The sequence below is a fragment of the Bolinopsis microptera genome, chromosome 12, assembly GCF_026151205.1.
Source record: "Bolinopsis microptera isolate Bmic1 chromosome 12, MBARI_Bmic_1.0, whole genome shotgun sequence".
In the NCBI taxonomy this organism is placed as follows: domain Eukaryota; kingdom Metazoa; phylum Ctenophora; class Tentaculata; order Lobata; family Bolinopsidae; genus Bolinopsis; species Bolinopsis microptera.
Window position 1 is genome coordinate 13,837,235 of NC_087083.1, and position 72,089 is coordinate 13,909,323.

A 72,089-nucleotide genomic window follows, 5' to 3' on the forward strand; every position below is an offset into this window, starting at 1 on the left:
TCAAGGCCACGTTCGACAAATGTGACATCTGGCATCTCCTCAGTATATTATAAAATTCTACTGCTTGGCTGGACGAAATCTGTTTTGTATTTTGAAGTTGAAATTGGACAAATAAAGTTTATCGGGCAATATACCTTATCGGACCTTATTTGGACGGACATTACATGAACGGACATAATTGTGAACGGACATTAATATGAACGCTCGAAGGCATTCAAAACCATAAAAAATCCGAATTTTTTTCAATTTTTTGACTTTTTTTAATTTCAGCAAATGATTTTTTAATCCATTTTTCATACAGTAAGTAAGAAAAGCAGTCATTAAGCAATAAAAATGTTAAAATATGTGTACATGATCAGTGTCTAATATCACATATCATCTTCATTAAATGGGTTTTTGTGCATGAAATAGTCCATGCTTAAACAAGCATCAGTGATTTCTAGCTTTGTGGAAATCTTTTTTTATCAAACTACCCCGGTCCTGCATTTCATTGTTAACTTTTACAAGTCATTCGGCGTGAAGTGGTTTTATCTTAGACAACTTTAGGTTAACCTTAACATCACGTAAAGCTTTCCTAGCACTGTTTCATTACCTCCCCTCAGTAATATGAACTATAACAACGTCGGACAATGTCCTTGGCAACACGATTTACCGTAATATCTAGAGGCTGGAACAAGTTTGTCATTTTGGCGGAGACTAACTCATGAACTATGTTGTTGAGTGCCATAATTTTGTTGACTTTTTTCCGCCAAGTGACCCTTGAAAACATCATATACTAGTAGAGTTTTCTGTGCCTCCGGCAGACCAAGGAGAACCTTTCCGTCGTTAACTTACGGCACAATAAAGTTCTCAAAGTTGTCATATTCTGGACAAAAAGTTCGAAATGGAAAAATCTTTGAAAAAATTTCAACGGACTTTAACTTGGACGGACATTAATTGAACGGACTTTATTTGAACGGACATTAAGATGAACGCTAGGGCCTCCAGCGTTCAAGTAATGTCCGTCCAAATAAGGTCCGATAAGGTAGCTAATGATATGTTAATGATATGTTAATGATATGCTAATGATATGGTGTAGGATATGTAAATTGCAAATATATCTTTTATTCCATATAGGCATAATGATCTATTCTTGATCTTGTAATACTAATACTAATAGTAATACGATTTTTATAATAAATTGAATTTGAATCTAGGAGCAAATAAATAAAGAGGCCAATTCACTTTTGAATTTACACGCACAGTAATGAGTAATGAAAATAAGTGTGATTCGGTTCGGTTTTGATGAATTACGCTTTTTTACTTAAAGCTATGGCAGTTCCAGACGAGTAACGTCTGTGTTTAGATTGATCAAAGATCTTATTTGTGGGTTTGGACATTGGAGGAATGTTAAAAATCCTAACCCTCTGATCTGATCGCAGCCGGTATAGTAGCCCTAACCACTTATGACTTATATAACAGTTTTTGCCGATAACTGGCATGGTTACCTAGCTTGCTAATTTATTGCTCTCTTCTGAGTTCTCTTATCTGCTGCGCTCAGGTCCAATGCGAGAAACTAGAAGCTCGAAAAGGGCTGGCCTGCCAGGTGAATTAGGGGTCGTTCATATATTATGTAATCACTTTTTGGACAATTGTTAACCGTGTCCGTACCGCCTCTCCGTAATCAGTTTTACACATAGCTATAAATCTATAATGTGTCAAAATTACATTTACACTTAACACTAGCGTAATCAGTAATCATTTGGAAACCCCCTCCCTCTCGGTTGATTACGTAATATGTGAACGACCCGTCGACCCCTAATAACTGGTCGAAGTCGATCGTCTGCAGGTCTCAAGTTAACATTTTATTTTAACCCTATCATTAGGCAGTGCGCCATCGACCGTAAGACGCGCGCACTGACCATTGAATGGTTTTTTAGCTCGTATTTCGGCCAGCACATTATTTCGAAAATTATTTTTTCAAACAACATCAAAAAGTTATAATACTTCCCATATAAAAATTTTGTTGAAATTTGGTCACTGGTCAGCGTACGTAAACATTTATGTTCTACTGAATCTAAATTAGTTTGAGCAATTTCGATGGTCAGAATTTGAGTTATCAACGAATTTATATCTATTTTGTCATTTTTAGACCTCTTAATTTAATCAATGCCAATCTCTCACAACTAAATTAGGTCCGGTAGTTAAGTATGATTGGAAGGTTCTGACAAATTTTCAGCATGATTCATGTTCAGCAACCGAAGATATATGATAAAATAATAAATACGACAAAAATCAACGAATTTGGTCAAATTACGCAAGTTTTACACCTAATTTTGCTCCAAAAGCCGCGCGCCATCAAATACATAACACCTAGGCAAAACTCACTTATCATTCTAAAAAGGTATGAAAAATTTGGTACTATGAAAATTCTTTGACATACGTTGCATGCCACTTTTCGCGCGCGAAGCGCGCGCTGCCGAAGGTATATAATATATGATATTTGTGATACGTAACATGTATCAAGTTTATTTTTATCGTGCACCCCCTACTATCTAATTTCACATAGCCATGTGTCTACGCTTCGGCGGTCGCGCGCTACTGCAAGCGAGAGGGCTCTGGTTAGAGCAACTATCTAATAATCATCAATATCCTCATCACTATGTCATATGTAGGGCCGGAGGTAGGTTACTGGTCGGTGCTCAGCCTGCGCCTGTCAATCCGTCGAATCTATTTATTTGTTTATGAACACAATAGCCTGGGTTCCCCAGGTAATACGTTAAGTGTTTCTTTTGTGTTTCGTGTCCAAAAGCATTATAATTAATTATAATTTCTTAATTGAATTACAGAGAGAAAAAAAATTACAGAGAAACAAAATTTTGTTTGATTATTAATTTAATCACACTTATTTAAAATAAATTAATCAAATTAATGCATAATGGATTTCTTGTAGGTTTACAACCTACCAGGACGCGCGCCGAGTTGGACTCGTCGACGGTCCAATATATGGAACAGATATTTTACGAGTATCACCCGTTAATGGATTTCAAAAACTACTACAAAATTTAGTTTTAATTATATTGGATTATTGCATATTGCATTGAGGGTAAATTGGTAAATTGAATCCCAAATTAAATGACACGCAAATTAATTAAATTTTGATTTAAATGAATCCACAAATGGAAAAATAATTGAACGGTCGAATTATGACATGACATTGGTAATTTTTTCATTAAATTACCGGCCTGCAGCACATTGTATTTGTCATATCATATCATACGTTGTTTGACCCGCCGCGCACGACTGAGCGGCTCCCCCTGTATCGTGAGAACGATAAAGTGAAACAATAAAATGAAACGACTGTGTGGGTTACGACCAACGACGTGATACAATGCGCATGCATTTAATTATGCTATTCAAATTTGAAAAACCAGCCTGTTAAATTTACCGTGTAGTTTTGGAAAAGAAATTTTGCATTTGCAGTAATTCAAAGTTTGTAGTAAATTCCGATATTTTTTATTCGTTTATTTGAACTTTAAACCAGGCGCGCGTCTATATACTATCCAAATCACAAATTTATATGCAGGGGGTCGGGGTTCATTTTGATTTTAGTTGTGAAATTTGATTTTGAGATAGCAATTGACCAGCAAACTAGGGCCTGTGACCAAACTTTTGAGGAGGTTCCAGACTTTGGGTGCCCGGTGCCCACGTACTTTTCCATTGTCAATGGAATATACCCCTGTGCGCATTATAGACTTCATACTTCGTAACATGGCACATATACTTCGAAGAAATTTAGATGAGTAACATCCGTCAACAGTTTCACATAGCCATGTGTCTACGCGTACTGCGTGACGCGCTTGTTTCACGCGCTACTGCAAGCGAGAGGGCTCTGGTTAGAGCAACTATCTAATAATCATCAATATCCTCATCACTATGTCATATGTAGGGCCGGAGGTAGGTTACTGGTCGGTGCTCAGCCTGCGCCTGTCAATCCGTCGAATCTATTTATTTGTTTATGAACACAATAGCCTGGGTTCCCCAGGTAATACGTTAAGTGTTTCTTTTGTGTTTCGTGTCCAAAAGCATTATAATTAATTATAATTTCTTAATTGAATTACAGAGAGAAAAAAAATTACAGAGAAACAAAATTTTGTTTGATTATTAATTTAATCACACTTATTTAAAATAAATTAATCAAATTAATGCATAATGGATTTCAAAAACTACTACAAAATTTAGTTTTAATTATATTGGATTATTGCATATTGCATTGAGGGTAAATTGGTAAATTGAATCCCAAATTAAATGACACGCAAATTAATTAAATTTTGATTTAAATGAATCCACAAATGGAAAAATAATTGAACGGTCGAATTATGACATGACATTGGTAATTTTTTCATTAAATTACCGGCCTGCAGCACATTGTATTTGTCATATCATATCATACGTTGTTTGACCCGCCGCGCACGACTGAGCGGCTCCCCCTGTATCGTGAGAACGATAAAGTGAAACAATAAAATGAAACGACTGTGTGGGTTACGACCAACGACGTGATACAATGCGCATGCATTTAATTATGCTATTCAAATTTGAAAAACCAGCCTGTTAAATTTACCGTGTAGTTTTGGAAAAGAAATTTTGCATTTGCAGTAATTCAAAGTTTGTAGTAAATTCCGATATTTTTTATTCGTTTATTTGAACTTTAAACCAGGCGCGCGTCTATATACTATCCAAATCACAAATTTATATGCAGGGGGTCGGGGTTCATTTTGATTTTAGTTGTGAAATTTGATTTTGAGATAGCAATTGACCAGCAAACTAGGGCCTGTGACCAAACTTTTGAGGAGGTTCCAGACTTTGGGTGCCCGGTGCCCACGTACTTTTCCATTGTCAATGGAATATACCCCTGTGCGCATTATAGACTTCATACTTCGTAACATGGCACATATACTTCGAAGAAATTTAGATGAGTAACATCCGTCAACAGTTTCACATAGCCATGTGTCTACGCGTACTGCGTGACGCGCTTGTTTCACGCGCTACTGCAAGCGAGAGGGCTCTGGTTAGAGCAACTATCTAATAATCATCAATATCCTCATCACTATGTCATATGTAGGGCCGGAGGTAGGTTACTGGTCGGTGCTCAGCCTGCGCCTGTCAATCCGTCGAATCTATTTATTTGTTTATGAACACAATAGCCTGGGTTCCCCAGGTAATACGTTAAGTGTTTCTTTTGTGTTTCGTGTCCAAAAGCATTATAATTAATTATAATTTCTTAATTGAATTACAGAGAGAAAAAAAATTACAGAGAAACAAAATTTTGTTTGATTATTAATTTAATCACACTTATTTAAAATAAATTAATCAAATTAATGCATAATGGATTTCAAAAACTACTACAAAATTTAGTTTTAATTATATTGGATTATTGCATATTGCATTGAGGGTAAATTGGTAAATTGAATCCCAAATTAAATGACACGCAAATTAATTAAATTTTGATTTAAATGAATCCACAAATGGAAAAATAATTGAACGGTCGAATTATGACATGACATTGGTAATTTTTTCATTAAATTACCGGCCTGCAGCACATTGTATTTGTCATATCATATCATACGTTGTTTGACCCGCCGCGCACGACTGAGCGGCTCCCCCTGTATCGTGAGAACGATAAAGTGAAACAATAAAATGAAACGACTGTGTGGGTTAACGGGTGATACTCGTAAAATATCTGTTCCATATATTGGACCGTCCAACTCGGCGCGCGTCCTGGTAGGTTGTAAACCTACAACTGTGTGGGTTACGACCAACGACGTGATACAATGCGCATGCATTTAATTATGCTATTCAAATTTGAAAAACCAGCCTGTTAAATTTACCGTGTAGTTTTGGAAAAGAAATTTTGCATTTGCAGTAATTCAAAGTTTGTAGTAAATTCCGATATTTTTTATTCGTTTATTTGAACTTTAAACCAGGCGCGCGTCTATATACTATCCAAATCACAAATTTATATGCAGGGGGTCGGGGTTCATTTTGATTTTAGTTGTGAAATTTGATTTTGAGATAGCAATTGACCAGCAAACTAGGGCCTGTGACCAAACTTTTGAGGAGGTTCCAGACTTTGGGTGCCCGGTGCCCACGTACTTTTCCATTGTCAATGGAATATACCCCTGTGCGCATTATAGACTTCATACTTCGTAACATGGCACATATACTTCGAAGAAATTTAGATGAGTAACATCCGTCAACAGTTTCACATAGCCATGTGTCTACGCGTACTGCGTGACGCGCTTGTTTCACGCGCTACTGCAAGCGAGAGGGCTCTGGTTAGAGCAACTATCTAATAATCATCAATATCCTCATCACTATGTCATATGTAGGGCCGGAGGTAGGTTACTGGTCGGTGCTCAGCCTGCGCCTGTCAATCCGTCGAATCTATTTATTTGTTTATGAACACAATAGCCTGGGTTCCCCAGGTAATACGTTAAGTGTTTCTTTTGTGTTTCGTGTCCAAAAGCATTATAATTAATTATAATTTCTTAATTGAATTACAGAGAGAAAAAAAATTAAGAAACAAAATTTTGTTTGATTATTAATTTAATCACACTTATTTAAAATAAATTAATCAAATTAATGCATAATGGATTTCAAAAACTACTACAAAATTTAGTTTTAATTATATTGGATTATTGCATATTGCATTGAGGGTAAATTGGTAAATTGAATCCCAAATTAAATGACACGCAAATTAATTAAATTTTGATTTAAATGAATCCACAAATGGAAAAATAATTGAACGGTCGAATTATGACATGACATTGGTAATTTTTTCATTAAATTACCGGCCTGCAGCACATTGTATTTGTCATATCATATCATACGTTGTTTGACCCGCCGCGCACGACTGAGCGGCTCCCCCTGTATCGTGAGAACGATAAAGTGAAACAATAAAATGAAACGACTGTGTGGGTTAACGGGTGATACTCGTAAAATATCTGTTCCATATATTGGACCGTCCAACTCGGCGCGCGTCCTGGTAGGTTGTAAACCTACAACTGTGTGGGTTACGACCAACGACGTGATACAATGCGCATGCATTTAATTATGCTATTCAAATTTGAAAAACCAGCCTGTTAAATTTACCGTGTAGTTTTGGAAAAGAAATTTTGCATTTGCAGTAATTCAAAGTTTGTAGTAAATTCCGATATTTTTTATTCGTTTATTTGAACTTTAAACCAGGCGCGCGTCTATATACTATCCAAATCACAAATTTATATGCAGGGGGTCGGGGTTCATTTTGATTTTAGTTGTGAAATTTGATTTTGAGATAGCAATTGACCAGCAAACTAGGGCCTGTGACCAAACTTTTGAGGAGGTTCCAGACTTTGGGTGCCCGGTGCCCACGTACTTTTCCATTGTCAATGGAATATACCCCTGTGCGCATTATAGACTTCATACTTCGTAACATGGCACATATACTTCGAAGAAATTTAGATGAGTAACATCCGTCAACAGTTTCACATAGCCATGTGTCTACGCGTACTGCGTGACGCGCTTGTTTCACGCGCTACTGCAAGCGAGAGGGCTCTGGTTAGAGCAAGTCAACAGTCAACTACCTCAAGCCATTTACGTACCGGTGCCCGCAGGACAGCCACCCCCATATTTGATCCCAATTATGCAAAATCACCTTAACATTGGAAGGCGGCAAAGGATATTCTACTTGTGAAACAAGCGCGTCACTCAGTACGCGTATACACATGGCTATGTGATGTTTAATGCAATAAAACGACCAAATGACAGTTATAACAATCTGAAATAGAAAAAGGATTAGAAATACATAATCCAATATTCATTGCTCAATAGTCATTGACCATTGTTAATGGTCTGGCCCGGCGCGCGCTACTTCGTAGCACTTGCCGTCGGGCCATTACATATAACATTTCGAGAAGAAACCGGCGCGCGCTACTTCGAAGAAAGTTAGACGAGTAACATCCGTCAAAATAGTCAAGAATACATCATAAAACGGGATTTATAAAACGGCTAATAGTACTTTAAAACATAGTACTCGAAAACATACAAACTCACCACTAGGTGGAAACGAAACTTGACATCCTGTCCTAAATAAGAGCAATGTTATAAATAATGATATAACATGTGAAACCTTAACATATTTAAAAAAACATACTTTGGGTGCTTCAATTAATTTAAGTAGATATTATATTAATCTTTTGGTCAAAGTTGTAAAGTTTTATCAAAATTGGATACAAATTGCATTGACTGAGTTATAAGCAAAAACCTTTATGACCTTATTTGGGCATGTGCACTAATTTTTATATAATAGTTGAGTGTGCTTAATCACTTTAAATGCAAACCTCGAAATTAAAAAAAAGTTGAACCTAACCTCAATCATTGAATTTTTGAGTATAATCCCTGCCCTCAAATCGAAAAAACCCTACATTTTAATATACTTTAATATACCCAGAATTAGTCAAGCTATATTCTCCGTTTAGATTTGCAAGATCCGGCAATATAAGCCTTTTTTAGTCCCCTGAACTCATACACGAATTTACATCTATTTTGGACAAAAAATGGCCGTGTTATGAGCGAAAAACCCAGTTACTCTCCCTACCTAGTATAGTGCTAGAAAACAAGATTCACACTTTAAAATATTCAATAAAAACATTTTGTATGTCCTTTCCAAACCATGATATATATTGTTTAAATGTAACCAAACAGTATGAACTAATCATAATGTAACCATATACTTTAGGAACGGATGTGACTAGGAAAGTAGATGTTGGCGCACTTGTTTTTCCAGATAATACTAGTTACACTGTATGTAGTTAATGGTTCCTGGCAACCTAGTAAACCTACACCAGGATACCCCGATTCAGACTATCTGGGCCACACAGCTTTACAGAGAGTTCCGGTCGAAAACCTGGGTCAAGATGTTCAGTTGAGATGTACTAAAATAATTGAGAGGTCACAATCTGACTATATTGAGACTTCCCGTCAATGTAGCCCATCCTGGCAGGACGGCTGTTTCCACATGTGGTTGAAAGATGGTGAAAAGATTGATACAAAAAATTGGAAATATGATACTAAGTCTATCATCACGTACGACTACTGTGAAAACTTTGAATGGACAACAGATTTAATAAAAGGATTCGGCCCCATAGTTGACATGAACTCAGGCGACAAAAATGACTATGCTAGCAGAGAAATGGCTTGTTATGCATCATCCCTAACCATCAAAAGTGTGGTTGCAGCTGACTTTGGGAAATACACATGTAACTTTTCACATCACACAGTAGACGAGAACAACTACTACAACAGAGGAGTCAGTTCACTGCAAAACATAACCCTTTACAATGTAAACGACACAAGCATCAAACAGAACACAAAAGTAGAGTACTTTGAGAAGTTTTACACGAAAGGGCTAAAAGATAAGATGTTGTTGCAGTGTGTTGTTACCGGTGGGGAGCTACAGTGGTATGTTAACCCCTTCAAAAACGTCATGTCTTTTGGTATTTACCCTGAGAGTGGTTCTGGTGTGCCCTTGGCGGAGTTGAATTCTCAAGATTTTTGGCGATGTTTCAACTATTCGGAGGATCGGCACTCTCCACACAAGGGAATCACAGAGTCCTTTGTATATGTTGACCATATATGTGCTTTGGATTATGGTCGAATATCGTGCATTGTTGGTGGCACCGGACTTGGAAAAGTGAAAGGAAATGAAGCTACCATAGGCAAGAAGTCCGATTATTATTATGATAATTATTATCCGTATAGCTGGGAACGTGAAACATTTATGGCAATTGCTGGTTTTACAGTTGTCCCAGTGGTTGTTGCTCTACTGATCGCATCTCTCATATTTGCCGCGGTAAGAGCCAAGTTATGTGAGTGTTGCAGCCGTAACTCTGTTAATCCAAGAATGGTACAGTTTCAGCCACAAGTTCCTTACCCTGCTCAACCAAACCAAGTTTACCCAGCACAACCGGTTCAACCTCAGGTACCTTACACAGCACAACCAGTTCAAGCTCAGGTACCTTACCCAGCACAACAAGTTCAACTCTAGGCTCCTTACTCTGTTAATTTATAATGGACACGGTTGTGTATTTGATGGTTGTAAAGCCCTGTTTACCAGGCGACTCACAGTTTATGTATAACAGGCTACAAAGTGGGCCAAAATTAACGCAATGTTAACTTATCATTACAAACGCTCTGTACCGTACTCAATGGTTTGTACTCTCGTGTCCAGTACTCTGATATTAAAAGCTAATTATTTGCCCACATTAAGTGTAACAAGATAATAAGCTGTTACTTTATTATCTTATGGAATATATCAGATAGAGTAGTTTCTACTTAGTTTAAATCTTCTTATTATTGTAAATATTATTTTTTCGATTATCTTCAGCTAGTTTAGAAATTATGGAATCGAATTTGTTCTGCTACGACTTCAGATTTTCTACTGTTATGATGGGGGATGCTCGAGAAAAGTTATGGTATATACATGTTACAGTTCTGAGGTTATTTCAAATTGAGCTGTTTTTTTAGTTTGCTGTTTAAGTTTTAAAGTCAATGATTTTATATTCAAATTTGTTCATATTTTCAGTGGTATTGTATTTGCATTATATTGATAAAATAGAAGTTCTCATTTTCATTCTTGCTGATAAATTTGCGTTTTACTGTTTAAATATTATGAGAAAAATCCTTGTAATTGTCCAAGTACAGTAACTATAGTAAACTACAATTAAATACATTTATTGACGTGACACACTGTAAGAGCCCAGCCGTCGTTAAACTGGCTGTGAACTACAAAAGGTGGCCTGGAATAATATGTCAATCAACCTAGGGCGGAGAGTTTATTTTAAGGCTCCATAGAAGCTTTCCTATAGCTCCCAAACATGATCAAACCTGGATAGCCCGGGCAAGCGGGTCAATACTTACCTGCATCATGTCCTCCTTCAGGTTCCACCAGGGTCTCGGGTTCGTAACGTTCCACTAATTTAGTGGCACTCGAAAGCCTCCGAGAGACACGGCATCATTCCGTATTAGTAGTGTTGTTATTTTAACGTAATTTCAATGACAATTTGCAGCACAGGATTGCTCCTGGCTGGTGACCCTTGTTGTCACTGATTTATATAATAACACCAGTAAGGTACGCCTATTTAGGGGGCCAGAATATAGCTTCTGACATCAAGGTAATTATACCAAGCAATGGATATATATAATCGTAATATCGTCATAATAATTTAACTTAAGTTCTAATCCTAAAGCCTTCTAGGAGTACTCACTCCGGTGGTCGTTAGATCTCTGGTGAAGCTTAGAGGCGTAGAATCCGACAAGGTTCAACGTGGTGGCTACTCCGGGAAGTACTGCGACAGTGGTGTATCATCATCAGCCGCTCGAGGGTGAGGTCCAGAGAGATCGGCAGAGTTCATCAAGGTGGTGAAGTCCTTCCGGATACTTCCATCTTAAGTCACGAGTAGAAAAACGTAACGTACTCTGGATCGGTCCAAGAGAAGTGATGCGACGTGACTCGTGGTTCACAGGTGGCTTGAGAGCGACAGTCTCGGCGGCTCTTCTGGGATTGTTACCGAGGCTTGCCGCGCTTGGTTCGTTATCAGACCAATTACCATTGTGGTATGGGTCGTCCTCTTAACACCCAATTGGCGGTGAACCCTTGGCGAGTTCGCAGTGCCCGTCCTAATTATCGACACTTCAGCTCCCGGCTGGTAAGGCCGTCAGGTCGGGTTTCTGTAACCATGGCAACCGATGTTACCATGACGACCGATGTACGCTGATCCAGGGAAGAACTATCTGGGTAAGGTCCGGTCTTGGATAACGTCAGATCCGGGGGTTCTTACACACACCCCTGTGGATGGCCGTAAAAAGCCTAAACTAGTCGATTCACAGGCAGGTAGCCTCGAGCTACATCGTTTTCGTGTCTTCATGATGATGATCAATTAAGGGGGCAGGGGGGGGGGGTCTTCATGGAAATTTTCTCAAAATCGACTTTTTAGTTGTTTCTGATAGAGGGGAGTGATATCTATCAGATGCTTTTAATCCAATAGAAAAATATTGTTCCTAGCCGAAATTATCGCCGGTAAAAGGTCAGCGCTTATGTGTAATTGTATTGCGCGAGCGATTTTTGATCGCGTGCCCTGAAAATCGAGTCTAAAAATCTATCTTCTCTTACATTTTTTGAGCAATCAACCTCAAACTTTCAGAATATGTTCTAAGGATCATTTAGAAGAGATTGTCCAGGCAAAATTTTGAGATAGGCCTTTAAACATTTTTTATTCAATTTTAAAAATCTTGGACCTCGAAAAATCGTCAAAAAACCAGGTCTAAGATTTTTAAAATCGAATAAAAAATGTTTAAAGGCCTATCTCAAAATTTTGCCTGGACAATCTCTTCTAAATGATCCTTAGAACATATACTGAAAGTTTGAGGGTGATTGCTCAAAAAATGTAGGAGGAGATAGATTTTTAGACTCGATTTTCAGGGCACACGATCAAAAATCGCTCGCGCAATACAATTACACACAAGCGCTGACCTTTTACCGGCAATAATTTCGGCTAGGAACAATATTTTTCTATCGGATTAAAAGCATCTGATAGATATCACTCCCCTCTATCAGAAACAACTAAAAAGTCGATTTTGAGAAAATTTCCATGAAGACCCCCCCCCTGCCCCCTTAACATATCCAAATAATTGAGCATGCTTAATCATAGCATTCATAATTAACTTAGTAATATTTTAAACCAGCATCAACCTTTCCATATCAAAGTACATTAAAGTATTTCCCTGCCCTCAAATCAGAAAAAAACCCTACATTTTAATACATAATATACATGTATACATACTTTTATATAATATGTACATAATTTAAGAATTAGTCGAGCTATATTCTTCGTTTAGATTTCCAAGATCATCCTTTTTTTAGTCCCCTGAACTCATACACGAATTTACATACAGTTTGGACAAAAAATGCCTGTGTTATGAGCCAAAAACCCAGTTACTCTCCCCTACCTAGTATACTTACTTACTTGTACTTGATTAGGTCTCCTCAATCATTCGAGTGGCCTGCACCAATGAACTCCCGTTTGTGATGTATCATCTCCCTCCAAAGTTTGCGGTCACTAGCCACGAAGGGCCCCGCTGACCCCGCTGGGGGGGGGGGGGGGTGGGGGGGGGGACGTCTTAGGTGGGCGCCAAATCGTCGTTTGAATGTGGGACAATTTCGAAAACTTAACTAAAGTACTAGCAAAACTGCGCGTTTTGCTCTAGATACACACTTTTTTAGAGATCTTAGGTGGGCGCCAAATCGTCATTTGAATGTGGGGCAATTTCGAAAACTTAACTAAAGTACTAGCAAAACTGCGCGTTTTGCTCTAGATACACACTTTTTTAGAGATTTTACCGGCGTATCCTCTGAAATCACCTAATTTGTTCAATTTTAGGGAGGGGCACCAAAAGGGGAGGGGGCGCTTTTTCAGCAGAGGGGGGGGGGGGGGGGGGGGGGGGGGGGGCGCCAACAGGCTACGTTACGCCACTGTTCGTAACACTAATATGTTTTAAACATCCCCCTTCCATTTAGTTGCTTGGAGCATTAGAATATATAATACTAGAAACCCGCTAGTCGAAAGCTTTGTTCGAGGAAATTTTAAAAATCAGTTATGTTTTAATTTCTCTTCATGATACAGCTCTGTTATACAGTAGACATAATGGAATTTATTTAACAATGGCGACAGCGTTGTTAGTATTCGGATTCCCAAAACGATACTTTTTACCGCATCAAAAAATACCAATCACAACCAAAGTTATGAATATAAGTCATAGCGTGAGCGTAAATGTGAGCTAGTTTTGAAGTTATGACGTAGCATACAGCATAACAACGCGCGTAGTTAAGATGTTCTTGCTCGCGCACGTGCATTTTTATCGTTGCTACGCAACAGCGCAGTAAACCTTAAAATAACGCCATTATTCTAACGATTATTTAACCTCACTTCCGACGTTAATTATAAAAAATCTAAAGCCTAAATCAAAATTCTAAGAATGCTATAGCCTATTCCTATCCTTTTTCTACAACCCTGCTAAAAATGGCGAGGTTTCAACTCCATTTGCGAGCTGGGTTTGGCTTCACCAGAGGGTCATTTTGAGGTCGATTTTCGGTGTATTTTCTTCTATGTGCCCGTTGCCGGGGAAATTTCGTCAAATTTAAAATATTGTATAGATAATGTTAAGATACTCCTCAGATGTAATATTCTGTTTAAAATGATGATCGAAGCATTTATTGAAATATTAAGTCCTTTCCAAACCATGATATATATTTTTATGTAACCAAACAGTATGAACTAATCATAATGTAACCATTCATTCATCTGGTGGGTCATAATGTAACCATATATATACTTTAGGAAGTAGATGTTGGTGCGCTTGTTCTTCCAGATAATACTAGTTACACTGTATGTAAAAAGTAAAAAAATTAGTGGTTCCTGGCAACCTAGTGACCCTACTCCAGGACCCCCAGATTCCCCCTATCTGGCCCACACAGCTTTACAGAGAGTTCCGGTCGAACACCTGGGTCAAGATGTTCAGTTGAGATGTACTAAAATATTTGAGAGGTCACAATCTGACTATGATGAGACTTCCGGTCAATGTGACCCATCCTGGAGTGACGGCTGTTTCCACATGTGGTCGAAAGATGGTGAAAAAATTGATACAACAAATTGGAAATATGATACAAAGTCCATCATCACCTACGACTACTGTGAAAACTTTGAATGGACAACAGATTTAATAAAAGGATTTGGCCCCATAGTTGACATAAACTCAGGTGCCAAAAATTACTATGCTAACAGAGAAATGGCTTGTTACGCATCATCCCTAACCATCAAAAGTGTGGTAGCAGCTGACTTCGGGAAATACACATGTAACTTTTCACATCATACAGTAGACGAGGATGACTACTACAACAATGGAGGCAGTTCACTGCAAAACATAACCCTTTACAATGTAAACGACACAAGCATCAAACAGAACACAAAAATAGAGTACTTTGAGAAGTTTTACACGAAAGGGCTGAAAGATAAGATGTTGTTGCAGTGTGTTGTTACCGGTGGGGAGCTACAGTGGTATGTTAATCCCTTTGAAAACGACACGTGTTCTGGTATTTACTGTGAGTCTGGATCTGGTGTGCCCTTGGCGGAGTTGAATTCTCAGGATTTTTGGCGATGTTTCAACTATTCGGAGAATCGGCACTCTCCACATAAGGGAATCACAGAGTCCTTTGTATATGTTGACCGTATATGTGCATTGGATTATGGTCGAATATCGTGCATTGTTGGTGGCACCGGACTTGGAAAAGTGAAAGGAAATGTAGCTTACATACGTGAGAAGTCCGATTATTATTTTGATGATTATTATCGGTATAGCTGGGAACGTGAATCATCTATGGCAGTTGCTGGTTTTACAGTTGTCCCAGTGGTTGTTGCTCTACTGATCGCATCTCTCATATTTGCCGCGGTAAGAGCCAAGTTATGTGAGTGTTGCAGCCGTAACTCTGTTAACCCAAGAATGGTACAGTTTCAGCCACAAGTTCCTTACCCTGCTCAACCAAACCAAGTTTATCCAGCACAACAAGTTCAAGCTCAGGTGCCTTACCCAGCACAACAAGTTCAAGCTCAGGTACCTTACCCAGCACAACAAGTTCAACTCTAGACTCCTTACTCTGTTAGTTTATAATGGACACGGTTGTATATTTGATGGGTGTAAAGCACTGTTCACCAGGCGACTCACAGTTTATGTATAACAGGCTACAAATTGGGCAAAATTAACGCAATGTTAACTTATCATTACGAACGCTCTGTACCGTACTCAATGGTTTCTACTCTCGTGTCCAGTACTCTGATATTAAAAGCTAATTATTTGCCCCCATTAAGTGTAACAAGATAATAAGCTGTTACTTTATTATCTTATTGAATATATCAGATAGAGTAGTTTCTACTTAGTTTAAATCTTCTTATTATTGTAAATATTGTTTTGTTGATAATCTTCAGCTAGTTTAGAAATTATGGAATTGAATTTGTTCTGCTACGACTTCAGATTTTCTACTGTCATAATTGAGTGTTCAATTGGTTAAAACCTTTAAATATTAGATAAATTATTAGCTTCAAGTACTCTTTTGATGTAAATTTCAGATGTTAAATATTAAGTTCTGTAATTTAAAGATTCTTCATGTTGTTTATTTCAATCAGTTTAAATTTTAGCATTGGTCTATAAAATTTATAAACGTAGTTAAGTAGGAACTGTAACGGGAAAAAAATTTGATATGTACCAGTTATATGTTATAAATTATATGTACTAATATGTAATAATAATCTGTACTAGTAATATGTACTAATATATTGTACTAATAGTAATATGAACTAATATGTACAAATATGTACTGATATATACCTAGATATAAGATCCCTAATATTGGGGGATGCTCGAGAAAATGATGGTACAGAAATCCGAAAGCAAAATATACATGTTACAGTTCGAGGTTATTTCAAATTGAGCTGTTTTTTAGTTTGCTGTTTTAGTTTTAAAGTCAATGATCTTATATTCAAATTTGTTCATTTTTTCAGTGGTATTGTACACATTATATTGATAAAATAGAAGTTCTCATTTTCATTCTTGCTGATAAATTTGCGTTTTACTGTTAATTAATATTATGATCAAAATCCTTGTAATTGTCCAAGTGCAGTTACTATTATAGTTAACTACAATTAAATATATTTATTGACGTGGATCCCTTGTGATGGCCGTAAAAAGCCTAAACTAGTCGATTCACAGGCAGGTCGCCTCGAGATACGTCGTTTTCGTTTCTTCATGATCATCAATTAACATACCCAAATAATTGGGCATGCTTAATCATAGCATTCATAATTAACTTAGTAATATTTTAAACTAGCATTTACCTCTCCATATCCAAGTACATTAAAGTATATATCCCTGCCCTCAAATCGGAAAAAACCTACATTTTCATATACATACTTTTATATAATACACATAATTCAAGAATTAGTCTAGCTATATTCTTCGTTTAGATTTCCAAGATAAGCCTTTTTTAGTCCCCTGAACTCATACACGAATTTACATCCAGTTTGGACAAAAAATGGCCGTGTTATGAGCCAAAAACCCAGTTACTCTCCCCTACCTAGTATAGTGCTAGTAAACAAGATTCACTTTAAAATATTCAATAAGAACATTTCGTATCACTAATATGTTTTAAACAACCCCCTTCCATAAAGTTGCTCGGAGCATTAGAATATATAATATAATGTTAAGATACTCCTCAGCTGCAGTAGCCTGTTTAAAATGATGATCGAAGCATTTATTGAAATATTAAGCTGACAATTAGATGTCCTTTCCAAACCATGATATATATCTTACTATATTATATAAAGCGAGACGATATATATGGGGGTTCCGTACCATTTTACTGACACAACGGCATCAACTTTAACGCGAATTTCCACAAAACCGTAAAAGATATAGAACTGAAACTTTTTTGACTGGGTCAAATGTTTTAATGGCCTCCAAATCAGCATAAAAAATAAAAAATAGGCCAAGAAATAGGAGTTTTAGAGCCCAAAATTTGGATCCCCAAGTGGTGTCAAAAACGCGAATTAAATAGGTCATAATTATTTTAGTCTCTTCAGTCTTGACACCATTTTAGGGTTATACGGGTTCCTGCTAGTTGTTATAATGTAACCAAACAGTATGAGCTAATCATAATGTAACCATTCATTCATTTGGTGGGTCATGATAATGTAACCTATATTTTAGGAACGGATGTGACTAGGAAAGTAGATGTTGGTGCGCTTGTTCTTCCAGATAATACTAGTTACACTGTATGTAGTTAATGGTTACTGGAAACCTAGTACCTACCCCGCTACAGACTATTTTGCCCACACAGCTTTACAGAGAGTTCCGGTCGAACACCTGGGTCAAGATGTTCAGTTGAGATGTACTAAAATAATTGAGAGGTCAAAATCTGAATCGGAGGGGGACAGTAGCGCATATACTTTTCGTCAATGTGACCCATCCTGGATGAATGGCTGTTTCCACATGTGGTTGAAAGATGGTGAAAAGATTGATACAGAAAATTGGAAATATGATACAAAGTCCATCATCACGTACGACTACTGTGAAAACTTTGAATGGACAACAGATTTAATAAAAGGATTCGGCCCCATCGTTGACATAAACTCAGGCGACAAAAATGACTATGCTAGCAGAGAAATGGCTTGTTATGCATCATCCCTAACAATCAAAAGTGTGGTTGCAGCTGACTTTGGGAAATACACATGTAACTTTTCACATCACACAGTAGACGAGGACGGCTACTACAACAGAGGTGGCAGTTCACTGCAAAACATAACCCTTTACAATGTAAACGACACAAGCATCCAACAGAACAGAAAAGTAGAGTACTTTGAGAAGTTTTACACGAAAGGGCTGAAAGATAAGATGTTGTTGCAGTGTGTTGTAACCAGTGGGGAGCTACAGTGGTATGTTAATCCCTTTGAAAACGACACGTGTTACGACCCGACTTTCTACTGTGAGAGTGGTTCTGGTGTGCCCTTGGCGGAGTTGAATTCTCAGGATTTTTTGCGATGTTTCAACTATTCGGAGAATCGGCACTCTCCGCATAAGGGAATCACAGAGTCCTTTGTATATGTTGACCATATATGTGCATTTGATTATGGTCGCATATCGTGCATTGTTGGTGACACCGGACTTGGAAAAGTGAAAGGAAATGTAGCTTACATACGCAGGATGTCCGATTATTATGTTTATGATGATAAATATCCCTACTGGGAACGTGAAACATCTATGGCAATTGCTGGTTTTACAGTTGTCCCAGTGGTTGTTGCTCTACTGATCGCATCTCTCATATTTGCCGCGGTAAGAGCCAAGTTATGTGAGTGTTGCAGCCGTAGCTCTGTTAACCCAAGAATGGTACAGTTTCAACCACAAGTTCCTGCTCAACCAAACCAAGTTTACCCAGCACAACCGGTTCAAGCTCAGGCACCTTATCCAGCACAACCGGTTCAAGCTCAGGTACCTTACCCGGCACAACCGGTTCAAGCTCAGGTACCTTATCCAGCACAACCGGTTCAAGCTCAGGTACCTTATCCAGCACAACCGGTTCAAGCTCAGGTACCTTATCCAGCACAACAAGTTCAAGCTCAGGTACCTTACCCAGCACAACAAGTTCAACTCTAGGCTACTTACTCTGTTAGTTTATATTGGACACGGTTGTGTATTTGATGGTTCTAAAGCACTGTTTACCAGGCAATTACTCACAGTTTATGTATAACAGGCTACAAACTACAAAGTGGGCCAAAATTAACGCCATGTTAACTTATCATTACGAACGCTCTGTATCGTACTCAATGGTTCCTACTCTCGTGTCCAGTACTCTGATATTAAAAGCTAATTATTGCACACATTAAGTGTACCAAGATAATAAGCTGTTACTTTATTATCTTATTGAATATATCAGATAGAGTAGTTTCTACTTAGTTTAAATCTTCTTATTATTGTAAATATTGTTTTGTTGATAATCTTCAGTTAGTTTATGAATTATGGAATTGATGGTACCTATATACATGTTACAGTTCTGAGGTTATTTCAAATTGAGCTGTTTTTTTAGTTTGCTGTTTAAGTTTTAAAGTCAATGATTTTATATTCAAATTTGTTCATATTCCAGCTCTCCAATATCCACCTTGAAGCTGCATTTTATATCCTAAATATAAACTAAATCATGTTTTAGTGTAGACTTTTTGTCACAACAAGACTGCAACCTATAGTAACAATTATAAACAGAACCCCTAATGAACCCCCTAGTCCTAATCTGAGCCTTGTCTCTAAAACCTTAACTGAACTAGCGTTTCGGTGTGTGCAAAAGCTTCCAGGCACGCACATTCCTTGCCCCGTTAGTTACCTGTCCTTCTTAAACCAAACTAGCAGTCAGGACAAAAAGTCATACACCAAATGGGCATTATATTTTATGAATTGTTTTACATCTTTTTATTCTGTAAAAATGTGCAAAAATTAAATTTCTTGTTTCATTGAAATTTCTTGTTTCATTGATATTTTTAGTGGTATTGTATTTGCATTATATTGATAAAATAGAAGTTCTCATTTTCATTCTTGCTGATAAATTTGCGTTTTACTGTTAATTAATATTATGATCCAACTCCTTGTAATTGTCCAAGTGCAGTTACTAAAGTTTTAATAAAAACTACAATTAAATAAATTTATTGACGTGGATCCTTTGTGATGGCCGTAAAAAGCTGTAAAAAGCCTAAACTAGTCGATTCACAGGCAGGTCGCCTCGAGATACGTCGTTTTCGTTTCTTAATGATGATTAATTAACATACCCAAATAATTGAGCATGCTTAATCATAGCATTCATAATTAACTTATTAATATTTTAAACCAGCATCAACCTTTCCATATCAAAGTACATCAAAGTATATCCCTGCCCTCAAATCGGAAAAAAACCCTACATTTTAATATACATACTTTTGTATACACATAATTTAAGAATTAGTCGAGCTAAATTCTCTGTTTAGATTTCCAAGATAAGCCTTTTTTAATCCCCTGAACTCATACACGAATTTACATCCAGTTTGGACAAAAAATGGTCGTGTTATGAGCCAAAAACCCAGTTACTCTCCCCTACCTAGTAAGCTAGTATAGTGCAAGAAAACAAGATTAACACTTTAAAATATTCAATAAAATTATTTCGTATCACTAATATGTTTTGAACAACCCCCTTCCATAAAGTTGCTTGGAGTATTAGAATATATAATGTTATGATACTCCCCAAGCATGTATTGAAATATTAAGGTGACAATTGGATGTCCTTTCCAAACCATAATATATTGTTTAAATGTAACCAAACAGTATGAACTAACCATAATGTAACCATATACTTTAGGAACGGATGTGACTAGGAAAGTAGATGTTGGCACACTTGTTCTTCCAGATAATACTAGTTACACTGTATGTAGTTAATGGTTCCTGGCAACCTAGTACCTACCCCGATTCAGACGATCTGGCCCACTCAGCTTTACAGAGAGTTCCGGTCGAACACCTGGGTCAAGATGTTCAGTTGAGGTGTACTAAAATATTTGAGAGGTCAGAATCTGACATGGAAATGACTTCCCGTCAATGTGACCCATCCTGGAGTGACGGCTGTTTCCACATGTGGTTGAAAGATGGTGAAAAGATTGATACAGAAAATTGGAAATATGATACAAAGTCTATCATCACGTACGACTACTGTGAAAACTTTGAATGGACAACAGATTTAATAAAAGGATTCGGCCCCATCGTTGAAATGAACTCAGGCGACAAAAATTACTATGCTAGCAGAGAAATGGCTTGTTACGCATCATCCCTAACCATCAAAAGTGTGGTAGCAGCTGACTTTGGGAAATACACATGTAACTTTTCACATCACACAGTAGACGAGGACGGCTACTACAACAATGGAGGCAGTTCACTGCAATACATAACCCTTTACAATGTAAACGACACAAGCATCAAACAGGACACAAAAATAGAGTACTTTCAGAAGTTTTACACGAAAGGGCTGAAAGATAAGATGTTGTTGCAGTGTGTTGCTACCGGTGGGGAGCTACAGTGGTCTACTGGTATTTACCCTGAGAGTGGTTCTGGTGTTCCCTTGGCGGAGTTGAATTCTCAAGATATTTGGCGATGTTTCAACTATTCGGAGAATCGGCACTCTCCACATAAGGGAATCACAGAGTCCTTTGTATATGTTGACCGTATATGTGCTTTGGATTCTGGTCGAACAATATCGTGCATTGTTGGTGGCAACGGACTTGGACAGGTGAAAGGAAATGTAGCTTACATACGCAAGAAGTCCGGTTATGATGATTATTATTATGAATATCCCTACTGGGAACGTGAACCATCTATGGCAATTGCTGGTTTTACAGTTGTCCCAGTGGTTGTTGCTCTACTGATCGCATCTCTCATATTTGCCGCGGTAAGAGCCAAGTTATGTGAGTGTTGCAGCCGTAGCTCTGTTAACCCAAGAATGGTACAGTTTCAACCACAAGTTCCTGCTCAACCAAACCAAGTTTACCCAGCACAACCGGTTCAAGCTCAGGTACCTTATCCAGCACAACCGGTTCAAGCTCAGGTGCCTTATCCAGCACAACCGGTTCAAGCTCAGGTGCCTTATCCAGCACAACAAGTTCAAGCTCAGGTGCCTTATCCAGCACAACCGGTTCAAGCTCAGGTACCTTATCCAGCACAACAAGTTCAAGCTCAGGTACCTTACCCAGCACAACAAGTTCAACTCTAGGCTACTTACTCTGTTAGTTTATATTGGACACGGTTGTGTATTTGATGGTTCTAAAGCACTGTTTACCAGGCAATTACTCACAGTTTATGTATAACAGGCTACAAACTACAAAGTGGGCCAAAATTAACGCCATGTTAACTTATCATTACGAACGCTCTGTATCGTACTCAATGGTTCCTACTCTCGTGTCCAGTACTCTGATATTAAAAGCTAATTATTGCACACATTAAGTGTACCAAGATAATAAGCTGTTACTTTATTATCTTATTGAATATATCAGATAGAGTAGTTTCTACTTAGTTTAAATCTTCTTATTATTGTAAATATTGTTTTGTTGATAATCTTCAGTTAGTTTATGAATTATGGAATTGATGGTACCTATATACATGTTACAGTTCTGAGGTTATTTCAAATTGAGCTGTTTTTTTAGTTTGCTGTTTAAGTTTTAAAGTCAATGATTTTATATTCAAATTTGTTCATATTCCAGCTCTCCAATATCCACCTTGAAGCTGCATTTTATATCCTAAATATAAACTAAATCATGTTTTAGTGTAGACTTTTTGTCACAACAAGACTGCAACCTATAGTAACAATTATAAACAGAACCCCTAATGAACCCCCTAGTCCTAATCTGAGCCTTGTCTCTAAAACCTTAACTGAACTAGCGTTTCGGTGTGTGCAAAAGCTTCCAGGCACGCACATTCCTTGCCCCGTTAGTTACCTGTCCTTCTTAAACCAAACTAGCAGTCAGGACAAAAAGTCATACACCAAATGGGCATTATATTTTATGAATTGTTTTACATCTTTTTATTCTGTAAAAATGTGCAAAAATTAAATTTCTTGTTTCATTGAAATTTCTTGTTTCATTGATATTTTCAGTGGTATTGTATTTGCATTATATTGATAAAATAGAAGTTCTCATTTTCATTCTTGCTGATAAATTTGCGTTTTACTGTTAATTAATATTATGATCCAACTCCTTGTAATTGTCCAAGTGCAGTTACTAAAGTTTTAATAAAAACTACAATTAAATAAATTTATTGACGTGGATCCTTTGTGATGGCCGTAAAAAGCTGTAAAAAGCCTAAACTAGTCGATTCACAGGCAGGTCGCCTCGAGATACGTCGTTTTCGTTTCTTAATGATGATTAATTAACATACCCAAATAATTGAGCATGCTTAATCATAGCATTCATAATTAACTTATTAATATTTTAAACCAGCATCAACCTTTCCATATCAAAGTACATTAAAGTATATCCCTGCCCTCAAATCGGAAAAAAACCCTACATTTTAATATACATACTTTTGTATACACATAATTTAAGAATTAGTCGAGCTAAATTCTCTGTTTAGATTTCCAAGATAAGCCTTTTTTAATCCCCTGAACTCATACACGAATTTACATCCAGTTTGGACAAAAAATGGTCGTGTTATGAGCCAAAAACCCAGTTACTCTCCCCTACCTAGTATAGTGCAAGAAAACAAGATTAACACTTTAAAATATTCAATAAAATTATTTCGTATCACTAATATGTTTTGAACAACCCCCTTCCATAAAGTTGCTTGGAGTATTAGAATATATAATGTTATGATACTCCCCAAGCATGTATTGAAATATTAAGGTGACAATTGGATGTCCTTTCCAAACCATAATATATTGTTTAAATGTAACCAAACAGTATGAACTAACCATAATGTAACCATATACTTTAGGAACGGATGTGACTAGGAAAGTAGATGTTGGCACACTTGTTCTTCCAGATAATACTAGTTACACTGTATGTAGTTAATGGTTCCTGGCAACCTAGTACCTACCCCGATTCCGACGATCTGGCCCACACAGCTTTACAGAGAGTTCCGGTCGAACACCTGGGTGAAGATGTTCAGTTGAGATGTACAAAAATATTTGAGAGGTCAGAATCTGACATGGAAATGACTTCCCGTCAATGTAGCCCATCCTGGAGTGACGGCTGTTACCACATGTGGTTGAAAGATGGTGAAAAGATTGATACAAGAAATTGGAAATATGATACAAAGTCTATCATCACGTACGACTACTGTGAAAACTTTGAATGGACAACAGATTTAATAAAAGGATTCGGACCCATCGTTGAAATGAACTCAGGCGACAAAAATTACTATGCTAGCAGAGAAATGGCTTGTTACGCATCATCCCTAACAATCAAAGGTGTGGTTGCAGCTGACTTTGGGAAATACACATGTAACTTTTCACATCACACAGTAGACGAGGAAGAGAAGACAGATGACTACTACAACAATAGAGGCAGTTCACTGCAAACCATAACCCTTTACAATGTAAACGACACAAGCATCAAACAGAACACAAAAATAGAGTACTTTCAGAAGTTTTACACGAAAGGGCTGAAAGATAAGATGTTGTTGCAGTGTGTTGCTACCGGTGGGGAGCTACAGTGGTCTACTGGTATTTACCCTGAGAGTGGTTCTGGTGTTCCCTTGGCGGAGTTGAATTCTCAAGATATTTGGCGATGTTTCAACTATTCGGAGAATCGGCACTCTCCACATAAGGGAATCACAGAGTCCTTTGTATATGTTGACCGTATATGTGCTTTGGATTCTGGTCGAACAATATCGTGCATTGTTGGTGGCAACGGACTTGGACAGTTGAAAGGAAATGTAGCTTACATACGCAAGAAGTCCGGTTATGATGATTATTATTATGAATATCCCTACTGGGAACGTGAACCATCTATGGCAATTGCTGGTTTTACAGTTGTCCCAGTGGTTGTTGCTCTACTGATCGCATCTCTCATATTTGCCGCGGTAAGAGCCAAGTTATGTGAGTGTTGCAGCCGTAGCTCTGTTAACCCAAGAATGGTACAGTTTCAGCCACAAGTTCCTGCTCAACCAAACCAAGTTTACCCAGCACAACCGGTTCAAGCTCAGGTGCCTTATCCAGCACAACCGGTTCAAGCTCAGGTACCTTACCCAGCACAACCGGTTGAAGCTCAGGTACCTTACCCAGCACAACCGGTTGAAGCTCAGGTACCTTACCCAGCACAACCGGTTGAAGCTCAGGTACCTTACCCAGCACAACCGGTTCAAGCTCAGGTACCTTATCCAGCACAACCGGTTGAAGCTCAGGTACCTTACCCAGCACAACCGGTTGAAGCTCAGGTACCTTACCCAGCACAACCGGTTCAAGCTCAGGTACCTTACCCAGCACAACCGGTTCAAGCTCAGGTGCCTTACCCAGCACAACAAGTTCAACTCTAGGCTCCTTACTCTGTTGATTTATAATGGACACAGTTGTGTATTTTATGGTTTTAAAGCCCTGTTTACCAGGCGACTCACAGTTTATGTATAACAGACTACAAAGTGGGCAAAATTAACGCAATGTTAACTTATCATTACGAACGCTCTGTACCGTACTCAATGGTTTCTACTCTCGTGTCCAGTACTCTGATATTAAAAGCTTATTATTGCACACATTAAGTGTACCAAGATATTAAGCTGTTACTTTATTATCTTATTGAATATATCAGATAGAGTAGTTTCTACTTAGTTTAAATCTTTTTATTATTGTAAATATTGTTTTGTTGATAATCTTCAGCTAGTTTATGAATTATGGAATTGATGGTACCTATATATATATACATGTTACAGTTCTGAGGTTATTTCAAATTCAGCTGTTTTTTTAGTTTGCTGTTTAAGTTTTAAAGTCAATGATTTTATATTCAAATTTGTTCATTTTTTCAGTGGTATTGTACACATTATATTCATAAAATAGAAGTTCTCATTTTCATATTTAAAAAAAAAAAAAATTTTTTTAAATTTTTTAAATTTTTAAATATGCAACTTCTAAAACCAATGGAGCCCTCCTCGGGGTCATTCCTCTCGCATTTGCGAAAGTCGTCCCAAAGGTGTAAAAGGAGGTCAGGATTTGTACCCGCCAAGCTATTACATTGCTAATTGTTGACCATCGGCCTTCACTGAAGGTAAGTTTTTTTAGAGTGGAGGCCTACCGTCAGCTTTGGATGCAGGGCCAAGCGGGAAACAACGTCAAGGCCCCTTTCTACTTAGGCCATGTTGGTTTTGGCAGATACTGTGGTAATAAAATATAAAGTGAATGAGTGAAATGAAGTGAGTGAAAAGGGTGTAAGAGAGGAGGCTGGAGGAGCTTGTAAGAAATTTAGGAAAGGAAGGAAGCAGGGCATGTACTACAAAAAGACAGCTACTAGTAGTACTGCAAGATTGTAACAATAACCGATAAAAATTAAATAACATAGACAGCAATAAAAATGGAGTGGACATATTACCCTAATCGGCCAAGATCGACACAATAGAACTTTTGTGACCTATTTTATCTCCTTGAAGTGATAGCTTAAGAAGTTTGATATACCCTTGCCAGATCAGCAAGTCTCCTGCCTGAAATTTTTTGCTAATGTACCATTTGGCAACGATATTAAAATAATTTATAATTTGTGAAGTGTGATTACAGACTATAAAATTAATTTTAGTGGGATCTTCGTAATTTCTATCGATTTTCCTTTAATAAAGTCTTCAAGTATTGTGATGAAGCTATTTGTGTGAATACAATGGAGGTAAATATGAGGAATAGTTTCTAAATATGTTTTACACAGGCTACACATGGGAGTATCTGTAACAATTTTCATCTTATGTCTCATGTATCTACAAGTTGTGATCCTCATTAAAAGTTTGTAGTGAAATTGAATCAACTTAAAGTTTTTAGATACTAAGAAAAACAGATTGCTTAGAACGATTGCCCAGTCGATGGCTTGACTGTTCAAGTCGATAACCCTCTGACGTAAAGGAGACAGCTCGTTTGGGCAAATAGAATCGTACATTTTATCCCGAATTTTGCTTCCCTTCACCTGCCCAGTTGCAGAATGTAAAAATTGAAGTTTTATATTCGGGTCAACAAATTCGATATTCCTTGAGTTAATCGTGGGACAGTTATATCTCCGTATCCCCATGATAATGTTACAGTAATCAATTTTGGAAATCGTATTCGGAGACAGCTCCCACTTGTTCATGAACATATCGTAGTTAAGGAGTGTACTTTGATCTATAGAAAGGAAATCTGAGATGTAAAATATTCCCTTATCAATAAGATGATTGTTCCAAAGTTTGGACCCGATGTCAGTTATTTCTGGGTTGGACCACACACAGTGATCAATAGAACCCAAGGCTGCATTAGCCGAACTAATCTTCCACTCAGTGTAGCAATTAAGTACGTCCTGTGTAAAATTACAGTTGATATTAGCGAGACCGTTTTCTACAGAGATGGTGATGTGCTCGGGAAATTTCAGTTGCATAATCATAATATCTTTCCAAGTGTGGCGAAAGGAATCATGTAGTAGCTTTGAAATAAGATTAGTTTTAAGACCTATAATAAAATCGGATAAATAAAATAGTCCCAGGCCTCCATGTTCCTTGTTTCGGGTTATGATTTCACGTTTTATTTTATCCCGTTTGCAACCCCAAAGAAAATGGAATATAGTCGTGTCAAAAGTTCTGATAAAGGAAGCATCTGGTCTGGGGAGAGGAGGAACCAGGTATGTTAATTGGGAAAAGAGGAGAGTTTTGATAACCGTACATTTACCCATTACCGTCAGATCCCTCTTGTTCCACCTGTTAATCCAAGACCGAACCTTAATCAATTTATCATTATAATTACTGTTGACTATATCCATAAGTGAGCCATCATTCCTATAAACTATACCCAAAGCCGTAAAGTTGTTTGTAATAAAATCATCGCCGTAGTTCATTTGAAGGGACGCTAGAAGAGTTGTATTAAGGCGAGCACGACCTAATGGAATACATCTAGTTTTGTCGATGTTAGCTTTACACCCCGAGCACTTAGCAAACGTTCTGAGTTCTACCATAACTGCCTCTACTTTCTCTATTGAAGCTTTCAGAAACAGATCAGTGTCGTCTGCAAAGAGACTCTGTAGAATTTCCACACCCGATATGTTAATACCCCTGATATTAGGGTTGATCTGAAGTTTATTCGAGAATGTTTGAGCCACAAGTAGAAATAGAATAGGAGAGAGTGGGCTACCCTGATGAAGACCTCTGAGGAGATAAATAGGTGCGCTTAAAAACCCATTAATATTTGCATAGCTAAAGCACGCTTAAAAAGCCACTTTAATCAACTTAATAATATAATCACTGAAACCTAATTTTTCAAGCGTACTGAAGACAAAGTTATGTTCTACCGAGTCAAAACACTTTTCAAAATCAATCTGTAAAAGGAGACCCTCTTGTTCCGAGTCGTTATTAAATGATTCCAGAACCATTGACATGAGAATAAGATTATCTGCTGTACTCCTGCCTGCTTGAAAGCCTGACTGGGTGTTGCTGATTATGCTAGGGATAGCCTTCATAATCCTATTCTTAGCTATATGTGTGAAGATTTTATAGTCAATGTTTAGCAGAGTAATAGGTCTCCAATTTTTTATGTAGTTAAGTTCCACTGGGCTTTTAGGCTTGGGAATAAGAGTAAGAATACCTATTCTCTGCGAAGGCGACAGGCATCCACTGTCAATAGATTCTACATAGCAGTCGTAAATAATCTGCCTGATATCCAACCAAAAGGTTTTATAAAATTCAGCAGATAACCCGTCCCAACCTGGGGATTTATTGTTTGTTAACTTGTTCACAATAGCATCCATTTCGTGTAATGAAATAGGTCCCTCCAGAGTTTCAGTAATTTCCTGTGGGATTTGCTCAAGCTCGCTGCTGGTTACATAATTATCTATCTCAGTGGGAGATGGGTTAGTTGAGTTATACAGATTCTGATAAAAGTTAACCACGTGACTAGAGATGTTATCCTGGTCTGTTAGTTCATTTCCGTCGTTGTCTATCAATTTACTAATACATTTTTTCTTGCCGTTTGATTTTTCAAGTCCAAAAAAGTATTTAGTCGAGCGCTCCCCTCCTCTGTCCATTTCACACGTGATCTGGTAATTGCACCTCTCACCTCCTGGTCTATAATATGATTTAAATCCAACTCTGCTTCAAATAATTTCTTCTGTAGTATCGTACAGTTAACTAGATTCGAATCGTTTTTACAGTCTTCAATATCTTTTTTTAACTTTTCTTTTTTCACTGTGATTTCTTTTTTTTTCTTTTTACCAAAGGACATTCCAAACTGTTTTATTTTGATTTTTATAACGTCCCAAAGACCCCTGTAAGAATCAAAGCTATCTTCTTTTGTATTATGAAAGATTTTCTTTATTTCGTTAATAAAATTTTGATCTAGGAGGTGAGAGTTGTTAATTTTCCAATATCCTTTTCCGTGTGCAATAGTAGAGCCCTGGAGGGATAGCGAGATGTATGGCTCTACTATTGCACACGGAATTACGACGTTTATGATATGTCACTGCTCAAGAGTTTTCTCACGACTAAAGACTCTCTAAAGGAATAAGAACGACTTAGAAGGGACTTGATACAAATATGAGACAATTGTGATATTAATGTGTATTATGAACAATTTGATAAACATTTCATTCAATAAGTGTATTTCAATAGATCCAAGAAATGAGACTCAATTAAACTCTATATAACAAGAATGATTTTCATTCTTGCTGATAAATTTGCGTTTTACTGTTAATTAATATTATAGTATTATGATAAAAATCCTTGTAATTGTCCAAGTGCAGTAACAATAGTTAACTACAATTAAATACATTTATTGACGTGATACTCCCCTGTGGATGGCCGTAAAAAGCCGAAACTAGATTCACACAACTAGTCGAGTCACAGGCAGGTAGCCTCGAGATACGTCGTTTTCGTTTCTTAATGATGATTAATTAACATACCCATATAATTGAGCATGCTTAATCATAGTATTCATAATTAACTTAGTAATATTTTAAACCAGCATTAACCTCTCCATAACCTATTTAAAAGTTTAAATATTATGTGGAAATAGAGAAGAGAAACATAACTCAACATTTAAAAAAAATTGTTTATATTTTGTTGTTTTTATTTGTTTCTATTTATTTACAGAAATAGAAAAGATAAATGCTAACATTCCTGTACATTGTAGGATGTTAGATCTAGAGGTTGTACCAGAACGCAATTTGGGAAATGAACAGTGGGAACTTGTTTTAGGAATGCCTATCTCCCAGGTATGTAGTGGTATTAATCTCTTCTTTAATGTTACTGTTAATGAATGGCAAGAAATGGGGGGCGGGGGAGGCGGGGGGGTACACTTAATGTGGGCAACCCCATGCCTATTTACTCCTCAGATTGTGGTCAAATGGGCACGGGCATTGTTGTTATAAATTTATAACATTTGGCGATTCACTGCAAGGCACATGCTATGTATAATGTATATGTTCTTATACCTTTTATAAATAAGTATCTATTCCTCTGAATTTGGGGTCAAAATTTTCGTGTTGTGTCAGACGGCAGACCTGTAGTCTCGACACATTCCAATTGAGAAATTAATAAATATCCTCGTGAAATTTCTCAATATAGTTGATTTCTCTGAACGTTACTAATGGCAACAGATAACACGTAAGACTTGAGAGGATTACCATTTACCGATCATACTAGGTAGGGGATAAAATAGACAAGGTTCAGACATGTTCGCGCCTTCCGTACAAGTCAGCTTTAGTACTAGCAAAATTTAACATTTTTGCGTAGAAAGCGTTTTCTGTTACTTGTGACAATAACATAGCCGCGCGCGGTCGGCAGGCGCGGTGCACCTTTCACTCACCTCCAAAAACCAAATTATAGTCTTCAGCGATCTACTGCAGCTTATTTACAATAACACTGCTACATTAACATTTAACATACTCAACATATCAAAGATGATTCCCGAAAGTCAATAACAGTTGATTATTTCCAGGCTATATCAATACTCCGAGGGCAGTGTCGGGAGATTAAAGACATTCATCTTTGTTACTGTGACTATGATCCGCTGGCAATGGACGTTATATTGAACATGACTGAAGATGGAATACGCCTTGTATTCGATCCTATATCTCAGAGGCTGAAAATCATCGAGGTAATTAAAATCCAACAACAACGTTTATATTTTTACTATTTCGCACGTCCTGGGCGACTTAATTAATATTATCGAGATGCGTATACTTAATATCAAATAATTAACAAAAAACTAAATATTGATAAGATATGACTAAAAAATTGTTTTTTAGTCATATCTTATAAATATTCAGTCTTTACCCCAAGTTCTTATCGCATTTCCTCACAGGTTTATAACATGGAGAGGGTAAAGCTGAAGTATTGCGGGGTACACTTCAACTCCCCCACCGTCTCCCCCACTAATGATCAGATAGAGATGAGCTTCGGGGCTACTCACCCGGGGGTATTCGACCCGGCTAATCAGCAGTTCATTCTTAACTTCAGAGGTTTGTTATTAATTATTGTTTACTTAATCAGCAGTTCATTCTTAACTTCAGAGGTTTGTTATTAATTATTGTTTACTTAATCAGCAGTTCATTCTTAACTTCAGAGGTTTGTTATTAATTATTGTTTATTTAATCAGCAGTTCATTCTTAACTTCAGAGGTTTGTTATTAATTATCGTTTATTTAATCAGCAGTTCATTCTTAACTTCAGAGGTTTGTTATTAATTATTGTTTATTTAATCAGCAGTTCATTCTTAACTTCAGAGATTTGTTATTAATTATTGTTTATTTAACCAGCAGTTCATTCTTAACTTCAGAGGTTTGTTATTAATTATTGTTTATTTAACCAGCAGTTCATTCTTAACTTCAGAGGTTTGTTATTAATTATTGTTTATTTAACCAGCAGTTCATTCTTAACTTCAGAGGTTTGTTATTAATTATTGTTTATTTAACCAGCAGTTCATTCTTAACTTCAGAGGTTTGTTATTAATTATTGTTTATTTAATCAGCAGTTCATTCTTAACTTCAGAGGTTTGTTATTAATTATTGTTTATTTAACCAGCAGTTCATTCTTAACTTCAGAGGTTTGTTATTAATAATTGTTTATTTAATCAGCAGTTCATTCTTAACTTCAGAGGTTTGTTATTAATTATTGTTTATTTAATCAGCAGTTCATTCTTAACTTCAGAGGTTTTTTATTAATTATTGTTTATTTAATCAGCAGTTCATTCTTAACTTCAGAGGTTTGTTATTAATTATTGTTTATTTAATCAGCAGTTCATTCTTAACTTCAGAGGTTTGTTATTAATTATTGTTTATTTAATCAGCAGTTCTTTCTTAACTTTAGAGGTTTGTTATTAATTATTGTTTATTTAATCAGCAGTTCATTCTTAACTTCAGAGGTTTGTTATTAATTATTGTTTATTTAATTATGTTGAAGAATTTACCTCTTTACTCACGGTTACATTTTTTTCTGATTTTGCGTACACCATCTTCGTTGTATCACTGGTTCCTATCAGATGTTTTTTCAGGGTTGTCGTTTTTCTTCCCGAGTAACGACAAGTTAGAACACAACTATTCCCACGGACTGGGAAGTCTGCAGTTCAGTAATGGCCCCCCTGTGGTTAGCAAGCTTTGTATCTACATGGGAAATACTTTATCTGGTTAGTTTTACCGCTTTTTTGACCAATTTTCTACTCTCATTACCTTTTTAAGTTATAACATTTAAAAGTTATAACAGTGTCTGTCTTCTCGTCTGATTATATGTTTCTAGCAATTTCTAAAATATCATCAGAAACCAAGGCACCATCCCTGCCTATATCTTGTTACCAGTCCAAATGTTATTGCGAAAAAGTGGAACTTGTTAAAGATGACAGCGGCCAAATCAGTGGTGTTAAAGTTGAGCTCTATGGCGAATCAGGTGCCAATTAATTAAATAATTAATTGATAATTGATTTTTACCACTCCCCTACTTTGTGAGTCCACCCCCTACTTTCTTACTTTGTAAGTTCCCTCGCTGTAACCGATAACTAATTGCTTGTAAGGTAGTCCGAACAAGCAGAACGATGTCAGACAAGGCTCGCTGGTCCAGGAGATCAAGTTTGGTGAGAGTTGTCAGGATGTTATGAGTAGTTTGGGAGCGCCCTGTAAGATATACTACAAGGACGAGGATAAGATGAAGATACACTCTAAATCTCCTGAAAAGCAGGTTAATTTACAGCTTATTAGTTAATTAGTTAATTAGTTTATAGCTTAGTTAGGATTTAAATCGTCACTCATTCAATCAACGTGATACTAAGAAGAAATTAAACTAGCAAGGTTGCTAAACCTCAAAGGCAGGCAGAGCATCCTCGTGCTATCGTGGACCATTCAGCCTCTCTCTAAAAAAAGTCTTCCATTTCGACAACTGCGGCTATCTCAACGACACAACTTTTCAGCTGGAGAAAGAAGAGTCGGACTATTTCTACAACTATTTCACCCTTGGAATAGACATTCTGTTTGATGGTAAAACACACACCGTTACAAAGCTTGTTTTACACAATAACTACCCGGGTCACTACGACTTTAACATCTACTACAGAGCTTAGTGAGTTATTACCACCACGTGGTTTTTCAAGATCACGTGGTTTTTCAAGATCACGTGGTTTTTCAAGATCACGTGGTTTTTCAAGATCACGTGGTTTTTCAAGATCACGTGGTTTTTCAAGATCACGTGGTTTTTCAAGATCACGTGGTTTTTCAAGATCACGTGGTTTTTCAAGACCACGTGGTTTTTCAAGATCACGTGGTTTTTCAAGATCACGTGGTTTTTCAAGATCACGTGGTTTTTCAAGACCACGTGGTTTTTCAAGATCACGTGGTTTTTCAAGATCACGTGGTTTTTCAAGATCACGTGGTTTTTCAAGATCACGTGGTTTTTCAAGATCACGTGGTTATCTACATCACGTGGTATAATGACCTGATTTTTTCTTAATTTCTAAAAGTAAAAGTTGACTTTCTTAGTTTTTTTTCGCAGCCTCAATTCGTTATCGTCCTCATCTCTAATTTATTTTACAACTCTATAACAAATGCTGTATTATTTTGACATACTATTATCTTATTCTTGTAGTTTTGAGTTGGAGTTGGAGCTAGATGCTAATACGAAATGCTGCGTCACCTCTACTACCAAATGGGACAAAGTAGAAGAAATAATTGGAGAACATTACAGGTTGGTGCTGATTTTATTTATCGGTAATTCGGTAGAAACAAAGCGCACGAGTAACGCACGTCACGGTTATTATTTACTGCGGACAATTCGGTAATTCGGTAGAAACATAGCGCACGAGTAACGCACGTCACGGTTATTATTTACTGCGGACAATAGACCATTGTTCAATGATTTTACCCTGGCCATTCACAAAATTATTATCCTGCAACTTTCACCAACAACTCAGCGGATAATTTCTAAACACAACCAAATATTTTCAGTAAACCTGTAGTACTAAACCGGAGGAGCTCTACGAATGCTACAAACCCTTTTGGTCCTACTTTCTGCTACGGCTTCAACAGTGTGATAGTTGAAGTGATGCCAAACAATAATTACATCGCTTCAGTAACGATATACAAATAAACGTGACATCATCATCATGTCACGTGATTTCATCATCATGTCACGTGAACCAATTAAATTGACTCAATGGAACGCAGTTGAGAGTATTGTGATTGAAGTGGTGTCGTTTCAAGGATGTGAATTATCAGAAAGTTAACGAAGGTAAAGCAAAAAAAGAAATAGACTCAAAGTTACTTTATCGGACCTTATTTGGGCGGACATTGCGCAGACAGACACAATTTTGGGCGGACATTGCGGACAATTATGGGCACAAATATTTCTCTGCTCGTTCAAGACAGTCGGACTTCAATTAAAGTGAACATTACGTGGACGCTGTCCTACTAAATAATGTCCGAAAAGATTAATTAGTTGATATTTGTTGTACAATTTCGGGGTTTGAGATTTATTGTTGGTAATTTTTGCATTTCATACCAACAAAATATTTGATAAGTTAAATGAAATTTCAATGGTAGATAATGACGAACAATTAGTTTTTACGTTCTCCAAACCTTCATTGTGTAGCTTTAGATACGGTAACCACAAAGTTTGTAATTGTAGTTTTGCTTGCACGGATTTTTACATTGATAGAGCCATTTCTGTGAATTGTAACACATTTATATACGTTAAAGTTAAACAAAAGAAATGATATTTAGAATTACATTTTAAAACTTTGGTTATTTGTATGCATTGAGAATTGAACGTTGAAGAGATGTCTAGATTATTGTGCAAGACTGTTATTGAAAACGAGCATTTTCACTTGTCGCAAAACGGAATTATTCCATCCATCCATCCATCCATCCATCCATCCATCCATCCATCCATCCATCCATCCATCCATCCATCCATCCATCCATCCATCCATCCATCCATCCATCCATCCATCCATCCATCCATCCATCCATCCATCCATCCATCCATCCATCCATCCATCCATCCATCCATCCATCCATCCATCCATCCATCCATCCATCCATCCCTCCCTCCCTCCCTCCATCCCTCCCTCCCTCCCTCTCTCCCTCCCTCTATCCCTCCATTCCTCCCTCCCTCCCTCTCTCCCTCTCTCCCTCTCTCCCTCCCTCCCTCTCCCTTCCTCCCTCCCTTCTTCCCTCTCTTCCTCTCTCCCCGAATTTTCTAGAAGATAAACTACGCCTAGTTCAGTATCATCACCAGCTATTAGTCTCATCTCACACATTGTTAGAAAATAGCGAAATTAATAACTTAATATGTAATAACAGCACGAAAAGATGTCGCTGATAGGCAATAGCTCCTCCCTCGCTCCCTCTCTAACTCGCTTGGATTAGTAAGTTGCAACACACTGAGTATCAATAATCAGTACGTTGCTTTTCGTTTCTTGTAAATGATGTTGCGTCTAGCTTGTCTAGCTTTTTTTGTCCTTTTTCTAGCTATTGTGACAGCAGGTTGGTTTTGTGTATAACACGTTGAACGATTTTTAAAGGCTAAATGTCCGAAAATTAAAAAAAATGTGACCTAAAAGTTTTGCAATTTACGATTTCCATTCAACGTGATCCTATGCTAAGGACCCGGAATGTAGCCTTTTTAGATCAGATCTCTTTCAGGTCTCGAGATCAGAGAACCCAAAACAATAAATGAAATTTCCAACCAATACAATTTTTTGAAATTTCCGACTGATATTCGACCATTGCCTTCCTTAAAGTTAAATCGAACCGGATTCAGCCGGCTGAATCCGGCTAGTCCGGTATTCGGTCGGCTGATCCTAACTAAGACTTTACTTATTACTTTGTAATTATCACTATTCATTTCATACTTATCATGATATTATGATATTGCAGAAGTTGAAGAAGTTGAGGATACAGATAGCCAAGAATTAAATAAACTTACCGACGGGGATTTAGCTGAAATTGTGAAACGGCAAGGTAATTATCACATATGACATAACTTCCACATTGGTGAATAAATTTGGCGTAACATAAATTGTACTTTCATACTGCTGATAAAAATTTTAGTTTAGTAAGTTTACAATTATAGAATAAAATAGTAGTGACATTTCCATATTATAACAATGCAATATGAATATAATAGTAGTGACATTTCCATATTATAACAATGCAATATTCTTATTGCATTGTGCAAATAAATGTAAACTGACAGGATGGAATAGAAAGCATAGAAAAAGTAAGAAAGACAAAGGCAGCAAGGTAATAAAATTAAATAACATAACTATGTACTAGTTTGTAGTTGGTTTGTTGAATGAAAGTATTTAATCTAGATATCTTTATTCGTTATACAAACTAACATCTCGCAGTTGCATCTTAAAAATATACAAAATACAACTTTTTGTAAACCTCCAGTTCCAATTCAAAGTTTAACTTTAAGAATCATCACCCAGTCAGAGTATGAACTTATTATTAATAAAGTTGATTAATATTGATTGCTTAGTTACAGTTAAACTTTTACTTACTGTCGCTGCTCCAGGTTATCGTGGAGTTAAACGATCGTCAATGAATTGAAAACAGCAGGATCGAGCAGCTCATGTTATGCTGCATGGAATGTTATAACATAAAAATAAAACGAATAAAATTCTCAAATTAATTTTTGTCACTTAATTGCATTATAGCATTATACATTAACGTGTAATCATTTTGGTTGCATTAAGAAAATCAGGTAAAACTATCGTTCAGATCATTTTTATTCTTCAAATCAGTATATGGATAATATTTTAGATTATTTTGTGGACCAACATTTATTTAGATATTTATAATCATGTTCCATGTTTTATTTCGACGGTATAAAATATAATTATAAGCTTGTTCATATCATATCTTGAAATCGCATAACAATTTTTTCGTGACTGGTGACTGCTATTCGCCGTTTTCTTACAATATCTTAAATGATATAGTAAAACTTGATCAAATTGTTAGACTTAGAGTTAACCATTTCTATTTTTTCCGAATATTGTTGGCCGCAGAACAATTTGCTCTAACCATGAACCAGAGCCCTCAATTGTGCCAAACGTATTATATTTATATGGTATAATAGTTTACCTGGGGACCTCAGGATATCATGTTCATTAACATAGAGATTCGGCGGAATGACAGACTGAGCGCGGCCCAGTAAATAATATAGTACGCGTAGGCACATGGTATTGGTTAGGTGAACAGAATAATTACAAATACTAATAGAACGAAAACTTAAAGTCCAACTCCGGCCAAGCTGCGATTCAAAATAAATATTTTTTCCTTGTATTGCAGCTTGCCCATTTATTTAAATATAATAATTAATATTTATTGAGTTTTTCCATATAATTTCAGCAAAGCTGTGCGAAATTGTAAAATGCTGCTGAAGTTCTGTTCGCTCAGAACAGAATCTCATTAAAAAAATGTAATATTTAGAATTATATCTATCAAAGATTCTCGCTCCTCTGGCCTCAGCAAGTTTATATATATATGTATATAGTTTAAATACTTTAAACACTACTATATAACAAATAATTTGAGGATGACTGTAAGTGTAAAGGTATATTTTACCGACATTTGAAGTCAACGCGTACCGCGTTGTTTTACTGACAGTTGTGGCTGACTAACAATATACATATATATAATAAATAGTTGTTGCTTGGTTTCCCCAAGAGAGTGCTCGACTACAGTTAAGCAGGAGATCTAGAAGAGCTGAGACTGAAAAGAAGAACTAGAAGTAGAACTAGAAGAGCTGAGACTGAAAAGAAGAACTAGAAGTAGAGCTAGGAGAGCTGAGAGCTACAGAACCTGAAAAAGTTCATGCAATTAAGAACAATATATTATGATATAATTATGGTCAGCTCTTTTATATTTAGAAAGTGTAAACCGACTCAAGGTATTAGCTTATTAGGTAGCAAAAATTGAGATTGTTGTGTCACAACTCACATATTTCATTTTTGATTTATGACTATATTTACCTTATTAAAAGGACCGTGTTTTTGCAGCACGGCATTTTCGTAAAATTTTACGTTTTTTGGTAAACCACTTTACTTCAGAAACGAAAGCAAATCTTAGTAGTGCAGTGCTCTAATAATCTAATAATGATTGTTTTACTATGACAAATCAGTGTAATTACTCTTAAGTTATTAGCTACCCTCGTATTATAATCATCATTGTATGATGCAAATGGAAAGGATAATAGGAATTGATAAAGAGGTTAATCATTCTTATTATAATATGATTTACATGCAAGATGATACTAAATGTCATTTATCTTTATTAATAAAGACCCAGTTTGGCGCTATAGATAAGAAGAATCTAAGATCTCATTCTAGTACCCTTAAAGAGAAAAGAGATAAGAAAGCACAATGCTAGTACTTTTATACCGGTAGGCTGGGATCATGATCGAGGGGGCAAACTAAAACTCTACTGAGAGAACCACTTCTCAAGTTCGCAATGCAGTCCTTATTTATCATTCTAGCTGCTTGGAAAAATCTGGCTTCAATATTTTTTAACGAGAAGCAAGGATTTACTCAAAATTGATTTAAGGACTTACGCATCATAACAATGGTTGGAGCATGGATGAACGTCATCGCACGACTAAACAACTACTTGATAACCATGTCCATCCGAAATTCCTGAAAATAGATAAGTAAGACTTAGATCGAAAATATTTCTCGACAGAGATTTATTAGAATAAAATGAAACAGTTTTGATATTCATAAATAAAAGGATTTCATGTGAGTTTTTTGAACACTGGTTTTAATATCCTTTGAATTTAGAGAAGAATAAACCATTTTATTCATTAGAAAATAGAAAAACGTATAATCATCTTTACATGATAGCGCCGTAACTGGCAAAAATGGGTCACTGATTACGCATCGGTGTAAAAACTGAGCCAAATAAAATCTAGATTGTAAAATCCATAATAACATAAAACATGAGAAAGCAATCTTACAAAAACCTGTACTGTCCATTAACGATTATATCTGAAATCAATTTATTACATTTTAACCAAAATATTATGTGATGAAAAACTTACAATGCTGTTAGCGTGCAACACAATGAATTCACTGGGAAAGGTTTTGATATTTTTTCAACGATAATCAAGACTGATATCTGTGCAAGTGCGCCAAGAACAAATAAAATGGGAAGTAATTTGGATGGAAGTAAGACCATAGGAAAAGTCTCATTTCCTTTGAATCTGTAATTTACGTAAACACGGCGAAATGTTCATAACGGAAATGCTTGACAGTAACATAGACTAATGCGATCATTAAAACATGAGGTTTAATGTGCTAATTGTGCATAATAATTGTCAATTTTGCTTGAAGGTCCACAATCCACATGTTATTTTTTGTGTCATGACATTTAGACTGGGCTAGAGCTGCCCAGCAAAAAATGAACCAAATTAAAATTACTTTTCGATATAATAGTGCCGAACTCGATAGCAATAAACTCAATGTCAAAGGGAAACGTTTTAAGTACGGGGTCACAACCTTATTTAAAAGGCTTCACCACTAGAGTTTGCTTCACAGCTTCATTGTAAATTTATTACTCCTTTCATCAATTAATCCCTTATCCAATTACTCCTTCATAGCATAACTACTTCTTCAATAAAAATTACAAAGGCTTTTTGAAAATAAAATAAGTTCTTAGTTTAGTATGCTCAAAGCCTTAACGTAATAATAAATTAACAATCAAAATACAATCGTTATCTATACTAACCGTGAATGATATTTGATAATTTACTGCTATCAATAGTTTTATCATCAGCTAGTCCTGTTCAAAACCAGATCAAAACAAATTAATTTTGCCAGTCCTGTCTTATACACCGCCAGGCAGCTCCTCCAAATTCCTCAGCGCTTTATCACATATAATTGTGCTAATGATTTAGTGGCGACATCTATTCCGTTACTATCTTGCACCATACTTCACGCTAACTCAACATCACCCTTCTCATTAAAACCACGTTGAATCAAGATCTATGAACTTTGGGTGTTTGAGTGACGCATACAACACTGTGCAGTGGCTAATCCTAATTTTAAATCCCGCTCCCGTAGCTTTACCCATTGCCTCGGAAGTTGAGATGAAATCAAGCATGTCATCAAACTATGTTGGAATGCGATGCCCCATGTTTTCTACGTACTGGTAAGCCACGTTTTGAAGTTGGGTTCGACCACCTGTTAAGACAACTGCCGGACCCCATGTCCTATCAAAATTGCTGTTTTCAGATAAACTCTTTCAGTAGAGATCTAGCTAGCCGTTCCTTCGTGATTAGCAGATCGTTTAAATTTAAGTTGATGTATCATCACCTTTTATCAAATCACTGATCACACTGGACGTATAGTAATAGTTTCCACTGCAGCCTAGCCTAGCTAACTTTACTTGTAGCTCTTGCTTATAATAAAATCCCCAACAGTATAGCTACCTTCTCATTGAACATAGAGTTGACGGTGGGCAGGGACGACGAGTATCAGAACTATCCAACACATCGTCATGTACAAGACTACCAACGTGATCAGCTCAGTGATAAGAAGCTATCTCACGCTGTTTGTAATTGTGAGGTGGAACCTGTGTTTGCAACACTCACCCATCACCATTACACAGGTCCGGTCGAAGATACGTCCCTCCCCTGAAAATAGTCCAAGTTAGCCACAGTAAAATCTTATTCGTCTCTGGTTGAGATAAATGGTATAAAATACTGTAGATCATGGGTATATGGCAAGGAAAAATTGGGGAAAAGCAAACGAAGGAATAAATAAGCAGCGGATATCTCATATTGTGCTGAAAGACGGGAGAAAAATACAATTACCCGCACTCATGAGATATCGGAGAGTATTACCAATCTCATTCGTGCGGTAACCACAAATTTTCCGATGAAGACAAAACAGATCATCCTACCATGAGCTGGAAACAAACTAACAAACCTTTGAAGAGAGAGTGGCACTAGCTGTGAGATCAGGGTTAACTGATTTCAAGTCCCTCACAAGAATCATTCCACTATGTTTGTCCTGTTTGTGCACTGCCCTCCCTCAGGTCTGCTAACTTGATCCGCCTCTGAGGCCTGTAGTATCATAACATATTAAATAATACTCTTAGAAAAGAAAAAAAAATTGTAAATAGTGTATATTTATGTATACGTACTTCCGGTTAGATAGACAAAAAGACATTGAAAAATACAAATTGCTGATAACAGTGCAGTTCTCCTAACTAGAAAGATATTTCCAGAGTCTAGAGCCGCAAATCAAAGGACCCTGTGTCTGACTCTTGACCCCTAATTACCTTGAAGGGTGGGGGGAGGGAGCGACGGTGGCCATGATCAGCTGGTACAAGACCTCACTGCTGTGGTGGTTCTAGCAACTCTGTTGTTACAACGATAAGCTGGTCTAGCTACTCTGGTTAGGGAGGTGCTCCGATATAATTTAGCGCAGAGTCTGCCATGCCAGCTCACCCTTGATAGCGAGTTTAATGCGTTAGTTGAGTAATCTTGCAAAAACATTTCGAAAAATTCAATTAGAAACGTGATATCATTTTTAACAATCGATCAACTCGATAACTTGCTGCATCCGCATATTTTGATGCCGTAGACTTTTGCCGTAGATCGATCATTCAGTTTAATATATAATGCCAAACTCAATCCCAACATCTAGCGGCCTATAAAAGCACTAAATACTGTGAAATTAAAATTAAACCCAATTTTTTTTTTTCGGACACGCTGTCTATTCGTTTAACTATTCATGTATTATGTACTCTTTGGCTTTCTACAATTCGTTTTTAAGTACAGGATTGTGGTACACGGTATGGGTGTATACTCCAGTGGTAAGAGCCATCGACTGCAGATCGTATAGGTCCATGGGTTTTCCAACTCCGTGTGCGCCCTCTGGTTTTTTATTTTAATATATAGCGAAGGTGGGTTTTCTTGATCATGCCATGTTCGGTGGATCAGGAAACTGGCCACTACCTTTATTTCTGTATATTACAATGCCTCATAGAAAATTGGGCCGATAAAGTTGGTATGGCCACTTTATTATAAACAAAAGCATTAAGAAATTCATTTTAAAACATGGTTTAATTAGAATAAAAAACATAGTATAACAAGGATACTAACAACAATTTTTCTGATATATGTATATAATACATTTAACAAACAAAATGTGAATGTTTTAAACAATCAGTAATTTTATCTTTAAATTATGTTTTAAAAAAATTTGTAATCACGAATTAATACAATTATATTTACACGAATTGAAAAGTTGACTAAAAATCTACATAACATTCCTGAAGTGATAAAATCTGAATAATATTTACATTAAAATAATTTGTAATTTTCAGAAGTTATGAAACAATAAAAAATAAAGCGAGTGAATCTATTTGCTATGATCTCTGAAAATTCACTGATGAAAGTGGACTAAAAAATGTGCAAAAAAACTAAACAAAGATTCAGGCATAATCATAAACAAACTTTTCACATCCCCAGGAGGAGAAGAGAAATGTAATCCAACAAGGAAGAAAGGGAATCGAAAAGTGTTTTGATACGCAGTTAGCCAAAAAATTGTGTATGTGTTGATATCAATTATTGTTCTTGGCATCACTCAATTGTTCATCGCATTAATGTACTATATTGTTTACTCTGAAACAGCTGAACGCCTAATGTTTTCAGAGACGGTAGATTCCAAATTTTTGCAAATGATCTGAAAACATGAGCAAAAACGGGATTAGAAATGACGAAGTTAATCAAGCATTTTCTGTATCTCGTTTAACAAAATTACTGGGTGATTATGTGACACCGTGACACGGCAACCTTAAATTGGGCCCCTTAACAATTCCCTAATGTTTAACGGGGTAGTAACGGGGTCCACCCTTCTCACGTGATTAGGTAAACCAATCACCTGATCACACGTAATGAATAAAACTCGTTATGCTTCATATCTCGGTCATCTGAGAAGCCTACATTTCTAATTCTTTCAGGACAAACTAATTCGAATGGCCAAACACAATTCAAATAATATTTAGCTTGATCCGTACTATCCAAACTATCAAATAAATGTGAAAATGAACTTCCATTGAAAAAAATGAACGCGAATATTTTTCGAGTTGACAAATTCCTCGACCAGTGGTGGTACTAAGTCATACCATAAGGAAGTATTTAAATTGGGGCACCAGTGACTGAGCTTTAAAAGTCCAACGTATGGGTACTGACTTGTGGCCCCACCCTGTTACGAAAACTATCTTTCATCACCTTCGTCCTTCTTCTCTTAACCCAAAATAGCACCAGGTTTTAAACTCTTTCATCATCTCGTATGTTCCAGTAAGATTTTTAGTGATTTCCTCGCACCACACTTTTTATTCCATAACCGTGAGATTTAAGTATCAATCTTGTCCTGGATGATAGTAAACAATTGCCTTTGCTAAAGCTTCTTCAGAGCAACTCCAGACTTTTGAATTTGTTCAATGTCTACATCAAACTGCGGACAATGCTCGAGGAATGCTCAAAGATTTTACAACCAACCCAGAAATATTCTGGCATGACAGTATTTTTTATTCATGTTTTCTTTCAGAATGTTTTAAGGTTCGGTCCCAAATTGTCAAGATATTTTTTTTTCTTGAACTTCTCCCATTCATGTTCTTCTTTCTTTTCTGATCCCTTTGATAGCCCGAAAGTATGGAGGAAGCATCCTTAAAACCACTGATCCTGACTGAGATTTCGTGGCTGTAAAGATTGACAATTGGAGAACTCTCATTCGCACTTCCTTAGCCTTAACTCCTTTTGCAGCAGCACTTTGGGTACAAAATCCCAATTCTAAGTAAGGAGATAGCTTCCTGTTCCACATCATTCTCACGGGGTCAGAACGACACTCTCCGTGTAATAATCAATAAACCTGCCAAATTGCATTCACATCCAGGTCTTCAACATCATAGATTTAAGTTGATCGAAGAGCTGATCTGCGATCATACGTTTTTGTAAACATTCAGATAGCAAACGATTCTTAAAGACGTCTTCTTTTCATGGTGCTGATGAAAGCCCTGCACTTGCAGAAGAAAAACTCGCCGACCGAGCTGGCGAAAACATAATTCTTCAAGTTTATTAAAGGAGTGTACAGTTTCAGTTCGAGCACGAAGACTTTCCTTGTAATTTGTTTTCTCATAGTGATACAACAAGATATGTAAATAGTCCTTAACCAACTGCTTAAGGCATTTTTTGCCCGATGAAGTTTTGATTCTGGAACGGAAGAAAATCGACGATAGAATTTAATTCTTTGGTGCAGTTTTAATGACACGATTAAGTCAAACATACAGAAGAAAATGGTTTCTAGCCTCTCCACAATGTCCGATCCAATCTTCTGACATAATTCCTCTTCCGGTTAGAGATGGGCCAAGTTACCATAGGTTAAACATTCTTTAAAATAAAACAGAGCTGATGATTTATAGCCTGAATGATTTTCAACCTGATCTGAAAAGAGATTTTATATGTATTGGGTGGTTTACAGCTAAGTTTTTTGTAGGCTGAACTTCGCTCCTCCTCGTTTACTGCACCATCCAAAGCTTTGTGATAGCAATAAGGAGCCTTCTGGTATCTTTCAATGCGGAAGCACAGGAGCAACAACCAGCTGCGGCGCTTCGAAAGTATTTGTTACCATTCTGTCTAGCAACACTGGATATGGAACAAGAACATACCTGAGCTATATGAAGAGATTAATGTTTCTGCTTGTTTTCTTTTTAAATAAAAATGATTAGTGCCGCAGTATACAAATGAGAAAGTGAGCTGATTTTAGGTAAACCCTGAGGGCCAATTGTTTCGATGCTCGGACGCAACGCTTTAAACAAAAATATTGTAGTTTTCACTTCAATACTTTGAAAGAATTCAATCGAAACATCAATATGGGGGTCGTCACATAGTACGTAATCAGCTTGAGGGGGGGGGGGGGGGGGGGGGGGGGGGTTTCCCGAATGATTACGCTAGTGTAAATTTTGACAACAACATCTACGTGTAAAACTGATTACGTAGGGGGGGTGGGTAAAAATGTTCAAAAAGTGATTACGTAATATGTGAACGACCCCATATTGTGAAGAACATAATAATAACATGAACATTGAACATAGTGACAAACTAAATTTACATTGAACTGTTTAAACTATATTATAATAAACCGCCCTAAACTATTTAACAAAAACGGCCAAAATTGTAAAACAAGGCAAACGACTTGGCAACAAGACACTTTCTTAAATTCATTCAATGTCAACAAGCAGTTTCTTACTGCACAAGCACGTGAACTGAATGACCCGAATGGGACGATTCTAAAATGTTTGAACTTTCAGAAAATTAAATAATTTGGCACATGCCACATCCACACGTTGATAATGACGAGCAACAAAACCTTTACCTCAAAACGAAATAATGACAATCTCCGATCTTTTTTACAATGCTACTTGCTAGCAGCAAAATTTAACTGTCATTTACCATAATATGGTAAAATGACAGTTAATTTTGCTGTAGCAGTATTTATAGTACATGGTATTATTATGAAATATCTGTGCCGCATTCTTTCAGACCTTGTGTCACTGTTCTAATTCTTCGTAAAGAAATGGGGAAAAACACTAAGCTTCCATTCACGGGATAGCCATTTACCTGGCAACGCCCGCTCATGATGCTTCCTCCAAGCTCACACAAGTGTCACGCGATGACGATGATCACATCAACCCAAGAAAATAAAATTAAGGAAATTTCCTAATACGTATGTTATTATATATTTTATATCATGTGTGTCTATTTTCTAAATTTATTGTAATTGAGATTTTAACTTTTTAAGGTGTTTAGTGCAGAGTTATGACTCGGGACTCCGGCTAGTGCTTCTCGGCAATCAATCAATTATCGATAACAGTTTTTATACCTTTTGCAGCGTAATTTGTGTATTTTAGATTACTTTTCGACTCGAGCAAATGTGCAATCACGTAACAAAAAAAAATTATTGAACGTCAAATCCACTACACTAATAAGATTTTAAAATGGTTATTATATAAATATACAAAGAAGTGTGTTTTGATAAATATTATATATATTCAACACTTCTTAGGAATTGTTTTCTGGTAGGATATTATGAGTGATTAATTTAGGAGCTACCGATTTATAAAACCAATCACAGAGCAAAAAAGCTCGATCGAATTTAAATTAAGCAACTCTATTACAGAAAAGACACCGTATAAAATTATCACTTCATCAATTTTGCGAAGAACGATGGCAAGAACACTTGTAACATAATTTTACAAATCAATTAAAGCGTTTTTAAAACGTGTACTTCAAATATCTACGCAATTAGACAATTTTGTCTCAATTTACACTTATCACTGTATGTACATTTCATTAACAACGGGCCATTTTCATGTTATTAACAAACGGCAATCAAATTTTTAATGAAATTCAAGAGTCATAAGAAACTAAATTCCCCTTAGCAACAAATCTAGAACGTCAATCAGAGCATAATCATTCCATATCAAGAAATACTTCTAATCTGAGGTACGGCTGCAGATAACTTGTGTCTCTAAGAAAGTAAATGACAGCATGTGAAACTCCTTGTTCATGAACATATCACTGGAGCTGACTACTGTTCCGTATCTCCTCATCAGGGGGAGCCAACTTCAGCTGGGAATTGCTTGGAATTGCAAACAGATGGTTATCGAGTCGGAGCAGTTGTTTCTTGCTTGACACGGACGTTTAGCATTTCTTAGCCTCATTAAGGTAGGAGGAGTGAAAAGAGCGAACCAAGCTGAGACGCTGTGCACAGGTCCGTAAATCTTGTCCGTCACCAGTGGAAACAACAATATTTGGAGAGGATCCACATTGAAAGGTTTTAAGCAGGTCGTCTAACTTCTTGATGTCCCCCAGTCGTCTACGGAACTCACATATCTTCCAATGTGCTTTCCTTGGCTCTCAGCTGACTCGCCCTCCCATATCTGGATGTGATTTCTCTTGAGAGTCACAGAATTCCCAGGTTTGCTGCAGTCTGGACATCAGGAAACTGATATCCAGACCATTCATACTCAGCTGATCAGCAATGCTTGAGGAGCGATGGAGACACATTTCACCTGCAACACCCTGTCTCCACCACGCCTACCAACCCTGAGGAAATACCTTCCGGGCGAACATGTCCGCAAACCATTCCCAGCTCCCGACTCTACCATGACACATAGGATGGCATACAACCTGCTTTCAGTGTTACTGAAAACAGCCTTGATTCCGTCCCCCACAGCTGCAACAAGTGCTGAAGAATGTTTTGCTTTAGTTTTGTGATTTAAAGTGTCATGGTTTCCCTCCATCTTAATCCTCCGGATGCTCATCTTCAGGTTAGTTGACTTGTTTTCGTAGAAACAAGGATGTACCTGCGTGACCTTTCTAAAAGAAAAAGAAGTTGTTGACAGGCCTTCTTCTTGGCTGGCTTCACCGGGGCATACATTCCTGAACCCATGTTAACTTCAGTCAACATTTCGGTCAGCTGTCGTAGCCTGCTGTCTATTCTGGCTTTACTTTCTGGGCCGTTATTCCGACTGGTCCATTTTGCTATGTCTGGCTTGGCATCCCTTAACTTTCTTTCTTACAGCATTTTCAAAATCTCTTTGAGCAATGCAGACAGATCAGTATGACTCGGGGTAGTTCTAAAGAGAGCTTCAATTGCTAAATTTAGTTTCTTCGTTGGTTCTCTTTTCCCAAGGTCCCCTCATTCATTTCACTCTTGATTGTTTCGTTCTATGTCCTGGACGAATCCCCCACTGCTTCTTTTAGTCTTGTTGACCCGCTTTATCAGGGAGAGCCCAGTCTAATTCTTTTCTGCTCGTTTCCTCTGTACAAAAACATGTTGGCAGGGGAATTGGGTAACTTTAAAACACAGCTTCTGATCTTGAACATCCATGACGGTTAACAAGTCTGTCAGTTCCAACAAATCCACCATTTTGTAAGCTTCTGAGCATCCAACGCACTCCTTTGTCGGAGCAGCACTTCAATATGCAGTCGTTTTCATGAGAAAGAAAAGCCGGAATAGGCCGCTCATCTCTCCAAGGTTCCACCCGATTGCCTTATGTATCATCTTCCCTGCCCGGGATGTCATGAAGCCACACCTGCTCCTTGGACAAGCTCACAAATCTTTTGCTATAAACTCTAAATCCTCCGGGATAGTGGATGTCCAAAGCTTCGTTTTTCTCTGAAGTTATGTTATCCGTCAGTAAGGAGGATATCAGCGCTTTCTGTTCGGTCGGAAGTGGCCAAGTTTGTACATTTTCAGCCCGTGGTAGTGAATCTCTTTGCTTGTCTGAATAACCTGTCCCATAGTTTTTTGGTAGACATTTTCTTTCAAATCCTGGGCATGTGTTCTGTTGATTACCCTCAACTACCTTCTTGACACTGTAGAGATTCTTGAGCATGTCGAGATTCGATAGCACAGCTGCTGCACAACTGAAAATATAAGTCCGTTATAATTTAAGAAATATCCGTGATTAAGTGTAAAGCCCAACGAAGATTACGAGTACAATTAATTAATAACTAAGGATGGTTTTTATAAATAAGTTTTTTCGTGTTATCCTAACAGCTTAGTAGGTAAGACAATGAATAAAAAAAGGGTCTTACACTCTTTGGGGGTTGAAAGTTTTCCGTGTTTGAGCATTGTTCTCGTATTGTCTCCCATTGCTCTGACATGATTATCTGGTCGTCTCCTTCTACATAGAGTGAGTGTCTGTATCGCTATCAATGAAGGAGGTAAAGTTACAATCTCAATAATATCGTGGGCTGTTTATATAAAGTTTAAACAGCTATTAAAATTTAAGGTGAAGCGCATTATTGAGCAAGCACTTGCAAATGTGCGTTTTTCATTGTTAGTTAAATGTAGCATTGAACACTATGTTTGGTCTAATTATTTAATCATTTAATCACATCAAATAAATGGGTTAGCTGAGAAATTTGAACGTCTATATAAAGATAATCAAGCGATAACATTTTCGGATTCGTCCTGGTTTGATAAACATACTATATAAATCACTGTGTGATGTTTCAAATCTAATTGTACTACAAAACCTGACAAGGCATTTTTTAAAACACTGGAACAACCGGAATTTTGTAATCATATTTTGGTTATTTCTGAAGTAATGCATTATGTTTATGTACATTATTCATAATAATATGATGTTATTCAAAGGAATCAAATATTTTTAACATGAAACATTTATACTCTGTTCAAAAATCTTTACATATTTACAACTATTACACACTGATTATAGAATATTATTATAAATTAAACGCCCCTGCCATTATAAGGTACAAATATAATTACTAAGGCTTGAATAAATAACAGCCCTGATTTGACCGTCTCCAGAGCCTAAACTTCTGAGTGACTCGTAAACTGGAATTAGATTGTTCAGGTCAGTACCCTGAATGGGACGAACCTAGCAACTAGTGTCCAGGCTGTAAGTCCACAGAGTCCCCTCCTGGGCCCTCCACTTGGATCAAAATCTCATGTAACCAGGTGCCAGGAAACTGACCCTGTTAACCCTCCCATACAGCATACGTACATCCTGCCCCACTGGCTTTCCCCGCAGCAAGTCCGCTCCTCTTTAGTTTCAAAGACTAGTAAAGTGAGAATACGCAGGACCTCCCACTGGGACTGACAAGGTGATCGCATGGAGGATGCACGTGCAACTTATACAAACACTCTTTCTTCAGATCAGGATCAGTGGAAATAGTGGCTTACATTTGCACCGGGCTGGCTGGGAGCCCATTCGGGTACGAACCTCATACTTCTACATCCTGCAGTCCTACACTTAGTGGTTTCCCTCTGGGGGTTATCTGTGTGGTGCTGCGGTAACGGTGCTGAAGTACACAAACTCTCCGGGTCCTACAGCTCACAATCTTATACCTCCTCTACTCTCCAGCTCAAACGTATAGTCTGTACTTCATTCGTTCTTCTTGGAACTACTTTCTTCTTGTATTCCTCAAATTTGTTTGGTGTGAGCAGCGTGTCACCCACTTCATCACCCAACTATTCTTGTGGTACTCCAAGTATGCGTCAAATGTTCGTTTGCCATACTCGAAATCAATATCTACAAATATTTATTATGTACTTATAATTTAAATTCAATTCCGTATTATTGAAATTTTGAATCCTACTGTTGAAGAAAACACCTTTAATTAATTACTTATAAGGGATATCATAGAATAACGATTTCAAATATAATTGATAAATTAAAAAGCGAGTTACCATATGTAATAAACTTGAAATAGAGATCATGATTAAAACAATGAAGATGACAAAATAAAATAAAACCATCACTAATTTTTTAAAATGATACAATCTCAAATATAAATTCAATTACAATCCATATGAAGATCCGGGTCTGGAGTTGCCTAACAAAGTAAGGACTGTCATCAAATTTTCAAGATTCTTTGGGCTCCGTTTCGGAAACACTCTAGCACCCTCCAACACACAGCTGAATTCCCTGATTGTTTTTATTCAAGAATGGACTGTTAAAGCTCTCTACCAATCTCAAAATAACCGACGTTCCATGAAATTTAATGGCGAATGCTTTTCTCAACTTCATGGAGACTCCTTACCATGACCGTCATGACTCGAGAGAAGCCTTCATACGCTCTACATTCACATCTATCATAGCCCAGCAATCTAAAGATCCCGATACCCAGCCTGCTCTTCAGGCCTGAGAAGAGCTGATTACAGGCTCTTTCTCATGGTATGCTGCAATCAGAGAAACGTCAGCCACAGTCACCAGAATCACATACCTCGTTTATTACTTTATCATCAACATCAAGGTGTCTGTTCTGATCATTTATCATGGTCAGTTTTGAGCCCTTTGTTTTCATTTACACTCGTTTTCGCTAGGACATCAACATTTTTCTGAATAAGTTCACTTACAAGTATAGTGCTTTTCTAAAAATTTGGTAGAATGATTCGTCACCATTGAATCATCATGTTCCAAGCAGTATGATCTTATTTCAATGTGTAAGCGGTGGGGTACACCAAGACCATTAGATAGCTTAACGATATGGAAATCCTGACAAAACTTAAAGCAAGATGATTTTATATTAGTAGTCCCTTCATCGGTGTAGGAACGGCCAGAATGTGTTTTGACAACTGACGTGAATCCACTAGTGATTGGGTCCAAGTTTCCCAACAAGATCTAACGCAAGATCACGGACACGAGAAACACCATTTATAAGCTTTTTGAAAGCTACAATTTAGTGAGCTGCGTCTGAGAAGAACAACAGGAGTTTCAATTCTGAGAGATTGCTCAATTTAGGAGTCAAATCAAAAGCATGTCAAAAACGAATCCACCGAGCATTCCTTGATATAAGTAAAGAATGTAAGCATGAAACATGTGTAGTTGACCTCATCACATATAGAGTATGAGCAGACATCTGAAGAGGCTATGATACTGACGAAGTTCCTCTTGTCGATAATAACACTGAGAATTGATAGAGCACATCGCTGTTCCCATTCATGTTTGGCACAGTCATTGTTATAATGTCCATTGTATCTCTGCAGTAATTTATGTGAAGCAAATTGATTCTGTCAGCATTTCTCCCCCAAAAAAAATCGGTGCTTGTTCGGGACAATTCTTTTCACGACAAAACTGAGTTTGATACAACATATAAAGGATCACTAATGTTTTTGAGCTTTACAAAAGTTGGCTACAATCTTCTCCCGTTGCCTTAATTTTCTGAGAGGATACTGAAAAATCGAAAAGTTCTCGATATAATGACTGGGTTGTACAGATCCGTGTCATCGTTATTTTTTATGTTTTTTTGCATATTCAATAGCTTAGAATCTATTTAAAGAAGATTCCGGGGCATCACTCCAGACTTTGATAGACCATATGCGCTCGTATCTTGTTCAGAAGTTTCAATCCGGCTCACTAACAGGAGAAATCAAACGAGGAAATATTTGTTTTACAATTTGAACTGCGAAATTCGACAATCCAATATCAGTTTTCGTAAATACAATCAAAACATCGCACAGAAACCTATTCGTCCAATCATCCTTCAAAGTCCCTATGAACAAACTCATGATTCCTCCGGAAGAAGACAGTACAAGTATCTAGCTAGCCAGGACACAACTCGCTTTTCTGAGATAATTGTTCAAACACTTACAGCAAATTCTTTTATTGTCTTTAAACATCGTATTAAAATACACAAAGACGCACAGAAACCGCATCAAATGAGATACTTCATGATGATCCAATGTACAGATATCTATTGTTTCTGCAGGGAACTAATCTAGATGCACAAGAACATCGTATGTTTTCGTTCAAGCTGAAATCAAAGCGATGCAATACCAATTTAGCACCTGAGCTGTAACGTAACGTTGTAAGAATTAGTGTGGATAATATCTCGTAGAGAAGATACGACTTTCTGATCGAAGGATGCTTTGATTGGTAAGGAGTCCAGTACAGACCCGATATTGTCGGAGAATTGTGCACATATCCAGGGTTCTAGCTGCCGCCCTCAGTTGTTAGAACAAGGTTAGACATTGTGTAATGCGCTTTTTTTACTTGACTATTATTGATAGAATTAATAGAGATCATCTTCCGTTGCCTGAACTAATGAATATGTTTATTGCTTTTAAATGTATAATACAGTTAATGTTTGATAGAAATAAATATCATATAATAATAGAGAGTATTCGATGCCTTTAAAAAAGGATGAGAACTAGATGCTCTAGTTGATTGAACTAATTCTAAAATCGGAAAGCTTCGATAAATAGCGCATAGTTTTTGGCGTAGTAGAAATATCAAAAGTACAAATTATTTAATAATTAAATAAAACAGGATTCATCGATAAGCATTAAAACTGCTAATTGTGGATCTTAATAGATAAATTGTATAGGTACTATAGTAACACAAAATTTTAAATCCCAAAACTTGTTTTCACGAAAATCAACTATCACTAATATATTATGTCGAAATATAAGTTTCTTTTATACGTCAAAATGGGTACAGAAAATATTAAAAGTTAAAAACATAATATATAACGTCCATAATATGCGCCACTAGATTTATCGGCGCAAGAGAAAATTTGAATGAAATTGATCCTGAATCTAATTTGAAAAAAAGATAAAGAACCTATCAAATCTATTTCGCTATTCATACAAATAGTCAGGATTATAAGTTAAGAGCAAGAACACAGCAATTTTAAGTATCAGGAAATACATAGCTGTACAGTCGCACTACACAGTAAACATAATTCGGCAACACAACTATTTCACAACGATAATCAATCGATATATATGAACAGAAAAATAAAACTATATATATTATTATAATGGACTAAGAAATCTAATGTTTTACAAGAATGCTATGAGGATACAAGAGAGATTGTTCAACGTAACAGTGTCCTTTATAGAAGAGTCTAAACTTCTGAAGAATATTGAGTAGGTTCTCAAGAACTCTCTAGACTGTACACCAAACTCTCATGAGATAGCTCTTCACAAAAGTATCTTCCCGTTATCGTGCAGCTTTTAAACTTCGTACCCTGGATGATAGGATTACTTTAAAAAAGTCTTAAAAAAAAAAACCAAAAATATTAATAAGTGTCAGTGCGGGCACAGTCTTAGCTTATATTGAGTCAACAACCCTCGGGTCATCGGTAGATTAACCAAAATGACAAGAAGCTAATTAACTGTTTAAAATAATGGTTTTACCTGAAAGAATGCATAGTGTCAGCCTCAGCTAGGTGCAAACAATCTGCTGCGGAATGTGTTCAGATCCTGCGTTTTCGCTGCTTTCTTATATCCCTAGCGTTTGCCGCACTACATAAGCATCAAACCTCTGATTCGATCTTTGAGGCCCATTTCCTGAAATTATTATATTAATTACATATGACATTATGATTATTATATTATTATTATATTAATTAAATAATATTGTTGGAATGTTCCACGACAAATTCCAAGATAAAGGGGAATGGAATGTATGGATATAAGTTGCCAGATGATTAGAATTTCAGATATCAAGTAATGTAACAAATGAGTAGTTTGTAACGTTCTAACCGACCCTGCCCTCGGATATTTGAGATCTAATATCATCATTAAAACACACGTGAAACACACGGTAACCAGTTTGTACCTACTACGAATAAGTTAAGTAATAAAAGTCACAGCAAAGATGACTGGTTGAAAACACACTCCCGAGCAGAACGTGTTTAATTCGTAGTTCACTATTTTGTTATCAAACCTATCATTACTGTGTTTTCCTCGGGGCATTTTGTACACGGCTCAAATACCACTCTGTGTTGTACATTAGATCCTGGTAAGGATTTAAATTAATGGAAAGTAATTCGTACGACAAGAAAACCCTTTCAGCTTCGGTATGTTTATTTTATTCATACGATCAAGATAACGATTGAAGAGCAATTACTATGGAATGATCAAATCTTATAACTAAAATAAAGGCCAACAGTTCAAGTTGAAAGATTTCCAACGTACCCTTGAGACTGCCAGGATGAAATAAACAGATGAGTGCCCTGACTACAGAGCTGTTTTTGGATTGCTGGCCAGAATCTCGAGATTATTCCTCGACAAAAGCTATGGTACAGGCAGGGGAACAGATCATTTTTAAAGTAATATCCAACTCGTAAGACAACTCAATACAATTGAACTGCCTGAAAAAATGTTTAAATGGACCGGTAAAGTACAACATTTGATGACAGTCAATTATTTCAATATTAAATTTCATTTGAGACCCCTGATTTCAAGAAAATAGCATGTATCACTATTATGAATCCATGTTGAGACACAGTTGCGTTATAGTTATGTATAAGTTTCGCCCACCATCGTAGGAGATAAGATTCAGGGTCAGCAAGATGTTTCCAACCAAAGTATCAGTGTACTTGTCCAGCTCAATGTACAAGGGAGAGAGTAGGGCTGTACCATCACAGTATAAAACACCTCGATATAGTTACTGGTCTCATCCCTTTACACGCTTCGTAGTAGAGTGAGATTAGATACCATCTTGGTTTAAGAGCCTGTAATGAGGCTTGATGTAAGGTTCCAGTTTTTGATACGTTCCTTACTTTAGAACCACAAAGATAATATTGTGTATGGACTCAGGGTGTAGGAACCGGTGGGGCAAGAGGGGGGGCCATCGCGCCCCCCCCCCCCCCCCCCCCCATGAAATCTGGGCAAGGGGCAAAAAGGCCAACTTTTAATTTAGGTTCTAAAATTTTAGGGAAAAAAATTTTTCCACCGAAAATTTATTTAGGTCCCAAAAATTTCTAGGTCCTAAAATTTTTCAAAGTTTTTCTGGAAACCTACTTTTGTTCATGTTTCAATGCTACCCTGACCATTATGAAGCCAAAAATATTTTTTTGGGTTTTCGGAAGTTCGATGTATGGTTTTTGGACTCGAGGGTTCCGCCTTTGTAATGCAATCTCGGAAGGGCAGGCCCTCGCTTCCGCAATACGAGCTTCGGAAGGCGGGAGCTCTGCTTCAGAGGTACGTATCGAGAATGACAAGACCGGAAAATTTCTAGAAGTCCAAAATTTTTCAAAGGTTTTCTGAAACTACTTTTTGTTCATGTTTCTATGCTACCGCTGACCATTATGAGCCAAAAATATTTTTTTTGGTTTTTCGGAAGGTTCGGATGTATTTTTTTTGGACTCGAGGGTTCCCCTTTGTAATGCGATCTCGAAGGCAGGCCTCCCTTCGCAAATAACGAGCTCGGAAGCGGAGCTCTGCTTCAAGGTTCTGTATCGAGAATGCCAAGGACCAAAACTTTTCCAAGGTCAAATTTTTTCAAAAGTGTTTCCTGGAAATTACTTTATTCATGTTTCATGCTACCTTGATCATTCTGAGCCGAAAATATATTTTTGCTGGTTTTCGGTTTTTTTGAAGTCCGTTCCTACATTCGGATGGTGTGGTTGCGATACTGATTGTTTTTTCAATATACTCATTATAGAAAACGAGAATTTGGTCCCGTAGGATTTAAAGAAAATGCGCAATTTGACGCGGAGAACTGAAAAAAAATCGGCGATTTGACGTGAGGCCAGAATCTGCAAAATCGCGATTGTTCGCGGCAAAACGTGAAAAATCGCGATACCCGCACCATGCTGCAATTGTTCCATTCCCTTACCCCTCGAAATACAGGATTGGGCGCGAAGCGCCAAAAAATTTAGGGTGTGGCGCGATGCGCCAAAAAAATTTTTGAATTTGGCCCCCCCCATGAGAAACTCATTCCTACACCCCTGGTATACTAAAATCTAAAGATCTAAACATAGTTACAGATTAGATTTGATAAAGTGGCCACCAGAGTAGTGCTAAACAAGCACAAACACTGTCAACCTCAGCACAACAGTTTTACATAAAAGGCTAACACAGTGCTGAAATCCTGATTAACCAAATTGTGTTACTAGTGTGTCAGCTCTGTTTCATGCAAGTAAGCTAAACAAACCCCCGAACACGGGATTGTATTTTCCCAGCTAAGAAAAATTTCAAGCATTAATATCAAGAATGGGTGTCCTCTTGAAATATAACTCACCTGATATGAGATGATCCAGGGAGGAAGGTTTGATTTAGCTAGAATGTCTTGAGGTAAGCGTGAAACAATATCAACAGTCTTGGTGTCACACTGCTGACACACGACTGGCAGACCTAGGTACAGACGAAAAACTGGATAAAACTCATCACAACAATCATTTAGCCACCAAGTTACATGTTTTTAACATACTTTCATATTATCCTATCAGAAATAAAATAATAGGCAGTTAGAGGGGTTAGACAGATGAAATTGGAAGATAATATATATATATTAGCCAGTCGCATTGGTTATTTGTTTGTTGATTTTGTCGAAACTATTACCTTACAAGACATTTTTGTGGCGACCAATTGCGACGAACCGAATTTTGGGGGCGCGGGGGGGGGGGGGGGGGGGGGGCCGCGCGCGTCCGAAAATATGGCGAAAATTGAACAAAAACCTTCACATTTTCGGACGTCAACAGAAAATAAGGTATTTTTCATCATTTTTGTTTTCGTGACAACAAAGAAATTCAAAATTTCTAAAAATCGTAAAATCATGTTGAAACAAAATGAAACTTATGAAATCGATTGCTTCATCTCCTTTCTCTAAGGGGGTCCGGCTCGAATCTTTTCAGTTTCACTTATTGAGTTTGGTATTATTGTTTATCTTGACTTAGTCTCTTATAAGACGTTAATGTATAGCACATAAATGAATTTTATGTAAAATTTAAAACGTATTAACAGGACATTATATTCGACATGGAATATTGTGTTTATTTGTCCCACATCATATCAACTAACTTTTCAAGAACAAAATGAAGCGCTGAGCCACAATTATTGGAATAAGCGTAAAAATAAGCGACGGATTCTATTACGACGACCCGAAATTTTGGCGGTCCGAAAATATTGGCGAAATTTCGGGAAAACCGTCCACAATTCGTACATTTTAAAAAAGTCTTGATAAGGGTATGAACTACACATAAAATCAATTTAAATTGGTCTGATTTTAAGAAAACCGTATATGAGAGGTTTGGACATGGTCAATAAATTTCGGTTCTCATTGCACCCGATTAGAAAAAGTCTATAGTCGGATAAGTTCCTTAAAATTAAACCTAAATTAGTGCATGTCACTACATTACTACACTACACACTACACTACAATTACTACACTACATTACTACACTACATTAGTTACTACACTACATTACTGTACAATACATTACAACACTACATATATTACACTACATTACTGTACTACATACTACGTACTACATTAATACACTACATTACTAACCCTACATTTCTACAACAACATACTGTACACTACTTTTAGACACTTAACATTACTACACTACATTACTACACAGACATTACTAACACTACATTCACTATACCTACATTACTGTACACTACATTACTAACACTACATTACTAACACTACATACTACACTACATTACTACACTACATTACTACAACACTCATTACTACACTACATTACAAAACTGACATTACCGTACATACATTACTAACTACATTACTACACTACATTACTACTCTACATACAACTACACTACATTACTACACTACATTACTACACTCACAATATAAACATTACAAAACTACTTACTGTACACTACATTACCTAACTCTAACATTACTCACACTACATACGTACACTACATTACAAAAGCTACATTACTGTAACACTAAATACATTACTACACGTACAATACTAACACTACATCAGGCACATATTAGGTGCGATGGGTTGCGGTATCGCAACAATTAACCGTTTTCGCACATTTCCGCATAATTTAATGTTTTCCGCACACTTCCGCACATTTTGTAAATTGTCTAGCATATTTCCGCATAATTAGCATTTTCCGCCGTAATTTCGCGTAATTTGAAATTATTCGCGTTAAGAATTTTCGAGTGTAAAAACCAAAATATGTTAAAAAGTCGGGCGCCCTTTTTGACCGTGACGCAGGCCCTTTTAGGACCGGACTCCGGCCCTTTTTTCGGGGTCGTGAACCAGGCCCTTTTGGAACACATACCTAGGCCCCGTGAACCAGTATACCACGTGACCCAGCCCTTTCGGGACCCTGACCCAGGCCCTTTCGGGACCTGAACCCAGGCCTTTTGGGAACTCATACCTAGGCCACGTGACCCCAGTTACCACGTGACCCAGGCCCTTTCCGGGACCGTGTCCCAATGCCCTTTTTGGAACTCATGCCTGGGCCCACGTGAACCCGGTTACCACGTGACCCAGCCCTTTCTGACTATAAAACCCCAGGCCCTTTCCGGGACCGTTACCCAGGCCCTTTCGGACCGTTACCCCAGCCCTTTCGGGAGACCGTGACCCAGGCCGTTTTTATGGAACCCTCGTCGTTACCGTACTCGATCATACATGCAGCCTTTTATCGGTAATGGACCCGCTCTATTCGTTGTAGCGTTGGCTTTATAGTGCTTAATGGATCTTTGGATCAAATGGTTTACAAGTACTGACGATCAATGCCGACAAGCGTGGTCACATATTTTGCGATCACGCATGGGATCATCGACTCTATCAAGAGCGTCTTCATATAACTGTCTCCCTGATCTCTACAAGAAGATCAAGTCACTGTTCTCAGATAACTGAATCTCATATGAGGTTCATCAATCTACACCCGCAGTACCACATAAACAGACCTATTTTTTGATAAGAGCGGCGGTTATACGTTTAGAATTCCAAAGCCTTCAGAAAATACAAAAGAAAACCGGCCACAAATTCCCGCAACAAATTTCAAAAAATCGTCCCAGCCATTGCCGCATAATTGGTAAAAATTACCGCACATTACCGGCACATTTAACAATCAGTGGAGCACCTTAATAATACACTGTTCGTTACCTGTTTATTAAAGGTAAATTTTCAATCAATATGTGAAATCATATGATTTTAGCTGTTATCTGGTTTCAAGGGTTCATGAACCATCCATTAATTTAACCAAACAAACATTTCCAGATAACTCCGCTTACCATTCGACATGTCTCTGTACGAACTAGGCCTTCTCCGGACAAGGCCTTTACGGACAGTCTTCTCCCAAGTCCGAACAGTATAATTTATCGAATTCAATGAAAATTCACGCACTCACCTGGGGTTTCACAACAACAACCTATCTTTTTCGATATTTTGGATCAAATTTGTTCGCGACATTCTTACAATTTTGAGAATAAACCTCCCGCGACACTTACACAACATTCTTACAATTTCGCTTACAATTTTGCTGGAACACCTCCTCTAACATTAATGTTTACAAAATATGCCAAAAGAACATGATCAATTTACTTACTGTTAATTGGGCTATCAGATTTTCTTCAAACTTCACAATCAGTTACAACTCAATAGAGAGAGAGAGAGAGAGAGAGACTAATTGAGAGAATATGAAGAAAATATGAAAAATTTTAAAACTTTAAAATCTATTCTCAAACCTGTCTTTAGCTTTAAGGTGGCGAGATAATCAGATTGGTCCATAACTGATTCGGGGATTATCCACTTGGTTCTCTTAGGTTGAGGAATGATGTTGCTACATTTAGTGAACTCTGATACGTCTCCTTTGCATACATACGAGCTCTCACCTTAGGGGATCATGTTTTTTGTCCATTTTTGTCCATATGATTTTGTCCATCCTCAGAAAATAGGGTACCGCATGGACAAAAATGGACAATAATGGACAAAAATTGTAACTTTTGGTTTGGATTATCTCCACAATTTGTAACAAACTGCCTTAGGTATAATACAAACCATAATATTAAATCAGTGCCAATATTCATAAGCGATAACAAATTATTAATTAATATGACGAATATTAAACAGCGGCTACAAGAGCACCAAAACAATTTATATTTCTAATCTCAACATACCAAGTGAGAAATAAGTTCCGTCGCATACAGAGCAGGGTTCATCAAACCGGCCAAATGCTATACCATCACTACATCTATCTATTAGCTGTGGGGATTTTAATTAATAGTCACAGTCTTATAATGCTATACCATCACTACATCTATCTATTAGCTGTAGGGATTTTAATTAATAGTCACAGTCTTATAACAGCAACAAAGATAAGTTGACTGGAAAAGTACGGGGCATCAAATCATGATTTACATTAACATTCATAATAGTTAACTTGAATATATTATGTGCTGCTATGTACAGTAAAACCCCGATTTACCGCGGTGTTTGGGAGAAAGAGAAGAGCCGCGGTAAATCGGGGTTTGCAGCAAATTGGGGTTTGCGGTAAATCGGGGTTTGCGCTAAATCGGGGCTTGCGGTAAATCGGGGTTTGCAGCAAATTGGGGTTTGCGGTAAATCGGGGTTTGCGGTAAATCGGGGTTTGCGGTAAATCGGGGTTTGCGGTAAATTGGGGTTTGCAGCAAATCGGGGTTTTAATGTATGTACCCTGATATCAGCTCCGTGGGTTGGGTATCCGTTATATTCCAACATCTCTCTCAAATACTTGTTGTTTACTTCTTTTAGTGCTTGTCTGATTTCCATGAGATAGCCACTCTGGGCCTGATACAAAGTTAGGTTGTTATATTACAAAACAGGTTTAGTTTGCACTTACATAATTTATTCTGTTTAAAGTATTAGCACGTGACAGTCAAGGATAGCAAGGCAGGGTGGGCTAATCGAATAGCAATCTTCTTTTGATTCTATGAATTAGCATTTATATTTTATAGTAAAAATGCTTTCTGTTGGGTTGATAAACAAGAAGAGTTGTAGAGAAACTGTTTAGATCGGCTCACCTGCAGTTTCTTTTCTAAAGCAGATTGAGGAGGAGGCATATTTTCATTATTGTCACTTTTCCTACTCCTCTTCTTTTTCTTCCCTCCTTTACCTGAATTAATGTACTGTACATATTGAAATAAGTAAGATCATGCCAATAGGGAGATGTGGTTTATCTTGGCACTCGGTGATTTATTTTTATCAAATAGATATAATACTTGAGTTAGCGTTAGCCCAAACATAATTGTTTTGGAAAAACAAGTCAAGTCGAGTAGATTAGTAAAATAATAATTACCTAGGAGGAGAACTAATTGTGCTTGGTCTTCCTTCTTTAATAGTTCATACCCCTGCAATCATACGTTCACTTTTAATAGTTTTGCAAAGAAATCTTTGTCCTAGCAACAATTTTTAATCGTATGTACATTAAAATCCTGATCTACCTCACAATTTGGGAAAAGGAAAATTGTACAGTAAACCGGGGTTTTAATTTTTAGTTGAAATTGGATAACACAGAACTTATATTTGAAACGATAATGGGGGGTTCCAAGTTCCAACCTCATTCTGCCTCATCCCAATTTTGCCTTTTTGGGTGCCCCAAATAAGGCAAAATGAGGTTGGAACCCCCCCTCCCTGTTGAAAAGCACTAAATTAAGGGCATAAGGAATATGGAGCCTAGCTTTCTTCACGTGATATCAACTCAGCTTACTCGACAAAAGTAGAAGATATTTACAAACACTTGGGGAAAGGGAAGCAATGAATTGGGGCTTTACTGTGGCAATAAGACCAAGTAACTGATAGCGAGCTTTCGTTTATTTAAATCAGCAAACTGTAATAAACTTAGGAGACTAATTAAATCCAGTGAATTAGCGAATAATGTAAGTATTAATAGAGAACAGATGAGTTATTATTAAAAATAATCTTTAGTTATTTTATTTAACTTACATCAATGATGTCAGCAGTAATGTTGTGATCAATGTCAAGTTGTTTCTTCCTCTCAGAGAAGCAGGTAGGATGGTGCCACACTTGCTTCCTCCCACCTACTGCCCACTTTAACTCCTTGCCTTCAGCTGCTACCCAACAACCTGAACATATAATATCTTGTGAGATCTCTGCAACTAGAACAGGATAAAGACAACGCTTTACTTATTCTAACAGTATCTTTACCTATTCTAACAGTATCTTTACCTATTCTAACAGTATCTTTACCTATTCTAACAGTATCTTTACCTATTCTAACAGTATCTTTACCTATTCTAACAGTATCTTTACCTATTCCAACAGTATCTTTACCTATTCTAACAGTATCTTTACCTATTCTAACAGTATCTTTACCTATTCTAACAGTATCTTTACCTATTCTAACAGATCTTTACCTATTCTAACAGTATCTTTAACTATTCTAACAGTATCTTTACCTATTCTAACAGTATCTTTACCTATTCTAACAGTATCTTTACCTATTATAACAGTATCTTTACCTATTCCAACAGTATCTTTACCTATTCTAACAGTATCTTTACCTATTCTAACAGTATCTTTACCTATTCCAACAGTATCTTTACCTATTCTAACAGTATCTTTACCTATTCTAACAGTATCTTTACCTATTCTAACAGTATCTTTACCTATTCTAACAGTATCTCTACCTATTCTAACAGTATCTTTACCTATTCTAACAGTATCTTTACCTATTCTAACAGTATCTTTACCTATTCTAACAGTATCTTTACCTATTCTAACAGTATCTTTACCTATTCTAACAGTATCTTAACCTATTCTAACAGTATCTTTACCTATTCTAACAGTATCTTTACCTATTCTAACAGTATCTTTACCTATTCTAACAGTTTCTTTACCTATTCTAACAGTATCTTTACCTATTCTAACAGTATCTTTACCTATTCTAACAGTATTTTTACCTATTCTAACAGTATCTTTACCTATTCTAACAGTATCTTTACCTATTCTAACAGTATCTTTACCTATTCTAACAGTATCTTTACCTATTCTAACAGTATCTTAACCTATTCTAACAGTATCTTAACCTAATCCAACAGTATCTTTACCTATTCTAACAGTATCGGGGGGGGGTGTCATGTCCGTCTATGTCCGCCTATGTCCTGTCCTTTTTGGATTCTATGAGACAACGGACGTGTTTTTTGGGACATTGGCGGACACGGACGGACATTGGCGGACTCGGACGGACATTGGCGGACTCGGACGGACATTGGCGGACCCGGACGGACATTGGCGGACTTGGATGGACATTGGTGGACATTAGCGGACATTGGTGGACATTAGCGGACAAACATTTTGAGGACTGAAGAGTACTCAAGAGTACTGAGGAGGATGGCTGAGAAGGATGGCTGAGGAGGATGGCTGAGGAGGATGACTGAGGAGGATGACTGAGAGGGAGGAGAAGGATCAGGAAGACCCAGGAGGAGGAGGAGGAGGAGGACCCAGAAGGAGGACCTAGGAGGAGGAGGAGGAGAACTGAGGAGGATGACTCAGGAGGAGGAGGACTCAGGAGGAGGACTGAGAAGGAGGAGGACTGAGGAGGATGGCTGAGGAGGATGGCTGAGGAGGATGACTGAGAGGGAGGAGGAAGAGGAGGAAGAGGACTGAGGAGGAGGAGGAGAAGGACTGAGGAGGAGAAGGAGGACCCAGGAGGAGGAGGACCCAGGAGGAGGAGGACCCAGGAGGAGGACCCAGGAAAAGGCCCCAGGAGGAGGAGGAGGACTGGGGAGGAGGAGAACTGTTGAGGACTGATGAGGAGGACTGAGGACGAGGAGGAAGAGTAGGAGGAGGACTGAGGAGGGGAGGAGGAAGAAGACTGGGGAGGATCAGGAAGACCCAGGAGGACCCAGGAGGAGGAGGAGGAGGAGGACCCAGGAGGAGGAGGAGGACTGAGGAGGACTGAGGAGGAGGACTGACGATGACTGAGAAGGAGGAGGACTGAGGAGTACTGAGGAGGATGGCTGAGGAGGATGGCTGGGGAGGATGGCTGAGGAGGATGACTGAGGAGGATGACTGAGAGGGAGGAGGAGGAGGACTCAGGAGGAGGACTCAGAAGGAAGAGGAGGAGGACTCAGGAGGAGGACTCAGGAGGAGGACTTAGGAGAAATGAGAAGGAGGACTGAGGAGAACTAAGGAGGAGGAGGAGGAGGACTGAATAGGAGGAGGAGAAGGAGGGGGACTGGGAGAGGACTGGGGAGCAGGAGGACTGATGAGAAGGATGAGGAGGAGGACCCAGGAGGAGGAGGACTGAGGACCGAGGAGGAAGAGGAGGAGGATGAAGAGGAGGAGGACCCAGGAGGAGGAGGACTGAGGAGGAGGACTGAGGAGGACTGAGGAGGATGGCTGAGGAGGATGACTGAGAGGGAAGAGGAGGAGGAGGAGGAGGAGGACTGAGGAGGACTGAGAAGGAGGAGGAGGAGGACTGAATAGGAGGAGGAGGAGGAGGGGGACTGGGAGAGGACTGGGGAGGAGGAGGACTGATGAGAAGGATGAGGAGGAGGACCCAGGAGGAGGAGGACTGAGGACCGAGGATGAAGAGGAGGAGGACCCAGGAGGAGGAGGACTGAGGAGGAGGACTGAGGAGGACTGAGGAGGATGGCTGAGGAGGATGACTGAGAGGGAAGAGGAGGAGGAGGAGGAGGAGGACTGAGGAGGACTGAGAAGGAGGAGGAGGAGGACTGAATAGGAGGAGGAGGAGGGGGACTGGGGGAGGACTGAGGAGGAGGATGGAGGACTGAGGAGAAGGATGAGGAGGAGGACTGAGGAGGAAGAGGAGGAGGATGAAGAGGAGGAGGAGGACCCAGGAGGAGGACTCAGGAGGAGGAGGAGGAGGACTGGGGAGGAGGAGGACTGTTGAGGACTGATGAGGAGGACTGAGGACGAGGAGGAGGAGTAGAAGGAGGACTGAGGAGGGGAGGAGGAAGATCAGGAAGACCCAGGGGGAGGAGGAGGAAGAGTAGGAGGAGGAAGCATCTAAATGTTATTTCCATTTTTGTCCGTTTTTGTCCATTTTTGTCCGTTTTTGTCCGGAGGAGGAGGAGAAGGACTGAGAAGGAGAAGGAGGACCCAGGAGGAGGAAGACCCAGGAGGAGGAGGACCCAGGAGGAGGACCCAGGAAAAGGCCCCAGGAGGAGGAGGAGGACTGGGGAGGAGGAGAACTGTTGAGGACTGATGAGGAGGACTGAGGACGAGGAGGAAGAGTAGGAGGAGGACTGAGGAGGGGAGGAGGAAGAAGACTGGGGAGGATCAGGAAGACCCAGGAGGACCCAGGAGGAGGAGGAGGAGGAGGACCCAGGAGGAGGAGGAGGACTGAGGAGGACTGACGGTGACTGAGAAGGAGGAGGACTGAGGAGTACTGAGGAGGATGGCTGAGGAGGATGGCTGGGGAGGATGGCTGAGGAGGATGACTGAGGAGGATGACTGAGAGGGAGGAGGAGGAGGACTCAGGAGGAGGACTCAGAAGGAAGAGGAGGAGGACTCAGGAGGAGGACTCAGGAGGAGGACTTAGGAGAAATGAGAAGGAGGACTGAGGAGAACTAAGGAGGAGGAGGAGGAGGACTGAATAGGAGGAGGAGAAGGAGGGGGACTGGGAGAGGACTGGGGAGGAGGAGGACTGATGAGAAGGATGAGGAGGAGGACCCAGGAGGAGGAGGACTGAGGACCGAGGATGAAGAGGAGGAGGACCCAGGAGGAGGATGGCTGAGGAGGATGACTGAGAGGGAAGAGGAGGAGGAGGAGGAGGAGGACTGAGGAGGACTGAGAAGGAGGAGGAGGAGGACTGAATAGGAGGAGGAGGAGGGGGACTGGGGGAGGACTGAGGAGGAGGATGGAGGACTGAGGAGAAGGATGAGGAGGAGGACTGAGGAAGACTGAGGAGGAAGAGGAGGAGGATGAAGAGGAGGAGGAGGACCCAGGAGGAGGACTCAGGAGGAGGAGGAGGACTGGGGAGGAGGAGGACTGTTGAGGACTGATGAGGAGGACTGAGGACGAGGAGGAGGAGTAGAAGGAGGACTGAGGAGGGGAGGAGGAAGAGGACTGAGGAAGATCAGGAAGACCCAGGGGGAGGAGGAGGAAGAGTAGGAGGAGGAAGCATCTAAATGTTATTTCCATTTTTGTCCGTTTTTGTCCATTTTTGTCCGTTTTTGTCCGCTCTATTTTTTGTCCGTTTTGAAAATATAGGGTACCGAACGGACAAAAAACATGATCCCCCTATAACAGCAAAAATTGAACATTTTATTTAGCAATTTAGGTGTCCATTAATGTCCGCCTATGTCCGCCTATGTCCGCCTATGTCCGTCTATGTCCGCCTATGTCCGCCTATGTCCGTCTATGTCCGCCTATGTCCGCCTATGTCCGTCTATGTCCGCCTATGTCCGCCTATGTCCTGTCCTTTTTGGATTCTATGAGACAAGCGGACATAGACGGACGTGACACCCCCCCCCCCCCCCCCAGTATCTTTACCTATTCTAACAGTATCTTTACCTATTCTAACAGTATCTTAACCTATTCTAACAATATCTTAACCTAATCCAACAGTATCTTTACCTATTCCAACAGTATCTTTACCTATTCTAACAGTATCTTTACCTATTCTAACAGTATCTTTACCTATTCTAACAGTATCTTTACCTAATCTAACAGTATCTTTACCTATTCTAACAGTATCTTTACCTAATCTAACAGTATCTTTACCTATTCTAACAGTATCTTTACCTATTCTAACAGTATCTTTACCTATTCTAACAGTATCTTTACCTATTCTAACAGTATCTTTACCTATTCTAACAGTATCTTTACCTATTCTAACAGTATCTTTACCTATTCTAACAGTATCTTTACCTATTCTAACAGTATCTTTACCTATTCTAACAGTATCTTTATCGATAGAGACGAAACACCCGTTACATGTGGATCTGTTTGATTTAGCGTACTCTGCTGCAACATCCACTGAAACCTCCTTTCCTGGAATATAATGTAAATTAAGCGAGGCACAAGTTTGTCGCTTTAGATGGCTTGAACTGAATCTTTGGATTTTGAGTTCTTTCTTTTTTTTGGCTACAAAGCGATGTATAGATTTCTAGTTATTATTATTATCATTATTATAAATTGAAAAAAAATACAGAAAATAATTTAGATTGATTCAGCAAAAAATAAACAGTATAACAAAATGAAGTCACCTTTTCCAGTGCTAGCAACGCCACCACCTCCGATTTTCTCCTTTATTTTTGCTTGGTCCTCATAACGCAGTGTTCCAAAGCCTTTAATGTCGCCAGTCGACTTGACACTGTTCTTCCTGTAACACGAGAAAAACATTGAAGATACAAGAGCAAACAACAGAGTCTACTCTTAGTTTGATGTTTAGATACATTAACAGTGTGATGCAAAACGAATGTTATAATATTAGATGGCTACAATATAATTTCTGAGTGAAATGAAAATAAATCACTCCATTACTGCGTATTATTTAGGTGATCAAAATATATATCCCCTTCCTCTCAGCATACAGTATACATTGAATTGCAATATTTTGAGAATTCATTTTATACAAGTGCAGTACCTGAAAAAGCAATTGAAATGATTCCAGAGAGCCATTTTTCCATCAAAGTGAGGGGATTGCACCAGTCTTGCAACACGGATATGATCTTTAGGAATGTGACTTCCGCATGTTTTACAGGCGGACCTATTAGACTTTGCATACTCAGCTGAGTATGGTAAATCCTCAGACATACCTTGGTAGTGATTGAATTAAGAAATGATTACTAATCAAATCATAAGAAAACAATTCTGATTAATACAGCACAAAGAATCCAATTCTTGAAAATAAATCATTTGACCATATCAGTGATATGTTGCATGACAGAAAATTCCATCTTAAAGAAAACATGTACCTCTATAACAGTATAAAGAATCAATAAATATAACAAATCAATAAGTCTTGGTACGGGTATATGGCCCCCAGAATATAGGTGGCCCCCAAAATATAGGTCATGTTAGTGGATACAGTTCTAACCAAGATAAGCGATACTAATGGGATCTGTTACTGCTAGGTTGGAGTAAAACATGTAACTAATGTTTCTGGATAAAAATTTTGGACCTACATGAGGTATTTTGGTATATTTGGTCATGACAGCGAAAGATTTAAACGATGTTGTCATTTTCTAGAGGGGTAAATATGGCGAAAAATTGTCATGACAAAAATCTGTCCAACACATGCCATTAAGACTACTGGTATGAGTATAAGTATTATTTTAAGCTATCTTTTCATCGAGACATCTGCAAACTGACAATTTGGAAAAAAGTTATGGCCACCACAATTTTACGGGCCCCCAGAATATAGGTCTATACGACCCCCAGAATATAGGTTGGTCAAAAACCCTGAACATGCCCAAAACCATGCTTTGGGATGCTCTACTTGTAGCTACTAGTCTCCTGAACCCACATATCAAGTTTTATCAAAATTGGATAAAAATTGGCCGAGTTATGGGATAAAAACAAAAACCATATGCCCATATTTGGGCATACGCACCAAATTTGATCGATTTTGGTCCATAAATTGGTCAAATATCAATATTTTTGAATGAAACCAACTTTATATGGAAGGTAAGCATATATTACACATTCTCTATGATTATCAGCTCAATATCTACCTAACTGTGGATTCTGTGTTCAAATAATCGCAAAAAATGAACAAAATCGCCCATATCTCAAACTGACTTCGCTCAAAACAATAGAACTCAATAGGGTTTCAATATTTTCACATGAAATTTTCAGAATCAACGTAGAATTGTCTCATGACCTTAAGTTTTGGGACAGAATTTTGAGTTAGGCCTTTAAAAAAATTTGGCGGCCAAAAATGTCTGATTTACAGTCATTGAGGTGCACATTGTATTGATACAGATAAAAACAGCCCCCCTCAATCATATCTAGGGACACTCCTTCAATATTATTTAAGTATTTAGTTAAGATCCCTACTAAATGAGTGCATGAAAGCTTTTTAACTAGTAAAATTAAAGATTTTACTCATTACGGGTATATGGCCCCCAGAATATAGGTTTTAAAAAAAAAATAGCGACCAAGATTCTGCATTTTCTCTGTCACCCTGAGCATTAAGGAATGTGGGGTAGTGATGAGAAACAGTTAAAGAACATATGCTGAAGAGATGGCATCATCAAAATGTATGAAGGTGGAGTATTTGAGGACGATTTTTGCATACCTATATTCTGGGGGCCGTAGTTTTTGATTTTTTGCTATTAAGTATACTCTAAACCATTTCAATTTAGTATCTGGAGCCATTGGCATCATCAATACAGTCTCAGCAACATATTCTGACTGCATATAACTGTCTGTGACAATTTTAGAACAACTTAGGAACAGATGTTTGGACCTATATTCTGGGGGCCCTGTTAAAAAATGGTATTTTTACAGGTACAGGTGAAAAAAAAGTACACTTAAAAACCTAATAATTATTTTCAACTACCCAAGAAACATTTAAAGGGTTATTATGTACATATTTACAGCCCTAAACATGCTTAGAAGTAGTTTTAACACCTGTTTCTAAGTGCTCAAAAAACGACCTATATTCTGGGGGCCATATACCCGTAACAAATATTAGATATTCTCCAAAAGTAAATAGTGAGGAATAAATGCAGCATCTATTGAGTTAATTGATCCAAATACAAGCATCTATAATCTATATTCTTTAGTATATTTACATATTTCTTGAAACATTTAAAAAAAAATATGAGCAATAACTGACTTGAGTGACTGAAATCAGTTAATAAATCAGTAGTAGTCAATAAAATCACTTTTACACAAAAGCTGTATGAAAGATACATTTTAGATCTTCATGAGTTGCTATCATCACTCATTTGAGGAATACATCATTTAATCAAATAATAAAAATAACAAATATAAGATACAATAACAAATATAAGATAGAACATTTAATACTCAGCAGTGTATAATCTTAACATTATCTATTTGAGTGGCTAGAGATACTGAGGTGGGATCACGTGAACCTCTCTAATAACTTCTAGGCCACCCTGTATGTTGATTGTCAAAGATTTCGTTAACAACGAGGTAATGATCCTGAAAATATTATTAATATAGTTCCCTGCTTTGGAATGAACAGATAAAAGCATGTATTTCCAAGGCAAATCGTATGATTTGCTGGATTGTAAGGAATTTGATAATTAGAGAAAAATGTGTAATGATAGCCATCTATAAAGCTTTGATAAGACCTCATCTAGAGTATTGTGTCCAATTGTGGAATCCAGTTGCGGCTCATGGAAGTTGGGGGACTGTTTTGGAGCTGGAGAGCGTCCAGAGGCGGTTTACCCGTCTGATTGATGAGGTGGGTACTCTTCCTTACAGCCGTAGACTGGAAATCCTTAATTTGACAACGCTGGCAGAGCGGCGAATACGTGGGGACCTTATTGAAGCTTTTAAGGTTATTAATGGCTTGACTGATTATGGTTCAGACTTGTTCAGACCAAGCAGATCAGGTCTTAACGTCTTAATCTGGTTTCATCCAATAGATGTAGTAAGAGTGTGACAAAGGTCAAGAATCTTCAGTGTTCTTTTCTTCCAGAGCGGGTTGTTCCTTATTGGAACAAACTCCCTTCGGAGGTGAAGAACTGCTTGACAGTTTTGAGTTTTAAAATTGGATTGGAAAGTTTTAAAAAGAATATGATTTCTAAATGTATTGTAAATGACTTTCATTTTTGGAATGTTTCGAAAGAAGTTTTAACAAGAATTGAAGGTACCAGTTATATCAGTAATAAGGAAAAACACAATGATTATCTGTGGTTCCATCCTTATGTAGCAAAGAAACGTTTTATAAATCTTTACTCCACTGGGAAGTATGAATAAATTACATTTTGTAATGTTGTTTTTATTCATGATTAATATTTGATAAATTATTACCTTTAAATTTGATGGAGAAATAGTTATTTTTCCATGTAGTGTGATAATACTTTGTAGACATTAGTGATGATGTTA

At 37.8% G+C, this 72,089-nt stretch overlaps 6 protein-coding genes and 1 long non-coding RNA gene across 7 annotated transcripts; 5 read left to right on the plus strand and 2 right to left on the minus strand.

Moving 5' to 3' along the window:
• The first annotated feature begins 9,172 nt into the window (after positions 1-9,172).
• LOC134823935 (uncharacterized protein DDB_G0271670-like) lies at positions 9,173-19,292 on the plus strand. Its single transcript, XM_063835532.1, has 6 exons — positions 9,173-9,539; positions 9,932-10,033; positions 11,276-11,402; positions 15,632-15,729; positions 18,335-18,622; positions 19,015-19,292. The coding sequence occupies exons 1-6, from the start codon at positions 9,173-9,175 to the stop codon at positions 19,290-19,292; spliced, it is 1,260 nt and encodes a 419-aa protein (XP_063691602.1).
• Positions 19,293-20,989: 1,697 nt separating this feature from the next.
• On the plus strand, positions 20,990-22,707 carry LOC134824230 (uncharacterized). Its single transcript, XM_063836011.1, has 2 exons — positions 20,990-22,198; positions 22,331-22,707. The coding sequence occupies exons 1-2, from the start codon at positions 21,023-21,025 to the stop codon at positions 22,394-22,396; spliced, it is 1,242 nt and encodes a 413-aa protein (XP_063692081.1). The 5' UTR covers positions 20,990-21,022; the 3' UTR covers positions 22,397-22,707.
• Positions 22,708-24,102: 1,395 nt separating this feature from the next.
• On the plus strand, positions 24,103-26,183 carry LOC134824050 (uncharacterized). The gene is made up of 2 exons (XM_063835739.1): positions 24,103-25,323; positions 25,357-26,183. Exons 1-2 carry the CDS (start codon positions 24,136-24,138, stop codon positions 25,651-25,653), a joined length of 1,485 nt encoding a protein of 494 aa, XP_063691809.1. The 5' UTR covers positions 24,103-24,135; the 3' UTR covers positions 25,654-26,183.
• A 3,898-nt stretch (positions 26,184-30,081) lies between these two features.
• Positions 30,082-35,611, plus strand: LOC134824373 (phagosome assembly factor 1-like). Its single transcript, XM_063836271.1, has 10 exons — positions 30,082-30,102; positions 30,455-30,536; positions 31,262-31,420; positions 31,628-31,784; positions 32,815-32,946; positions 33,078-33,203; positions 33,328-33,491; positions 33,721-33,869; positions 34,392-34,490; positions 34,751-35,611. Exons 2-10 carry the CDS (start codon positions 30,456-30,458, stop codon positions 34,890-34,892), a joined length of 1,209 nt encoding a protein of 402 aa, XP_063692341.1. The 5' UTR covers positions 30,082-30,102; position 30,455; the 3' UTR covers positions 34,893-35,611.
• Positions 35,612-36,148: 537 nt separating this feature from the next.
• Positions 36,149-37,055, plus strand: LOC134823978 (uncharacterized). The gene is made up of 3 exons (XR_010161332.1): positions 36,149-36,289; positions 36,683-36,766; positions 37,002-37,055. It is a non-coding gene; the product is annotated as an uncharacterized LOC134823978 (long non-coding RNA).
• A 3,713-nt stretch (positions 37,056-40,768) lies between these two features.
• On the minus strand, positions 40,769-41,805 carry LOC134823936 (uncharacterized). Its single transcript, XM_063835533.1, is given in 4 exon segments — positions 40,769-40,918; positions 41,003-41,018; positions 41,238-41,380; positions 41,737-41,805. Coding segments are annotated over 4 exon segments (378 nt in total).
• Positions 41,806-60,160: 18,355 nt separating this feature from the next.
• Positions 60,161-68,814, minus strand: LOC134824580 (poly [ADP-ribose] polymerase 1-like). The gene is made up of 9 exons (XM_063836487.1): positions 68,647-68,814; positions 68,267-68,382; positions 67,950-68,051; positions 63,015-63,154; positions 62,368-62,419; positions 62,093-62,184; positions 61,746-61,859; positions 61,211-61,295; positions 60,161-60,925 (listed from the first exon to the last, which is right to left on the minus strand). The coding sequence occupies exons 1-9, from the start codon at positions 68,679-68,681 to the stop codon at positions 60,717-60,719; spliced, it is 945 nt and encodes a 314-aa protein (XP_063692557.1). The 5' UTR covers positions 68,682-68,814; the 3' UTR covers positions 60,161-60,716.
• Positions 68,815-72,089: the final 3,275 nt, after the last annotated feature.

Excerpts from the sequence above, each read along its gene's own strand:
- LOC134823935 (XM_063835532.1), top strand. The coding sequence starts at position 9,173 with ATGAACTCAGGCGACAAAAATGACTATGCTAGCAGAGAAATGGCTTGT. Across the intron at positions 15,730-18,334 it reads AACTCTAGACTCCTTACTCT|CTGACTTTGGGAAATACACA; the intron begins GTTAGTTTATAA and ends GTGTGGTTGCAG. Across the intron at positions 18,623-19,014 it reads CTACTGTGAGAGTGGTTCTG|TTTCAACCACAAGTTCCTGC; the intron begins GTGTGCCCTTGG and ends AGAATGGTACAG.
- LOC134824230 (XM_063836011.1), top strand. The coding sequence starts at position 21,023 with ATGTTGGCACACTTGTTCTTCCAGATAATACTAGTTACACTGTATGTA. Across the intron at positions 22,199-22,330 it reads CACAACCGGTTCAAGCTCAG|GTACCTTATCCAGCACAACA; the intron begins GTACCTTATCCA and ends GTTCAAGCTCAG.
- LOC134824050 (XM_063835739.1), top strand. The coding sequence starts at position 24,136 with ATGTTGGCACACTTGTTCTTCCAGATAATACTAGTTACACTGTATGTA. Across the intron at positions 25,324-25,356 it reads CACAACCGGTTCAAGCTCAG|GTACCTTACCCAGCACAACC; the intron begins GTGCCTTATCCA and ends GTTCAAGCTCAG.
- LOC134824373 (XM_063836271.1), top strand. The coding sequence starts at position 30,456 with ATGTTAGATCTAGAGGTTGTACCAGAACGCAATTTGGGAAATGAACAG. Across the intron at positions 30,537-31,261 it reads TAGGAATGCCTATCTCCCAG|GCTATATCAATACTCCGAGG; the intron begins GTATGTAGTGGT and ends GATTATTTCCAG. Across the intron at positions 33,204-33,327 it reads TGAGCTCTATGGCGAATCAG|GTAGTCCGAACAAGCAGAAC; the intron begins GTGCCAATTAAT and ends ATTGCTTGTAAG.
- LOC134824580 (XM_063836487.1), bottom strand. The coding sequence starts at position 68,681 with ATGGCTCTCTGGAATCATTTCAATTGCTTTTTCAG. Across the intron at positions 68,052-68,266 it reads CGTTGCTAGCACTGGAAAAG|GAAAGGAGGTTTCAGTGGAT; the intron begins GTGACTTCATTT and ends ATTATATTCCAG. Across the intron at positions 61,860-62,092 it reads CTTTAGAAAAGAAACTGCAG|GCCCAGAGTGGCTATCTCAT; the intron begins GTGAGCCGATCT and ends ACTTTGTATCAG.